Source organism: Polyodon spathula, chromosome 5, assembly GCF_017654505.1.
Source record: "Polyodon spathula isolate WHYD16114869_AA chromosome 5, ASM1765450v1, whole genome shotgun sequence".
Lineage (NCBI taxonomy): Eukaryota > Metazoa > Chordata > Actinopteri > Acipenseriformes > Polyodontidae > Polyodon > Polyodon spathula.
Window position 1 is genome coordinate 76,474,764 of NC_054538.1, and position 59,748 is coordinate 76,534,511.

At 39.0% G+C, this 59,748-nt stretch overlaps 1 protein-coding gene across 2 annotated transcripts; it reads left to right on the plus strand.

The window, feature by feature from the left end:
- Positions 1-10,534: 10,534 nt before the first annotated feature.
- On the plus strand, positions 10,535-36,879 carry LOC121316325 (potassium channel subfamily K member 12-like). 2 transcript variants are annotated; one of them, XM_041251380.1, is made up of 3 exons: positions 10,535-11,465; positions 11,959-12,513; positions 33,711-36,879. In XM_041251380.1, the coding sequence occupies exons 2-3, from the start codon at positions 12,171-12,173 to the stop codon at positions 34,595-34,597; spliced, it is 1,230 nt and encodes a 409-aa protein (XP_041107314.1). In that variant the 5' UTR covers positions 10,535-11,465; positions 11,959-12,170; the 3' UTR covers positions 34,598-36,879. The 2 variants fall into 2 exon arrangements, with proteins under 2 accessions (XP_041107314.1, XP_041107316.1); XM_041251382.1 differs by lacking the exon at positions 10,535-11,465 and having other exon boundaries at positions 11,770-12,513.
- Positions 36,880-59,748: the final 22,869 nt, after the last annotated feature.

Below are 59,748 nucleotides of genomic sequence, written 5' to 3' on the forward strand. Positions count from 1 at the left end.
CATTTTACATAGATTTCCATTACATAGATTTTATTTACTAAATCAATCCATTGATCATATGTTGGAGGTTCCTGAACAAACCAATTTCTTGTAATATCTTTCTTACTGGCCATTACGAGACTATCCAAAATGTACCTATCTTTCGAATAACTTGAAGGGGAGATTTCTCAAATACATTGATGAAAATTCAGGTGGTACTTCAGCACCAACTTCTTCAGAGCTAAACTCAAGGAATGCCAAAACTGCTGCGCCTTTGGACAGGACCAAAAAATATTTATATGAGTTGTTACCCGTTCCCCACAGAGCCTCCAACAGTGTGAAGTTATGCCTTTCTGTTGTGATTCCATTTTAGGACTTATAAAAAAAAAAGTTATATTTTTCCAGCCAAATTCTCTCCAAATGTGTGGATTAGTGGAACTCTGCTGAAATGTGCATATACCTTCCCACTCACTGTTCATTAGAAATTACAGCAGCACTTTCTTTTTCCCATTTAGGGTTATGTATAATGTTGATCTTTGTTTAGTGTTCTGAATGCTGGTATAGAATTTAGATGCAATGTTCTTCTGATTTCTTTGTTGATAGGCATAAATGAATATGTTAAGAATATCATTAGAATCTGACCTTGTATTTCTAGGTTTTATATGTTTGCCTATATAATGTCAATTTAGTTTATAAAATGGCTTGGATAAATTAAGTGTTGTGATTGGCTGAACAAGATCACATGACCATGCAGTAATAATTGTCTTACCGCTGCTATGACATCATAAAACAATCTGTTTTTTACATCTCTGTTACTAAGAATTACAGAAAAATTGGCAAATTTACTGTGGTATTTATTTAGTCAGAGAACACAACAAAGAAAACTTCAAGACAAGCAGCAGCAGTAACACTATTTAAAGCCATCTGAGAAATCACCACGCAAGCCTCACTCAGCATGTAATATACTATATATTCAGCAACAGCATCTACTTATTAAACTAAATAGCGCCTTATAAAACTGACCAGCGAGTGTGCAATATTAAACTCGACACAACAGATACATCTCACCACTACCCTACGATTTCAGAAACATATTTATAACAAAATTAAAATCTTAAATTATTTGATATAGCATTATTAATTTCCTCAATAGTTAGTGCTCCTGTCAAATTGTTGTTTTGTTCCACATTTAAATTAAGCAAATTTAGAGAATGTAATAAAGAAGCAGCCTTTGCCCATTTTGTTTCTCAGGCTGTGTATATAGAGTTTTGTAATATTCCACAAAGGATGTTTGAATTTCCTCCAATTTGCAGCATATCCACTTGGTCTTTGGATTTTATATTTTATGAATTGTAGCCCTGGCCTGTTGTTTACATAATCGTCTTGCTAATATTCTCACTGATTTGGTTCCAGCTTCATAATATTTTTGTTTTATAAACTCCCATTTTTTTCCCACCTCGAGAGTTTGTAGATTATTTCTTATCTAATATTCAACAACTCCCTTATGGAGGAGCAAGTTCCTTTTTATGTTTTAGTTCTAAAAGTTTTAACTCAGATTGTAATTTTGCCTCTTTTAATTTTTTTCCTATATGAGTATGAACACTTTCTAAGGATTTAATTTGCTTAGGCAATACTTCTGAATGACCCCGGTGGTTAGATGTGAAGATCAGAGCCTGAATTGATAACATGATGCAAAGTTTTTTCTCGGTTTTCTCTTATGCAAGTAAACATTTAACGACAGCCAGACGATTCTTCAAACAACCAACACATTTTGCAAAACAACTCCAAAAGAAAGTGCTGTTGTCTAATTGCAATGTAATTGCGGAAATGAACCTAAGCCCTAATCTCTAATAGATGACAAGCCAATTATAACACAGGGACTTTGTCATTGACGTTTTTCAAAGTGCAGCACTCTTAAAAAGAAAATCAGGAACTAAGATCTGTTGATTGGTTAAGCAGTGCTGTTGAGATCAGCTGTACTCTTTATCATAGATCTCTGTGGCAAGGCCACAACCTTGTTAATTCTTATAAATGGAGGAGCACTTCACTGATTGCTTGTTTTCAATAACATTTCTCCAATTAGGTGTCTTTCTTTATTATTCAATATAGATTGAGTATAAAGAATGTCATTTTAATTGCTTGTGTATATTTCCTTTTCTATGTAATACTGTTTTCAATCATTTTAATTGTCTTGGTTTTGTATATTTCCTTAACTATATTATAGTGTTTTCAATCATTCTAATGATTCTGCATTCTGTTGCTCCAATTATTATAATTTTTCTCAAAATCTAGAGACAGTGTTGGGACTGAGCAGCATTCCTCATTCCATTCACATCAAGTGACAATGTGACCTTTCAACTCGGCCAGCCCCATCTTCTCTCTCTGTCTATGTAAATGTAATGAGTGGGTGAGGCTGGCAGCTGTATGGACACGCTGTCACATGATTCAAATGGAATTAGGAAGTCTGTTAATAACCCAGTATAGGAGCAATAATCTAAACTCATGGCTGAGATTGTGGTGCACAAAGGAAGGCTTCACCTTCCTTGAACACTGGCCCACATTTTACAACAAGGACTATCTATACAGGCGGGACGGATTTCACTTAAACAAAAAGGGAACCTTGGAAAAAGGATACACAAGGATGTTCAGAAGCACTTAAACTAGAAAGGAAAGGGGGATAAATCAACAAAAAAAACAGAAGGGAGACCACATCAAAATAAGGGCAACAGCTCAGGTAAGATAGCCATTAAATGTATTTATCTAAATGCTAGAAGTCTCAACAACAAAATGTTAGAATTTGAAGCTATTGCACTAACAAGTAACTAGGATGTGGTAGGCGTTACAGAAATGGTTATCTGAGAATGATGGAGACAAATATAATATTAGTGGGTATACACTGTATAGGAAAGATGGGCAGGACAGGAGAGGCGGAGGGGTAGCTCTATAGTTTTGAAGCCCAGATGTTAAATCTGGTAGAAAAAAACAATGCAGAATCAATATGGGTCAGAATAATCGACAAAAATTCAAAGGGCATAATGACAGGGGCATGCTATAGACCACCAAATTCATACACCAAGCAAAATAATTTGTTATACAATGACATTAGAAATGCGTTTAGCAAAGGAGATGCCATACTAATGGGCAATTTCAACTTCCCCCATATAAAATAGGAAAACCTGGTGGGGAGTACAACAGACAAAATTGAAATGGTAGAAATGATAAATGACTGGTTCCTAACGCACAGAATAACTAAAACAGAGGTCAGAGAACCACTGGCAAACTCAGATCACAACAAGGTTTATAATTTTGAAAAAGGCAAACTATGAAGGAATGAAACAGAGACAGACAGAAGTAGATTGGAGTAAAATAGAGAAAACATCCGCAGAAAAAAGATGGCTATTTTTAAAAAAATGTAATACTAGAGACACAAAACAATTAAATCCCAAAAGTAGACACATCAAAATCTAAAATAAAATGGCCAAAATGGTTTAATAGATCAATTTTAAAAATATTCAGAGAAAAAAAAAGGCACTTTACAGAGCATTTAAAGGGGACCAAGAATAAAGTACACAGAAAGAGTACACGGATCTGCAAATGCAAGTCAAAAAGGAAGCTAGAGAGGCCAAGACAAAGATAGAAATGAGCATTGCCAAGGGGGCTAAAACCAATTCCAAAAAGTTTTTCCAGTATTATAACAGCAAAAGCACATTCAAGGAGGAAGTCAAATGTTTAAGAGCTACAAATGGCAAAATCATAGATGAAGAGACAAAAAAAATTAAATGATTACTTTTCATAAGTTTTTACAAAGGAGGAAACGGACAACATGGCCCACATGTAGACCTGTTCCTATCCGTTTTTTTAAAGAAATTAGCATAACAGAGGCAGCAGTTTTAAAGGGACTATGAGCTCTTAAAATAAACAAATCCCCTGGGCCGGATGAGATCCTCCCAAAAGTACTCAAAGAAATGAAAGAAGTTATTTATGAACCACTAACCAAGATCATGCAACAGTCTCTTCAGACAGGAGTTATACTGACAGACTGGAGAACTGCAAACGTAATACCGATACACAAAAAGGGAGACAAAACCGAACCCGGTAACTACAGACCAATAAGCCTGACTTCTATTGCATGTAAACTTATGGAAACTATAATAAGATCCAAAATGGAAATTTACTTATATGGTAACAGTATCCTGGGAGAGAATCAGCATTGTTTTAGGAAAGGGAGATCATGTCTAACTAACATGTTTGATTTTTTTGAAGATGCAACTTCAACAATGGATAATTGCAAAGCGTATGACATGGTTTATTTAGATTTCCAGAAAGCTTTTGACAAAGTCCTGCATAAAAGATTAATTCTCAAACCGAATGCAGTAGGGATTCAAGTAGGGAGTGGTTAACATGTAGAAAACAGAAAGCACTGATTAGAGGAGAAACCTCAGAATGGAGTGAGGTAACCAGTGGAGTACAACAGGGATCAGTATTAGGTCCTCTGCTATTCCTAATCTACATTAATGACTTAGATTCTAGTATAGTAAGCAAACTTGTTATATTTGCAGATGATACAAAAATAGGAGGAGTGGCAAACACCATTGCAGCAGCAAAGGTCATTCAAAATGATCTAGACAGCATTCAGAACTGGGCAAACACATGGCAAATGACATTTAATATAGAAAAGTGTAAGGTACTGCACTACAAATACAAATTAGCATTATAAATACCATATAGGAGATACTGCAATTGAAAAACTAATCTATGAAAAAGATTTAGGAGTTTATGCTGACTCAGGAATGTCTTCATCTAGACAATGGGCGGAAGCTATAATAAAAAAAGCCATCAAAATGCTCGGATATATATTGTGAAAAGTGTTGAATTTAAATCAAGGGAAGTAATGCTAAAACTTTACAATGCATCTAGAATATTGTGTTCAGTTCTGATCACCTTGCTACAAAAAGGATATTGTTGTTCTAGAAAGAAGGCAAAGAGGAGCGACCAAAATTACTCCAGGTTTAAAAGACATGTCATATGCAAACAGGCTAAAATAATTTAATATATTCAGTCTTGAACAAAGATTCAAGCATTCAAAGGTAATCCTAAAAGGTATTGACAATGTCAACCCAAGGGTCTTTCTGACCTGAAAAAAGAAACCTGGGATCTTTCAAGAAGCTGCTTGATGAGATTCTGGGATCAATAAGCTACTAACAACCAAACGAGCAAGATGGGCGAATGGCCTCCTCTCCTTTGCAAACTTTCTTATGTTCTTAAAAGCGGGTGCTTATTAATAAACTGGCTGTTGACCATGCATATGATAAAACTTGTGCCGAATGTGGTTGAGGGGTAAATTAGGTAATTCATTGCCAGTTGACCCCTCGGCTACAATATAAAAGACCTGGAATTTTTGCTGAACAGGGTTGGGTGTACAGTGAGGAGGTACGGGATAGAGACAGAGGGGAGAGAATGAAACTAAAAGATAACAACTGCTACTCATGCTGGCATGGTACTTATTGTTTGGTTTGGTTTGGCTGCTGAAAAATGATGTATTGAACACTTCTTTCCAATGCAGACTCTGTGTCTGTTCATGATAATGCTGTCTCTGTTCAAGATGGATTTGTTTTCAGCTTGGGGTTCACCAGCTGTTTCAATCTATCAGTGTTATTCATTAGACTGAGCTTTACTTTTCTTTCACAGTAGTACAGTATATCACTGACTCTCTGGAGTCCAGCACTGGTTAATTATTCCTAGACACAGTGGCACAGTTTATTAAGGTCTTTGCACCAAAGTCCAATTTGCACTAGGGTAAGCTATGGAAAATGCATAGTACTGTATAACCATGGGAAAACTGCAAAAATACTGTGCAAAAATACAGCGGTGAACTGTTATAATGGACATCAGCACACACTTTCGAACACACGCCATTAATAATCGCACTGCTCTGTCCTGTGCTTCTCTTACATAACTCATCCTTTTACTCTTATTCACCAGCAGCAACACATTTCAGAAACAAAAGGGATCAGGAAATCCCTGCAATGTTGTGATATATTTTCTAGCTGTAGTTTGCTTGATGACAAAGATTTTTGTTTTGGTGCTTGAAATATCGGTAAATGTACACAGAGTTGGACAAAAAAATGGAAACATCAGCAATATTTAGCACATCCTTCAGTCAAACAAGCCTCATGGAAGATCTAGAAGACTTAGCCGTTCCTGTAGCCATTTTATGATGCTTGCAATAGATGCAATCTGTGGTTGTACAATTTAAAATACACCTGCAATTCTTATAGCACAATTATATACAGTAGAACCTTTATCCGTACCCCCACATACCATTTATCTGTACCCCGTTCATCCACGACTTCATTTCCTGCAGCTCCCTGACGAGTTTTATCTCTGAAACATTATTACCAATGTAGACTTAATTTAGTTTACAGGAAAATTGTGAACTCTGATGGGCTGAATAGCTTATTCCCATCATAGTATGTCTTACGATCTTGTAGCTTTGTATTACATTTATTTTTTATTAGTATTTTTTTATTTATTTTTTGGTAACAGAAAAAGCTAGGGAAACAGGGTTGGAGATGTATTGCATTTTGAAAAGATTTTGCTAGGAGTATCACTATCAAAGTAAACTAATTTTAAAACCTTGTCTTTGTAATATATTGTATTGCATACATCTCCAGTAAATGCTAATTTGGTTTACATTACTTGTTTCTGTGTCTTATTCATGCATATTCTAGTCGCACACAATGACACCTCATTTATCCGCGGATTTCACACATGTGTGGACCTGTGTCCCCCCAAGCACACGGATAAATGGAGTGCTATCGTATTACCATTGGTCCCTTGAGATCCAGCACAACAAACAGACCTTTAGAAATATCAGCTTTTTAAATCAAGTGTAAATGTACTTTTATGCTGTTTTTCAACACGGTTAAATGTTCTGAATTATTTATTAAGTTGTCAAAAGTAATCCTGATGCCTCTGTACCCGCTGGTATTGGAAAGAGGAGGAAAGGTTAAAGAATATTGGAAATGGAAAAGCAGCATTGTTTAGTAAACCCATGTTTTTTTCCCAATGGAGAATGCTATAGATTGCAATGCAATGGGTCTCAAGAGGTAATTTACATGGACTATATTTAGGCTTGTTAAGTAATTGCACTGGGTCAGCCCAAGACTGTACCGTAGTTTTCAGTACACACAATGAATTGTAGTTACAGTAAACTGTAATGGCTTTGTCAGAGCCTTATTCAAAGGCCAAACCAGTCTCTGATTCAGGCTGGTATGGTAGAGGGTATTATTGCAGTTATATCATGCATATGTGTCTCTGATATAGAATGTGGATTTGATTTTTGCTTTATTTTAACCTCTGATGCAGTTATTTTGTTTAGGTTTCTCAGTTTGTAAATTTACAGTAATTATTTGCTTATCTAACAGCCGCCACTCCCCGGTCTGTTCAATGCCTGCATGTCTTTTACTGGTTTGAGAAACGGGTGGAACGGGAACAACAGAAATAAGGAATGCTCGTTTTTAGCCACTTCAGAGTCTGAGTCGAAGTTTGAGTCATGTGTGCTGAACTAAAGGACCGCTTGTCCTACTTCACTGCAGGTCCTGGAATAGCTGTGTCATTTTCACTGTAAAGTGGCTGCATGGTGTATTTGGTCCAACGCAACAATCTTGTTGTTAAACAAAGACTTTATGAGTTAGCACATGTATGGTCTTAATATTTTCTGAGGCATATATGAGACATTTAATTAGTGACATGGCTCAAGGGATTCCTTTTTCTGTTTGTTAGACATTTTAACAAATACATAAGTAATGAGCAGCAATGACAAACAGTAATGAAGCAAGTCAGTAAGTAAGTGAGTAATTAAATAAGTATGAAAAAATGCCCATTTCTTTGTAAGGCTTTGATTTGTTGACCATGGTAAGTAGGTAGCACATGAACTTATATATCCTTTATATACCTATCTGCATGAAAACCTCAGAGTGTGAGAATTTCAATTTCCGCTCAGTAATTAGTGATGTAGAAACAACAGGCACTTGTGTGAACTTGTTAGACCATTTTGTGCTTTAATTAGGCACTTTAAACAGCTTCTAAAAAGTCAAAAGCATTTTATCATTTGTGGCTATGTATTCCTTTTCTCTTACTTTTTTTAATTAATTGAATGTGTGGCCTATTAAAGTCATCAATTAAATTAGACAATCACTAATTTGCCTATTTGGACAATTTTCCAAGCTTTTCAGTTACAGTGGTTTGATTTCATATGCATAATAAATCAAAACTACAGAAGCAGCGGGGTGTTCTAATGAATTTGCACATAACAAATCAAAACTACAGATGCAGCATACACACTACTGCATGCTTTGTATCTTATCAGATGTGCCTGTTGTAAAGATCTCATTTCTAATTTAGGTTGGGTAACTTTTCCATTAGCTCCTTCCAGCAGCTGCACTGATAAACATCAGTATCCTGACCTTGTGTGTGAGAGAGTTGCCTCCCACTGACTCAATAAACTAAAAGGAGGTAATGCAACGCCTTGTACAAGTTCAACTGTGGGTACAACAAGAAGCATTTCATGTGTAGTGCCCAATTCTGATCCTGCAAAATTAGATCATCCTTTACCTGTAAGTCTGCATAGCATTTCACATTTTACTGCTATTATTTATTAGTTTGGATTTGTTTGTATCCCGGAATATAGTTCCACCTTCAAAATATTTTTTATGAAAAATTCATCCCACCAGTGCAAAGGTACCTCTAAAAATGTGTTTCTGATACCTTATGTACTTATAATCTGATAAAAGTGTGTTATGTGTTTATTTGTCTATAAACTATGACATCTTTTAAAGGAGTGCTACCCAATAAAATAATTCCTGATATCTAATTACTTCAAGTGTCACATGGTATGATTGCAACTATTCCATTGGAGAGAACCGTGCTACAGCACAGGAAACCATTTCTCACCAGAAAGCAGCAGAAACTTTTACTTCTGTAGCATTGCCTATGAAATATCTGCATAATCCAAAGTGAACTATAAACTACAAGCAAATAAACTAGATATCTCACATAGTGGAAAGAGCGGGGTGGGGGTCAGTGATAATATTGTTAGCCAGTAAGATAATGTATTTGAAATCTTAGGATGGCTATAGTAATAGTAAATGATTTATGTTTAACATTGTGAACACAGATATCAAATTATTTTATAATAGAAAATGATAATTGAATTACATCACAATGTACAGAACATCACCTGACAAGTAATTGGCGCTGTAAAGTGACTACTGGTAAGGATTGGTAAGGACTTTCTGTCACAGTGTTATTTATACTAGCATGCACGTATGACATTTCTTTGTTGAGAAACTATCTTTTGACAAATAAATGGCTGTTGCTTGACAGGGCCACTTTGCCCCATAGGTAGGGTAATATGGCACCCTCCTTGTCCAGAGATGATCCATTGTTTTTACTTGAATTGCAACTGCCATTGGCAGAAGAAAGCCACTCTATATTGTGATCAATGTATGTCTGGCACAGCAGTCATCATCAGCAATGTATATTTGCTGAACTTAAAATATTCCCAATTCCAAAACACACCTCTTTAAAATATGAATAGTGAATGACTGCTCCAAGTATCACCCACACAGTGTTTTGCAAAGCTACAGGATAATGGATTATAATAGCTAAATTTCATGCAATAGGCTTCAGCCAGCCACATTGTTCAGTTTTCACCCCTGCATACTTTAACCAAGACCATGAATAGTGTGCTGAATCTGCTGTTTATCTATACAATGCAATAAAGATACTTATCTACATTAGAACATTTTTAATGCAACAAAAAAAGGTTTTAAGAACAAATGATCAATTTACTCACCTGGAACATGGTTTACAGACTATAGTGGAAACATAAAAATGAAATACAAAGCCATTTATTTCTAATGAGGTTCACTTGTCAGTGGCTCACCAGCAGTGCTCCATGTTATTTTCTCTCGCTGAACCTTTTTCTCCTGCAAGTCTAGCTAGTGTTATTGTATAACTATAAGGCTATTTTATTTATAGCTCAGGCCCCATGTTTTGTTAGCTCAATTGATTCTCCTTCTGCAGAATTTCAGAGGATTGCAGATTTTAAATCATTATATATCACACCTTTTTAATTGAGGACATATGTTTTTATGAGTTTAGTGTAATAGATTTAAATTATAGATTTGAATCTAAGAGCTCAGGTAGGTCCTTCCATAATACACTAGATCTAGTATTACTTAACTGATAATAATAATAATGTTTTTTTCTTCTAACCACTGAAGACTATGATATTAAGACAATTTGTGCTTGAGGTGCTTGACAAACGAAAACGCATGATATTGTGTTTGCAATTTGTACACAGACGCCCAAAGAAATACATTGCACTGAAAAAAAAACTTAAAATCCAGCATATATTGTGAGCCAGGTTTGTAGCACCTTATCAGCTGCGGCGCACTGACTATGTAAATGAACACATGATTTGCATCGCATCCAGTTTGCGCAGCTTAGAACACATAATGTAAAGCTCGCGCCTCTGTTCAGTGTGACACTGCACTAGACTGCAGCTCAACCAGAACCTGTCAAGGAAGGATAAAGAGAAGCCAGGAAAGAGCACTAAGCATGTTATTTCAGCGACTGCTCTTTCAACACAGATTCCTGGTGTAATTGTATTGTTTGCACTTTCATTCCCTACCGCACTGAAAGGACATCACGCATGGCTCTGTGGATTTGCTTTTACTTATTTGTGGTGCTGATTTCTTCTTAGAACAAGTGTGGATTAATAAAACTCAATTGTTTTCAAGGGAGCGATGCGGTATTGGGAAGATGGAATGTTTATAAATCAATGCAAATTTGTTGGTATGCTTAGTCGGCATAAGCAAGATGCAGAAACGGCGTCGGACAGTCAACGGGGCGCCCAACGATTCTTGTAACAAAATGTAAAAAAAATGAGTAAAAAAAACACAAACTGAAAGAAAATATAGTCAGTTATTAACTGCATTAGGTTTGTATGTGTTAGCTTGCATAGGGTCCAGTGAAATGTTGAAATCTACGATAAATACCTATGAAATTACTTTTGAATCTGTGAGTCTTTTGAATGACAGGGTCTGAGATATTAAGCTTTTCAAATAGGACTTTTAAGCTGATTTGGTTCCTTGGAGATGTGACAAGCGCCGTCAAAAATTACAGGACAGTTGTTTTAACAGGAAATGATGGCGAAAAATAACAAGAGCGATATATATTAAAGGCTGGGTATTATGGAGTTCTGGATTAAAGTCGCCTGTAAGAGACCCTAGCAGTTCAAGTAATATAATCTTTTACGACATGGGCTGGGCAATACAGCGTTTGGATCAAGAGGAGAGGTAATATCCAGACATTTCACTGCTTCATGGTAATTACCTGAGATAATGCCGCTGCCAAAAAGAGATGTTAATCTCGGGGAAATATATGTATTGCAACGACCCAAAGGATGACTTATAAAGGTGAGAATAATAAATACATGAAAACGGGTTTAGTACCATGGGACTATACGATTACTAAAACCTGATACTTCATCAAGATGATTAGAATCCCAATCCCTCAACATTGAATTAGAGTCTACTGAAAACATCTATATTGAAAAGTATTATTATTATTATTATTAGTAGTAGTAGTAGTAGTAGTAGTATATATTATTATTATATTATTATTATTATTATTATTATTATTATTATTATTATTATTATTATTATTATTATTATTATTATTATTATTTTAAGTAAGCATCAAAGAGATTGGGATAAGGGACCTGTAGACTTTGAGAGGAGTATTGTGTATCTCGGAAGTGACACATGACGCCGGTTTTTTATATATATGAAAGATTGAATTTGTTTGAACACTGATAAAGTGAACCTCTATCACTGATGATTTGCTCGCAATTTAATAACTTTTGTTTACTTATTTATTCATTTTTGTCTCGTCTACATGTGTGTTGAGACTCCGCTTTCGCGTTGTGGAAATATATCCTGACTAACGGAGTGACTTCTGTGCTAGATAGTCTGTACGACTGCAGTATACACACGAACACATTGCTAAGGAATACAAAATCTAGTTGAACAGAATCTCTTGACTTTGAAAGCTGAACGAATGCCGCTTCCTCCCATGCGGTGCTGGTCGCTGTCCGTAGCCCTGGTGGTGCTGAAATTTGGATGATGCCGAGTCAGCGATTACAAGGCTGCCGCTCGCTGGTACACATTAACGAAGATAATGGTCGATTTTTACTGCTAGCCTTCTTGATCACGCTTTACTTGGTGTGCGGGGCTGCCGTCTTCTCCGCAATCGAGAGGCCAAAGGAGTTGCAGAACCAGGGACTCTGGAACCGGACTCTGTACAAATTCAGCGACAAGTTTAACATTAGTCTTGAGGAACTGAGGTATTTTCTGCGAGATTATGAAGCGGCAATCGCTGCAGGAGTCAAGGCGGATTCTGTCAGACCGCGCTGGGACTTTTCTGGGGCGTTCTACTTTGTGGGGACAGTGGTATCAACTATCGGTAAGTAAAACAATTATTACACTCAGTGGTGCATAACTTTAAAGTTTTAGCGAGTCCAAGTTTACTATTAAGAGGCATTTACAGTAAAAACGCATCACAACATCACGCTTTTACCAACTTGGAAAAAAAAGCTAAAGATACCATAACAAATAGGGTACTGTATGTTCCCAAATAGGTTATTTTCATTAAACAAATATAATTAAAATAAGTAAAGCTTGTGCAGTAAAATAATAAAAAAGTTAACCCAGGTCACTGAGAAAATAACGCATAAAGTGTGGCTTCCTAACATATTACATATTATACATATTAATTTGGCTATATAAATCGAGCTATATGCATTATATAGTGAAGATACACAGAGTCAACGCTTTTAAATTAAATGCGCTGGGTCGCATTCTGCCATTGAATAGATACGTTTTCTTAAAATTTATACCACAGTACTAGTGGATGATTGCTCATTAAATAGAGACTGCTCATACAATGCATGTGTTGAAAGGTAGGGCAATTGAATGTGCAAAGGGGACTGATCACAAGTAAATGGAAACTTGTAGGAGTAGACACACCACTGTAGTTTTGAGACGTCAACTCATTAAAATCTTTGGCAAAATATTAGGCTACATGTACTTGTGTAGATTCTCTGCTTTATCAGAATGTGAAAGTATGATTTGAAACCCATAATGTATACTTTCAACACCTGATAAAGCAGTCTTGCCACAACGTAACGGCAGCTCTGTGTAGAAATTCACAGACCTGCATTCAAGCAATACGAGCTAGCCCAGAGTGCAATACCTGGCATTACGGACTGTTTGTGTGGTAACAGGGCCTGAGGCAGAGCCAAGGGTAATAGCGCTAGAAATAGAGAGAGAGAGAGAGAGAGAGAGAGAGAGAGAGAGAGAGAGAGAGAGAGAGAGAGAGAGAGAGAGAGAGAGAGAGAGAGAGAGAGAGAGAGAGAGAGAGAGAGAGCATTCAACACAAAGATCTAATCAATGATCTAATCAGTGGCAGATTTGCCTGCCCACTGATTAACATCACTGCAGGTAATAAAGACAGTAAACAGATGCCTGCATGTTTATTGTTTCCAATACAGTCTGTAAACCATGTCCGGAGTGAAAATGGATCATTTGTTCTTGAAACCATTTTTTGCCTTCAAATGTTGATAACGCTTTATATTGCATGGCATAACTTCATATTTAATAGATTTGTAATTGATAGTCAATTTACATTCAATTATTCTTTATTACTTTCCATTAGCATTTAAGTCAGATTAACTGTATTTTCAATTAAAAACTATAAACAATGGGAAATTCTTAAATATTTTCAAGGATAACAAAATGTAATATAAATGGACGTGATATGCAATTACATTTTCATTCGCATTTGATTAACATTTATCAAGAAACCAGCTATTGCACATTTAATAAATATTAATTTCATGTTAATTTAATATGCAATTGCATATCTATTTAATATTAATTTATGCCACGCAATATAAAGTGTTAACGAAATGTTCCTGCCATTTCACTGTTGATACAATGAATGCAGATATTTTTGTCCTGGATTTCACTTACTCTTTCCCTGCCTAAGCCCTCTGTGATATTGAGACTGCAACTGGATCCAGCAATCCCAGCACACATCACTCTGCACAGCTCACAGGCATGCCCCCAGGCAGTGTCCCTTGCAGACTCAGAGCTGCACACTCTGCAAGGCTTACAGCCCATACTGGAGATGCATGGATATTCATATCACTGGCACCATAATGAATTGATAACTATCTGCAGCACGAACAGCTCTGAAAACAAGTGCACTCCAATCCTTCCTGAGCACCCGCTGCAATTCAAAACCAAAGTTCTCTCAAGCAAAGACTGACACTTAGAATATCAAGTTGCTGTTTATATATATATATATATATATATATATATATATATATATATATATATATATATATATATATATATATATATATATATATATATAGTGCCTATAGAAAGTCTACACCCCCTTGAACTTTTATTAAATTGTGTGTCAAATTTTCGATTGGATTTAGGTCGGGGCTCTGACTGGGCCATTCAAGGATGTTTACTTTTTTGTTCCTTAGCCACTCCAGTGTAGCTTTGGCTGTATGGTTTGGGTCGTTGTCATGCTGAAAGGTGAACTTCCATCCCAGTTTCAGCTTTCTTGCAGAGGGTAGCAGGTATTCCTCAAGGACTTCTCTGTACTTTGCTCCACATTTTCCCTTCTATCCTGACAAGTGCCCCAGTCCCTCCGATGAGAAACATCCTCATAACATGTTGATCCTGCCACCACCATGCTTCACAGTAGGGATGGTGTTCTTTGGGTGATGCGCTATGTTAGGTTTGCGCCAAACATATCGCTTTGCATTTAGGCCAAAAAGTTCCATTTTATTTTCGTCAGACCACAAAACTTTTTGCCACATGGCTACAGAATCTACTGAGTGATTTTTTTTTTTTTGCATACTTCAAACAGGATTCAAGGTGGGCTTTCTTGAGTAATGGCTTCCTTCTTGCTACCCTACCACACACACCAGATTTGTGGAGTGCTTGGGATATTGTTGTCACATGCACACTTTGACCAATCTTGGCCATAAAAGCCTGTAGCTTTTTCAAAGTTGCCATTGGCCTCTTGGTAGCCTCTCTGATCAGTCTCCTTCTTGCTCGGTCATCCAGTTTGGAGGGACGGCTGATCTAGGCAGGGTTTTGGTGGTGCCATACACCTTCCACTTCTTAATACTCATCTTGACCATGCTCCAAGGGATATTCAAGGCCTTTGATTTTTTTATACCCATTCCCTGATTTGTGCCTTTCAACAACTTTATCCTGGAGTTCTTTTGAAAGCGCCTTGGTGCTCATGGTTGAGTCTTTTCTTTGACATGCACTACCCAGCAGAGGGAACCTACAGGAACTGCTGACTTTATCCTGAAATTTAACACAGGTGGAGGCTACTTGGTGGGTGATTTTGAAGGTGATTGGTTACACCTGAGCTAATTTAGGATTTTTATTACAAGGTGGGTGCACACTATTTCAACCAAGCTGTTTCAGTTTTAATTTTTTATTAACTTTCTACAAATTTCTGGAATTTTTTTTTCACTTGGAAGTTGTGGGGTAGGATGTGTAGATAAATGAAAAAAAAACTATTTTAGTGCATTTTAATTCCAGGCTATAAGGCAACAAAAGGTGAACATTTTGAAAGGGGGTGTAAACTTTCTACAGGCACTGTATATTTACAAAATAAATGTTGAGTTTGTATTAAAATACTGCTTGAGTTCTGTGAGCCCCACGCGTATTCCATTACGATGCCTGCAAAGCCTTCAAATAATATCTAGTCTATCATCATTTTCAGACATCACACTCAACAATAAATGCATAGTATTTTAAGTCTCATATGACAAGTCAGCCAATCACTTTTATGGATTGATCAGAATTGCATCACATCTTTTATTGAGGGCATCCCTTCTCATGTGTGAGATGCTGCAGTGTGAGCAGGACTTACTCAAGATGATATCTTTCATATAGAGGCTCCCGATGTAGTCATCAATGTTAAAATGTAGAAGCACACACACTCACATGCATTGTGTGTATATACGTAAGTGGTCTAGCGTTTAACTGTCTGCTTAGTGAATTCCCCAGTGGGCTGAGGACAAAAGAAACACAGATTTTCTCAGCCTAGCACAGTTAGCAGTGTCTTCATCAGATACCACCCAGCCAATCCTGCGAGTGGAAACTCGTCTCCACGCTGTTAACTCGCCATTGCTCCTGGTTAGTCAGCATGCTTCTGAATGATTGTGTCCTGGCCAGGGGGTAATGCAAAGTGTTTGAATGTATGTCTAATGCTTGTTAGACTATACATGGATCTTTTCCAAGACAACTCTGTACCTCCCTGCCTTTCACTTACTTCAGCTAAAGTGCTCCAGACAGACGTGTCTTCATTATCATTAATCACACATTGCTGGGCAGGCAGTGTGCCAGGTTTGTTCAATGTAATCTCTGCCTGTGAGGGTTAAGTATGTGGTGGATTGGAAGAACTGAAAGCCCTTGAACTCACATTGACCTTTGTATACTTCATAATTGAGAAAAAAAATTGCAAAAGCACCAGTAGGGCTTTTAGAAGAGCTGCAAATGTAGCTGACACTGTGTTCCACAGTATACAGAAACAGACCACAGAAACATTGAAGTACATTAAAACCCATAAGCATAAGTAAAGAATGCAAATATAATTGTAAAGATAAAAGTGAAATCGCAAATAGAGAAAATAGATATTCAGTCATAAAGAAACATGTCACCCAACCTTGAGACAGAGACATTTATATTTATATAAAATAATATAGAATCACCTATCAAACATATGAAAACAAAAAGTAAATGAACCAATAGTTCAACTCAAAGCATATACATAGTACATGATATGAATCATCCTCAATTTGTAGTTTTAGAAGAAATTATATTAGTTAAATGTACAATACAGAATAATAAAGGGAAATAAATGGATAAATAGACTATAGTAGATTGTTACAATCACATCACAAACACATTCATAGATTTAAATATAAATAAGTGAGTGTAGTTACCATGGCATCAAAAGCCTGTGAGTACATCCACTGCTTGTTTTCACAGGTACAGTGTTAAATGTATGTTAAACACACTGGATCATTGGGAAGCTGGTTCTTTAATATCCTATAATGTACGCTACCATCAGCATCATTCTCTTTTGTTTCTGCTTCTTAAAAAAGAGCAGAATTTCTCAAGTGGTTTGAGAAATAACCTCTAGGTTATTTCTTTTTTTGTAATAGATATTTTGTATATAATTTTTTTGTCATTTACTTACAGTTGTCATGGTTACCGAGGGGACAGTGCAAACCGTCGTTTCTAAAAAAAAACACCTTGCTTCATAAATTCAACGTATATGAGTCTTTTCAGAAGCAGCCCTATGTGGTTGAAAAGAAAGCCTTGAAAATAAGGATCTAAAAGACCCAGTAATATAACATTGCCTTGGGAAATGGTCTTAACATGTTGCATACAGTGCATTTGAGTTATTGCTGACCTGAAGTCTGTTGGTTAAGGCCAGTCCATTCTTTACATGTACTGCTGTAGCATGCAGGACAAATATATAACCTGCCCTGGTCAACACAGGTCACCTGCTCAGTATAAGACAGATGTACATCTGGTTGCTCTGATCGATTTACAACAAGTATTGTTAATGCAGTGCAGCAAATATAAAATGTCAATGTCACTATGGGGTCAAGGTGTGATGTACAACATGCCCAGGCACTAAACAACAGCATTGCCTATGAAAGTACTCATACTGAGAAGACAATTTTGTATCTGCCTATTCTACTCCCACATATCTCTCATATTAGACAAATGAATTTGTTTTTCAGCAAAGCAGTATACACTGTAGCTGGCATCTCCGTTCAGAATCATTTAGCAACATCAAATGAGATCAGAAAGCCTTTACACATTTGTCCGAATGGAGCCGGCACCATAATAACATCGCTAAAGAAGAACAACATGTTTTAGAGCTCTGTTCATTTTAACTGGTAGCAGATCATATCAAATGTATAAATACGTTGTAATTTGAAAACCAGAAGGCAATTCTTTTACAAACAAACAGTGATTTTATTAGTATTAGCTTGCCTTCCTCCACAGTTGGGACAGGTGTAATTGTTAAAACTATAAATCCGAATGAACCATTCCTAGTCATGTCCTATATGAGTGAGTAACTTAACTCAGGGTGGCATTATGCTTTGTGTTTTACTGCATTGATGGAACAACAAAGAAGTCACATGGATTAGACGAATGCAGCCCTTTTCTTTTCTACATGTTCAGTTCAGTGTTGGGTGTTGGGTGTCTTTTTGTTTAAAACCAGCTAAGAATTGTTCATACAGAGACCCTTTGAAAACAGACTTTCTCCTCCTTTGGTTCTAATTAACAGTATACAGGCCGGGGGTTGACAGGACACTTGAGCTCAGCTGTTTTTTTCAAATTGACCAGGCTTTGCGAGAGCGCATAAAAACCTGCTGAGAAAATTCTAAATGCAATTAAATATAACAAAAAGCCAGGATGTGTGTGTCAGGTGAGCCAATTAAACAAGCTAGACAGGTTCATAAGCAACTGTGATCAAAAGGCCAGGGGATAGATGCATTTTAGTGATTTATTTCTTTTTTTTCATTATCAGTATTCTCCACGTATTCAGTTTATTTTCTATTCATTTTTTGTTCACGTTCAAGTGACTTCTGCGGCAGTGTCTCTGATTCATACACGCATCCTCACAGTGTCTCTGATTCATACATGCATCCTCACAGTGTCTCTGATTCATACATGCATCCTCACAGTGTCTCTGATTCATACATGCATCACCACAGTGTCTCTGATTCATACACGCATCCTCACAGTGTCTCTGATTCATACACGCATCCTCACAGTGTCTCTGATTCATACACGCATCCTCACAGTGTCTCTGATTCATACATGCATCACCACAGTGTCTCTGATTCATACATGCATCACCACAGTGTCTCTGATTCATACATGCATCACCACAGTGTCTCTGATTCATACATGCATCCTCACAGTGTCTCTGATTCATACATGCATCCTCACAGTGTCTCTGATTCATACATGCATCCTCACAGTGTCTCTGATTCATACATGCATCCCCACAGTGTCTCTGATTCATACACGCATCCTCACAGTGTCTCTGATTCATACACGCATCCTCACAGTGTCTCTGATTCATACACGCATCCTCACAGTGTCTCTGATTCATACACGCATCCTCACAGTGTTTCTGATTCATACACGCATCCTCACAGTGTCTCTGATTCATACACGCATCCTCACAGTGTCTCTGATTCATACATGCATCCTCACAGTGTCTCTGATTCATACACGCATCCTCACAGGGTCTCTGATTCATACATACATCCTCACAGTATTTCTGATTCATACATGCATCCTCACAGTGTCTCTGATTCATACATGCATCCTCACAGTGTCTCTGATTCATACACGCATCCTCACAGTGTCTGATTCATACATGCATCCTCACAGTGTCTCTGATTCATACATGTTATAACCAAAGAGTGTTATAAATGGGGGAGGGGGTGGTGGGCAGTGCGAGACACATAAGACACATGTGACTAAAATGCAAAATAAAATAACTCCCTCTCTATAATGCACATATAGTGAAGCAAAAGTGTAACTTTACATGAATTAACCATGCATAAAGCACCATGTAATCAACTCTATATTTTTTACAAAAAAATAAAAAGGTAACATTTTCACTCCTGGATCATTTTAATTAGCAGTTTTTAAACTATAAATAGCCTGGCTAAATGGCGGTTGGGAGTTCAGGTCTGAGTGGCAGAACACAGGTTCGGCTGCCGGAGCTATTTATTTAGTTATAAAACTGATGCTGAATAAGATATCTGTGTCATAAAGTGCCAGTGCAGCTTTTCTTCAGTTCAGATACTGTATCAAAAGGGAGAGACAGAAACGGAAGTTAGACTGACAAGTTGTTTACAGTTTGAACAACACCGGTACTGTATTGTATTGTTTCATTCACTATCTGCTTCAGGCCCTGGGTTCACAAACAGGGTCATGTTGCTCTGGAATTATTAAGTCATAGGGTTTATCTGCGTACAAGGGGGGTGTGGGTGGGGATCAGTACTGAAGGAGTCATAGTGAGTCTATCTGATTATCTTATTAGTAACCCATGGGGCTGTTATAAAAGCCCAGAGGAACATGTTGCTTGTGAAATGGAATCTAGGAGAAGCCAGATTTAAAAAAGCAAACAAAACAACAGTTTGACTGGCTGTTGCATCTTTCTCACAGCTCACAGTGGAGACATTGTTCTATACAGTACTTATCTAAATCTGGGAAAAACAAATATAAAGAGTTTGCTTTTATTTTAGAAAACAGCGTCACTATTCTCACCCATCAGCACAGTGAATACAAAGTTATTTAACTCCAGCGTGGTTGTACCGTGATAATTGGCATGACATGAAGCATCAAGGTACCGCAGGATCATACAGACGTACTTTCATTGTCTAAATGATCTGACTTAACTTTATTCATATTACCAGGATAGTTATCTTATGGCTGCTGGTTGCTACAGTATATGAAGCCACTCAGCTAGGGTAGCCACTAAGTCACCAAGTCCTGCTGGCGAGCCCCTAGCAGCGTTACCCCTTTAAAGTGCAGATTGAGTCTTTTTTTTCTTAGGCATACATATCTGCTGAAGAATGAGCAGCCTTACACATGTATTAAGATGAGCTATGCTGCAGTGCTAGTATTGTAAGTTACCCATCACATAACATTAGCCCATTACCGTCGAGCCTGACTTCTTTCCTTGTTTGTTGAGGATCGGGTTACTGTCGGCTGTATATATTTATTTACTTCTTGTTGAATAACGACGGCACCTGAGTAAATATTATGCTGCTTTTTGTATCCCTGCCAATTTTCTTTTTAATTAAAAGATTGTATATGAATGCTCCTGCGATACAGTCAGGCAAAATGAGTGGGCAGTCAGGTAATATCAGACAATCATATTATTGAAAAATGAGAATGGTCATTTAGTTAGTTACTCTTGTGGTTTATCAAAAACAGACCCCCTTCATGGAATTACAGCCTGATTGCTGCATGAATAGATCATTATACTCATAGGGCAATGCTTGTGACAGATTTAGCATTGGCATTAACATTAGAGCTATATAACTGGCTCTGCCTTATAGTGTGCCTGTAACGCACTGACTATACATTGAACTGGGAGATGTGTGCTGTGCTTACAAAATTGAAACACACAAGGGTAAAAATGGTTCATTATACAAAGGAGTTAACAGGTAGCTTTTGTAATCGTTCAACCATACCCAGTTTTTAAATTCAAACCCTATTTAACGGATTAGCATTTTTGTTTGTTTTATTTAAAGAAGCTTACCAGAGTAGTATATGCAGTGTTTGTTTTTCTTCTTTGAAAAATCTGCTGTTAAGATACTGTACACAACAAGAACAGTGCATATTGACACTCCAGTAAACCCCCATTGTTCTCTGCATGTCTTGTAAGTACTAAGATCATACATTGATCTAGTTAGACCCCTCCTAGAACACTGAGTCCAATTTTGGTCACTTCACTACAAAAAAGATGATGTAGGTGTAGAAAGACAGGTCTTTCTGCACCAGGTAAAGAGCCTCTCTTTCTGCTTCTATGCCTAATAGACAGGGTTGGGGCTAGGGCTAGGGTTAGGGTTAGGGTTCAATGACATGAGCTATGAGGAAAGCTTAAAATAATAAAATCTATTCATCCTAAAAAAATAAAGGAAAGCGGGGACTTGATTGAAATTGAATAAACTTAACCCAGTACTAAGCACTAACAGTATTAATCCAAATGTGATTCCAGGTGGACTGTAGACTGTGTGACTCATAATCATATAGCATTGAAACACCAAGTCATTCTATTGCATTTCTCTGTGTGCAGCTCAGTCTTTCAGTCTTTCTGCAGCTGTGCAAATAGCAGCAGGTGTTTCTGCAAAATCAATATACCACAAATTGCATTTGGAGGATACAAAAAGGACAGTGAAGCTTCCAGTTCACAATGATAACCTCCTACTGTTGCCAATAGAAGTGAAATGACCTTTAAGAAATAAGAACAATCTAGCATGTTCTGAATAACCAGAGTGCACAGAAGCAACAGTGATGTATGGTATAGTATAGTTTACAGTCAACCAGAAATCAAGTTTACTAAACTTTGTTTTTCTCAGTTTATCAACAAAATACTAGGAAAGCCTATGATTGCTGAGATGAAAGAGGTAGCATTGTTTTTTTTTTTTATCCATATGTAAATAACAAATAACTGAGAGCAAATGTGTCATCCCAGGAACCAATAACATGACTACGATACAGGTAAAGGTCAAGCATGGCATTTTATAGGGTATTTGCAGGTAAACCATTTCTATGACACCCCCTTTGAAATTGTATTTACAATGTTTCCAATTCAACTGAAACTGTGAATTGGTCAAAGAGAATACAGAAAACTGTAGTAAATTATCAACACTAAGCTCACAGCAGTATATTGTTCATAATAACATCCAAATGGCATTTAGCTTTGGCATTTTTTAATAACTATCAGTGGAATTAGAATGTTTTATGTTTTTTTTTTTTACTCATAAGAGTTTTCAATAAACGAAGGCTTAGACAATTCCATTATATTTTCACTGAAAATACGTACAGTTCCATTAGCCTAATTATTTTTACACTTGCAGTGTTGCGTGTGTTGTAGATTGTAATATTGGAGGCTATTGTATTTCTATTGAATATATATTTGAGAGAAGAAAAAATATAAAGGAAGAAAAGAAGTTTTAATACTATTTTTTTTCATTTAATTTAATTTCTTTTAATTTCATTATTTGTTTTTTAAGCACAGTGGTGCTGATGCTACAATACCACATATCCATTGGTAGATCATACATCTTCCTGGTTGCATTTCGCATCCCAGCTCTAAATGTGCACACTGTAAATGTACATACTGTAAATGGGAGTAGCTCTTATTAGAGGTGCCCGGCCCCCACCACAAATTGCATATTGACTTGAACAACAAAGCATGCTCCTTTCTGTAAAAGCAAACGATCAATCAAAACAGAATTAATAGGGTTTTTTATTTGAATTTTATCATTTTATGTCCCTTTATTTTTATTTGGCTTTCTGACTAGTAACAAGTTATTGGTTCACATTGAATAATTAAGAGATTTTTGAGCATCACAGGGTTAATAAAGAGACTACAAAAGTACTTATTTTATTATGCTTTATCAAATTCTTTCACACTGGATCCAATCCCACTTTATGAAATTCTTTCACACTGGATCCAATCCCACTTTATGAAATTCTTTCACACTGGATCCAATCCCACTTTATTAAATTCTTTCACGCTGGATCCAATCCCACTTTATGAAATTCTTTCACACTGGATCCAGTCCCACTTTATGAAATTCTTTCATACTGGATCCAATCCCACTATTGGGACTGGCCCCTCCAATACCTGACACGAGCTGACATTCATGGGCAGATTTTATTTGCAGATTCACAAGCATCACCACTGCCTAGATGAAACGTACTTTGAAAGACGTAGCTATAGACGTGAGTATTAATATCAGGGTAAGGTTAGCTCACAGGGGACCAGAAAATGAAAGGAGTACTTCCCAGGATTTAAAAATAGTTCTGAAAAATATATTTTTATATTTACACCCAAGTAGGTTGAGATAGCGTGCATACTGTAACTATTCAAAGAGCAGCCTTGGTGAGAGCAGGATGAAAAAAGAAACGGAAGAATTCAGGTTTCAGTCTTAGAACTGGCCATACTGTACATGATGAAACCTAGAAAAGGTGTTTATTACAAGCTGTATCTCTGCCAAATTGGGTCACTGAGTACAGACTCTAACCAGGAACTGTGGAAACGAAAGCATCACTGCTCTTCAATATGTATTCCAAAGAGCAGTCATTTTAAGTTTTTATTTTAGTCTAAATTGATTTTTACTTCCTGTGTGTATTTTCTAAAAATAGTACCTTGGGCACTCCTGGATATAAATATATTCTCGCTTTCTCCTGTTTGTTGATTTATTTAATTATGAATGAATTACTGGTTTCAAAGCAAAGTAAAAACCATTAGCACAAAGCAAAGTAAAAACCTGTTCAATGGCTGTAACAAGTATACTGAAAGGTGGAAGTATATTCAGCTGTGCTCTACAGTGTTCATCCTGAGATAATAGTAATAGTTACTTGCGGTATGTTTGTGATGTGTTTGCCTCAAGCTAGCCAGGAAAATCCTCTTGATGTAAAACACTGGGCTGTGTCATGAGACAACGGAATTTGATTTCCTATTAACACCAGTAGCTATCTATGCAAATAAGATTGATGACCCTGTCTGAGGCTTGCTAGTTCTTGTTGCAGCCTGGTTAAAGCTGCTGAGTGCAGGGTTTGGGTTTGAGCCTGTGCTCTTGAACCCAAGTCTCATTCAAGCCATGTCTAACAAATGCTTCCACTGTCCACATTAACCACGTGTGTGCTGATTCCACAGAAGCTAACACTTATAAAAGGGTTAATATGTCTGTCTGTCTACCTGGCTTTCCATAGGGATGTATTTACAAAGCATGTACTCCAGTCTTTCCCTAACTCCTGCTTAGTGAAAGAAAAAAAAACACCTGTTAATTTTGCAAACCTGAACCGACAAGCTTAGCAATATAATTCCAGGTCTCTTAAGCACACATAGTTTGTCATTTTGTAGCATTAACATGGAAATTAATTAAAGACTGGAGGAAGCTCTGTTAGAATAGGAAGCTGTTTATTATCCTTATTTTAGTTTTTCTGTCGATTTATTAAAGAAAAAATAGGCACATGGATACAATTTTGAATTGTGAATTAATGTCCCTCTTCACGTGTATAATGGATGTTATTATGGCAGTAAATGCAATCTTCCCGGGCCAAGCCTATAGCGCTTTCTGATAAAGTGCGAGCTGTGTTTTATGAGATTAGTTGAAATGAGTGTGTTATAAATACACTGCATGGAGTAATAATATAAACAAGCATGATACATCATTAATTATATAACTAAGACTGGAGCTTCTTGGACTGTAAATGTCTCGGCTGCCAAGTAGTTTTTCTTTTTACACATTATGCTAAATATATGCACAGAACACTGAGTCCTGCACCATAGCAGAAGATGAGTTTTACAGGATTTTCAAAACTCAAAATGCATACAGAAAATAAATATAGTACACCAGTGCTGGTCATTGTTGGAACCATCCATCAAATCGGGTTACAATTTGATGTTTCTGATGTATTTGCTGGTGTTACAATCTAATTAGAGTGCTGTACTTTATATATTGGGAGAAACAAAACAACAATTAGAATTCTAATCATTTTCAATGGAATAGCAGCTGTTCAGTTGAAATTCATATGGATTTGGAGCCATTAATTGAAATTGTTCTACAATTCCCTACAGTGGCTCATTAAGGAAATAAAGAAAATAAATAAATAAATAAATAAATAGAAATATATTATGTCAAGATCATTAATGGGTTGAAATTTCGAGATCCTGAGATCATTTATCTTGTGATCGCAGCATAACGATTTGAAATGCCGAGAGCCTGAGCTCATTTATCCTGTGATCTCGGCGTAACGATTTGAAATGCCGAGAGCCTGAGCTCATTTATCCTGTGATCTCGGCGTAACGATTTGAAATGCCGAGAGCCTGAGCTCATTTATCCTGTGATCTCGGCGTAACGATTTGAAATGCCGAGAGCCTGAGCTCATTTATCCTGTGATCTCGGCGTAACGATTTGAAATGCCGAGAGCCTGAGCTCATTTATCCTGTGATCTCGGCGTAACGATTTGAAATGCCAAGAGCCTGAGCTCATTTATCCTGTGATCTCGGCGTAACGATTTGAAATGCCGAGAGCCTGAGCTCATTTATCCTGTGATCTCGGCGTAACGATTTGAAATGCCGAGAGCCTGAGCTCATTTATCCTGTGATCTCGGCGTAACGATTTGAAATGCCGAGAGCCTGAGCTCATTTATCCTGTGATCTCGGCGTAACGATTTGAAATGCCGAGAGCCTGAGCTCATTTATCCTGTGATCTCGGCGTAACGATTTGAAATGCCGAGAGCCTGAGCTCATTTATCCTGTGATCTCAGCGTAACGATTTGAAATGTCGAGATCCTGAGCTCATTTATCCTGTGATCTCGGCGTAACGATTTGAAATGTCGAGATCCTGAGATCATTTATCTTGTGATCTCAGCGTAACGATTTGAAATGTCGAGATCCTGAGATCATTTATCTTGTGATCTCGGCGTAACGATTTGAAATGCCGAGAGCCTGAGCTCATTTATCCTGTGATCTCGGCGTAACGATTTGAAATGCCGAGAGCCTGAGCTCATTTATCCTGTGATCTCGGCGTAACGATTTGAAATGCCGAGAGCCTGAGCTCATTTATCCTGTGATCTCGGCGTAACGATTTGAAATGCCGAGAGCCTGAGCTCATTTATCCTGTGATCTCGGCGTAACGATTTGAAATGCCGAGAGCCTGAGCTCATTTATCCTGTGATCTCGGCGTAACGATTTGAAATGCCGAGAGCCTGAGCTCATTTATCCTGTGATCTCGGCGTAACGATTTGAAATGCCGAGAGCCTGAGCTCATTTATCCTGTGATCTCGGCGTAACGATTTGAAATGCCGAGAGCCTGAGCTCATTTATCCTGTGATCTCGGCGTAACGATTTGAAATGCCGAGAGCCTGAGCTCATTTATCCTGTGATCTCGGCGTAACGATTTGAAATGCCGAGAGCCTGAGCTCATTTATCCTGTGATCTCGGCGTAACGATTTGAAATGCCGAGAGCCTGAGCTCATTTATCCTGTGATCTCGGCGTAACGATTTGAAATGCCGAGAGCCTGAGCTCATTTATCCTGTGATCTCGGCGTAACGATTTGAAATGCCGAGAGCCTGAGCTCATTTATCCTGTGATCTCGGCGTAACGATTTGAAATGCCGAGAGCCTGAGCTCATTTATCCTGTGATCTCGGCGTAACGATTTGAAATGCCGAGAGCCTGAGCTCATTTATCCTGTGATCTCGGCGTAACGATTTGAAATGCCGAGAGCCTGAGCTCATTTATCCTGTGATCTCGGCGTAACGATTTGAAATGCCGAGAGCCTGAGCTCATTTATCCTGTGATCTCGGCGTAACGATTTGAAATGCCGAGAGCCTGAGCTCATTTATCCTGTGATCTCGGCGTAACGATTTGAAATGCCGAGAGCCTGAGCTCATTTATCCTGTGATCTCGGCGTAACGATTTGAAATGCCGAGAGCCTGAGCTCATTTATCCTGTGATCTCGGCGTAACGATTTGAAATGCCGAGAGCCTGAGCTCATTTATCCTGTGATCTCGGCGTAACGATTTGAAATGCCGAGAGCCTGAGCTCATTTATCCTGTGATCTCGGCGTAACGATTTGAAATGCCGAGAGCCTGAGCTCATTTATCCTGTGATCTCGGCGTAACGATTTGAAATGCCGAGAGCCTGAGCTCATTTATCCTGTGATCTCGGCGTAACGATTTGAAATGCCGAGAGCCTGAGCTCATTTATCCTGTGATCTCGGCGTAACGATTTGAAATGCCGAGAGCCTGAGCTCATTTATCTTGTGATCTCGGCGTAACGATTTGAAATGCCGAGAGCCTGAGCTCATTTATCTTGTGATCTCGGCGTAACGATTTGAAATGCCGAGAGCCTGAGCTCATTTATCCTGTGATCTCGGCGTAACGATTTGAAATGGCATCTCTAGCTGAAAGCAAGTTTTATTCTAACTGGTTCATAAAGAATTTGAAATTGCCACTGATGCCTAAATGCAATTTTCTGATACAGCAGAGCATTGCTTTTCAAAATGTTTGCTATATAACCTGACTGCATTCAATTGTGAGTAGTGCTAGGCATGCGTTTTGGCAAATTAAAGGTAAGTGTCATTCCAAGTGATAAATCAATTGTAGAAAATCGGAATGGATTCCTTTTTATTGCAGACGCTAGTCAGAAAGCTACAGGGTTCTTTCATTCTCCTTCAGTTGACAGGCTGAACATTCATTAGTAATGAAATCAAATCTTTCATCAGAACAGTCAAGAGGTAGACATGAATACATAAAAGAATTTGTGTCGAAGTAAAGCTCTGAGTAAAACTTACTGCAATAGACGATTGGCAATTGCTTTCTTTCAAAAAGCATGCCTTCTTATCAATCAATTATAGTATTTCATGGAGTTGTGCACAGAATTCTGAGTTGAAAGCACAAGCCCTCAAACTTTATAAAGAAAATAAAAGGCTTGACGCTTGAATCACTCTGTATCCTGTTAAGGTATGATGATTCATTCTACTAGAAATGTGTAAAGTTTATGCAGAGATCATCATAAAATGCACTGTGAAATAAAAAATACTTTGCAATATTTCTCATGCCTCAGTTGTTTTCAAACTGTTTGCAAGCTTTTCTCATTATATGTAGAGCCGAGTTAGACTTCAACTTTAGCAGCGCAGTTTCTGATAGTTGTTGTATTTTGTTGAGACATCCCTCCATTATAGAAAATAAGTATTATGTGTGATTGAAGGCAAGTCTATAATAGCCTTCCTGCAATAGGACCATGGGACGCACTTTACCATGCTTTTTCCCATGGCTATACTATACGTTCACCATAATGTATGCTGGCTTGCCATGTTTATTAATATGCTTTAGCATACCTTTGCCAGCGTGCGGCAGTTTATTTATAGCACTGAGTTTGATATATTTGCAAGTCCTAAATTGGATATGAAAAAGTTGTAACAGCACATGCAGATGTAACATCAGTTCAGCCATGTATCCTCTTACAGTCAGTGCCCCTCCAGATGGGGAATGGAACATCAGGATTAGAATTATCTCTTTAATTCCATGTGGTCAGTCTGTTGAAGGTTTCAGATGGTACTCATTAATTTCCCTTTAATCAAACCAAAGTGCCCATGTAAAGTATTGTGCAAATGTATTGATAGAAATGTTCTAACAGATGGTTAAAATCTTTTTTTTTTTTTTTTTTGTCAGGCAATAAATGAGGATTTATCAATTTTAGCTCTGCTCTGGTAATTCCTTAAAATGCTGGCAACTGTAGCGGAACAAAAACAGAATGAGCAAGAACAGAAAATGGTTGAGGAAATCATTGTCAACAGCAAGGTTAAGGGTGTGTGTTTCTCCTGTTATAGAAAAAAAAAATCATTTGAGCACTCTATCTGCTACAATTATAAAGAAGCATGTAGACTGAAGTCAGTAACTGAGCTTGTAGTCGCATCCCCTTGGTGGATTATATACTTACAAGCACAGGCACTAACCTACAGTAACTCGTGATCTCTCATCAAAACCTCAGCATTACAATAGCAGGACTTTATCTATATTCCCTTCTGACAATGTGGTTATACAAGGGATTATTTTTAAATGCTAGCTAAATTGCATTTTAACAGGACTGGAGCCAATGATTACAAGTGCTGGTTCCTCAGCCTGATTGCTTCAGGACAGCAGGTTTTTGTATTTTAATAATGCATGTGAATTGCTTATGTCAGCTTTTTCAACACCCTCTCTGCATGCTTCAGAGGACAGTAAGGCAGTGATGACTCATTAGGTAATGCAGGCCAATGCATCCAATGTTCACAGAGCCAAAATCTACCAAAGGCAGAACCTGGATCTAGTTCATCTACCTGCCCGTCACTGACTGGAAGGTACTGTAGTGGTGCTGATAGAGATGACAGATCAGCTTGATATGGGTATGAAATATCAGTTATCTTAACTAATGTATTATTTTTCTTGTTTCGTGGACTGTTTAAAACACAGATGTTTAAAGCCCCTCTTCAGCTCTCAGACATGCCTTCTCTCTGACTTCAGTATCACCCCTTATAATATACAGGTTTTTTTGCACTGTATTTTTGCAGCTTTACCATGCTTTTCACCATGGTTATGCTATACACCATAATGTATCCTGGCTTGCCATGCTTATTAATATGTTTTACCATACCTCGCTAATCATTACAGCACTTACCTATGCTTTATCAAGCTTTCTTACCCTCTGCTATACTGTTACTATAGTAAACTTTTATAAGGGACACCAGATTGTACATAGTAATCTGTCCCTCCTGCAACGCTCTGCCAACAGTGGATGTAAGAAAAACAATGTGGTATGTAATGTTCCTTACTGTACACGAGGGCAGAGTGTTGCAGGGCAGTCCGAGGGCAGAGTGTTGCAGGGCAGTCCGAGGGCAGAGTGTTGCAGGGCAGTCCGAGGGCAGAGTGTTGCAGGGCAGTCCGAGGGCAGAGTGTTGCAGGGCAGTCCGAGGGCAGAGCTGAATTGATATAAGGTAACATCAGGAAGGACTCGAATAAGGTATGCCCCAAGAATACAACCCTGTAAAACCAGGGACAAATATATTTAATGTCTAATTTTGAATATTGAAATATAGGATGCTGCTTATGGATATTGTACACATTGGATTTATCTGACATGTACTGTATATACCAAATATATGGAAAAATGGCAGATTAGTAATAGCGTACATAGAAAGGTTTTGAAAGGCATTCAGTAGTACATCCGTGTCACATTTCTGATTTATTGAAGCATTCTTTCCTTTCCCTTCAATTTCTTTAAAAAGAAACTCAATCGCATCTCCAAGTTTTGTGGCAATTCTCAATTTTACACCTGAGTGATAGTCTTCGGTCCAGTATTTGCCTGTTTAATCTTTCATCAAAATTGAAGTGTCAGTTCAATTATTCCCATGTAAGTCTCTGGAGCCAGTCACAGGGTGTGTGACTCATCAGCAGGCTTGAGTCATGGTAGCATTGTGCCTCGCTACTGTACCTGTCCTTTAGGGTTCACACTTATGTGACCAGACTTGCTAAGTTTTTGCAGCAGGCACATATTTCATCAATAATCATTAAACACTCAATAATGCAAAATTTAGGAGTATGCTTAACATTTCATTTCAATCCGCATTGAAGAAATGCAGCGTTTGTTACGGAATTTATTATTTGAGTATTTTAAAACAGTCAAAGATCAAAAAAAGTATTCTGTCACTCCCAGTTGTTTCTTCCTAGTCTTTTAAGATCAAAAAGTGTTTCCTTTTAGAATAAATTGCATTCCTTTTTGAATAAATTGAATCAATTAAACCCACAATTTTTTAAGTAAAGCCCCTTATGCAAACTGGGCTCTTTTATGCAGTGGTTAGGATATTCACTTTGGAAGTGCCTGGTCGCCGGTTCCCTGTTACACTTCAATCCATCTTTGAACAATAAAACATTATGATTTTTTTTCCCAGAGACAGAAACTTGGCAGGATAGAGAGATACACCAAATCAGGTACATCTGGGATCAAGTTGGAGGTCTTCTGGTAACATGAAATAGACCTTCAGATGCGGATTTCAACAAATAAAATTGTCTGATGGATTGTAGTTGAGATGTAACAGAGAGAAAGCATTATTTTCTCAGATGGCAGTTCCTGTCACTTAATGGCATTAGAAGAACCAATAACATTATTTGTATCAGATCTTTTTTAACTGATAACATTATTTCCATCGCATCTTTTTGAACTGATAACATTATTTGTATTACATCTTTGTGTTTTATCATTGTAAGTGCTCTGAGGCCGGGCATGATGACACAGGCTTTATTTGTATTTTTTATAAAAAGATCACTTAGGCTCTGATTAAAATAAATGCTCATACTGGAATAGCCCTTGGAGAATGGAATTGTGCACCACTGAATTAAAACCCAGGCTTTTGTGCGTTACAGAAAACTGTGTATTTGCTGGATTTATTTTAATGGTGGGTAATGTTAATCCTGCCCCTAGAGCTAGATTCTCAAGGCAATTTACTCTGAAATGTCATTAGAATTTTGTTATTCTCAGACAGTAATAACGCAGATCAAATTAGAAAAATTCAGCAACCCAGGCATTACATGTAGAGGCTTGTGAATAGTCTGCATTTGCTTATTTATTTTAGAATAGTAATTGCTGTTTTTTCCTTTCTGACATAAATGACGCTAATGATTATTTGGGGTAATAGCATCAAGGATCTTGCCCTTATTGTTCATTGTTTTGAGTCCCACTCTTACAAACTGGCTATGTGCAGATCTAAGGGGACACACTGGCTAAGGATGTACACAGAGGCAGATTATCAGGGAAAGCACAGAACACTACTTTACTGAATTCTATACAATTGTGTTTCATTTGAAGAGCTGAAGTGGAATCTGGTCCCTTCCCAGCAGCTATAATAGCTTCTCAGCCAATCAGAGACAAGCTTGTGCCCTGCAAGGTTTATAATGAAGACACAGCCACCCAGAACAGTTCTAGACATCTCACAGAGATAAGGAGGACACATGCACTCCATCAAAATGTTGTTCCAGTTACTGTGTAATGATCTGAATCTTGAGAAAAAAAACTTTTTTTTTTTTTTTTTTTTAATATGCTTTACTAAACCTCTCTGTGCTTTCACTATGCTTTATTACACTGCTGTGCTTTTACTACGGGAGGCTTTTATAAAGGGAATGAGTATCTGATGCAAAGGGTATAAGAGAATACGAATATAGAACTGTAAAATGTATCACCTTGCTATGTTACTGTGGCCTGTACTGGACCAGCCTCGGGATCTCAAGCAGACAGCTGCAGGCCAGGCTCTTGTCCTTTAGGGGCTAGTAGCCCTGCTGTAAAGGGGTGGTTGGCTGGCTTGTAGGTGGGGTTGGAGGCTGTCCTCTGACCATTAATTCTCTTCTTAATTTTTGTGCAGTTGCTGCATTAATTGAGCATAAATTGATGATCACCACAGAAGATAGTCTACTGTTAGCTTGCTGTTTGAAATTCTGTGAAGGGCTGAAAGGTTGACTCCTGGGGATGGTTGAAATGTTGTCTTATTTGCTCTGATCCAAAACCACCCAGAGCCTTACAGGCAAAGAAAGGAATGAATACATTGCTAATGACTGGTTAAAGGGCATAAATGCATTGAGACATCTAATTAGATCAGGGGGTTCTGCCTGAGGGATAATACTCTCTCCTGGAACCCGATTGGCTGAGGCGGTGCATGTGGTTTATAATTACTAACGACAGCATTTCTTATTTAAGAGTATACAGTGTATTTGAAGGTTGGGCCAAAAACTAACGATAAAAACGCCAAAGTGACTTCTGAACCAGACTATAAACTTGCCCTTGACGGCACTTTCAAATAAGAGTGGAAAGTCTTGGTCACTTTTTCTGTCTCTCTCTGGAGTGCCACTTTTCCAGATGAAACTGGTTTGTGTCAGGTTTATTTATTACAGAAGTTGTTAAAGCTGCTCATCTGAAAATAGGACAGACTTATTTTTGTCTTCTACATCCTTATCGTTTTTTGAAATGGAGGACTCCTCTTTTTTTGACCAACCCTCTATATTCATACATGTTCCATAAACATGCCTCTTCATTCAAATGTTTAAACAAATATTGGGAAACTTTGTCTAGTTTCTCCCTTATAAAAGTTTACCATAGTAAACATACAGCAAAGTGTAACAAAGCATAGGTAAACACTGTAAAGCCCAGAGGGAGTCTTGATGCTCAGTTAGGGGAAGAAAGTAAATTTGAAAACACCTTGTAAACATCGATAACTAATGTGTTTCTTTACTCCTAATCCAGGTTTTGGAATGACCACCCCTGCAACAGTTGCAGGCAAAGTGTTCCTGATCTTCTACGGACTGCTGGGATGCGCTGGGACTATCCTTTTCTTTAACCTCTTCCTGGAGCGCATCATCACCCTTCTGGCCGTCATCATGAAGGCATGCCGAGAGAGGCAGCTGAGGAGAAACGGCATCCTGCCACCAACCATCCGAAGGGAATACCATGGCGACAGCCTGGCGGGCTGGAAGCCCTCGGTCTACTATGTCATGATGATCCTGGGGATTTCTGCCATCATTCTGTTGTGTTGTGCGTCAGCCATGTACACCCTGGTGGAAGGGTGGAACTACATGGACTCCTTATACTACTGCTTCGTTACCTTCAGCACCATCGGGTTCGGGGATTTGGTAAGCAGCCAGAACGCTGCCTATGAGAATCAGGGATTGTATCGCTTCGGGAATTTTATATTCATCCTGCTGGGGGTCTGCTGCATCTACTCCCTTTTTAACGTCATCTCCATCGTCATCAAGCAAGTGCTGAACTGGATGATCAAGAAGCTGGATTGCCAGTGCTGCGGAACATACCAAAAGAACAGCACTTTCCTGAGCCGGAGGAACGCCATCACCCCCGGCTCCCGCCTCCGCAGAAGCCACTTTTCCATGGAAACGGACGGCCCATATGACAGCGACACTGAGGGCAGGAGGCTCTCAGGGGAGATGATCTCCATGAGGGACCTGACCGCATCTAACAAGGTATCGCTAGCCATCATGCAGAAGCAGCTCTCGGAGACGGCCAATGGCTTCCCGCGGACTGTCTGCAGCAGCTCCAGACACAACGGCTTCTCTGGCGGGGTGGGCGCCTTGGCCATTATGAATAACCGGTTGGCCGAAACCAGTGACAGCAGGTAGAAACTTAACTAATCCTCCAGATGAAGAAAGACTTGTGCAATATTTATTATATGCTGTAGATCTTCAAGAGATGGTGAAATAGGTGAATCTGTTTTCGTTACTGCATACTGCAAAATTTTACAAAGAAGAGCGTGCATTGGTACAAAATAAGAGTTGAGGATAATGGAATAGGTTTGTTATCTCTCTGATCTCATCGCTCCACTTAATGTGAAACCCCAACTTCTGACAACTCAAAGTTTCTTAAAACCCTACAAAGAAACACAGATTCTTATACTGTAGCCCTGTGCAATTACGCAGAAATATTGTTGGTGGTGGTGTTTTATAAGAGAACAAGAGAAAACATCCTGTTTCGTTAACTGTTAACTGACTGCTAATAATGACTGTTTCATGTTACTGCATTTCATACAGCCACCAGCTCTCAGCATTTCCTTTATTAACTCCAACAATCAAAAATCCCACTTTTCCAGTGTAATAATTATCATTAGACACAATGATGAGGCCCCTAGTTATTTGCTGGAATGATGCAATAATTAGTGTATCGCACACAGCGCTGGTGCATGTTCATGGAGGATCTTGTATGCCTGTCTTACATATTTTGCATGTGTGTGTGTGTGTGTGCAGCTGAACCAAGGTGAAGCCCTACACCCCACTCTTGTTCATTGCAGAATTCCTTTCACAGCTGCTTACCTTGCAGCTATGCAGAGCACAGTGCACTTAGAAAACTAGTTAATTGACCCTTCATTATCCTTACAACCCCTTCGACACAAACAGATTTCTAAACAGTGGTGGTAATTAGACACAGCATTGTTTACTTTAATTTACCCACACATTGGTATCTAGTTGCTACAATACAACTACATTACTTTTCAAATATTTTAACGCTCACAGTTAAATTAACACAACTAAAATCTTGAACTGCTTAGTAACGGCAGCCGAGGACCTAATACAGGTGTAACAAATAAGAAACAGAATGGCAAGTACATATTATATTCCCTTAATTGCACAGCACAGAGTACTGGTACTGACTGGTGTTTTGCTTGATTCAATAAACAATGTATTTTTACATGCTTGAAAGTGGTTTTCTAGACAGATTTCTTTTTTATGTATGGGACAGATAATAGCACCCCGGCCTTTTTATAACTAATGACAGCCACATCCTTTTAGTCGTAAAAGTAATTTTCTAGGACAGATTTTAATCATTTCCATGCATGTGATGTCACCCTGTCTTACTTAAGGGTTTTTAGATGGTACAGTTGAGGCACAAGCTAAGAACAATTTGGTAGGGCTTATTTTGAGCTAAAATAATTGCATGGAAGACTTTTTGGACCAGATCAGTTGATTCGATCAGATGAGACATTGTGTTGGGAGTAATTATGTGTGTGTATGTATAGCTCTCTCTCTCTCTCTCTCTATATATATATATATATATATATCTCAAACACAAAGAGCGGTGGTACTTTACGAATCTGTTATAAATAATACATCTATTTGTGTTATAAAGAATGGTGTAAATGATTGCAATAATCGTCAACACCTTTAATACAATCTTTATAGGTGCTTTTTCATTGATATTTTAACTACAGCACTTCACAAAGCACAAAACCAAAAGGCCTGTCCTTTATAAAAGTGTGCCATGGTATTTTTGTGCTGTATTTTGGCAGTTTTCCCCCCATGCTTATGGTTATACTATGCATTTACTATAGTGTACCCTGGTTGCCAAGTTTATTAAGATGCTTTACCATTTCTCATTATTCTTTACAATGTTTACCTATGCTTTACCTTGATTTCACTCTGCTTTATAACACTTTGTTTTGCTTTTACTATGGTAAACTTTTATAAGGGCTATTTTGAAACTAGCACAGCTATGAGAGAGGAATGCTGAAACAGGAATGCTGTTTTCTGCGACACAGTTGTTTCATGCAAGTTCATACCGTCACATGGTTTTTGCTTCCAAATAGGGAGCCGTGTCTTGGATCTGGTTAACTTACTTTTTGAGCACCAGTCTTTGGCAACTAACAAACATTAGAATGAGGAGGTTTCATTTGAAACAATGAAACAGTGGTTTGCGTTTGTGATAACCCAATACTCCTGATCTATTAATTGGCAGTTGAGCTAGACGTGGGTTTCCTCTGGGCACAAATAAACATTTAACCTCCATCAGTATTCAATGACCTGTAATAGTTCATTGCAATGAATCCCAAATTTTATATGAACTAATGCATTGCATCCTCAACAAATATTATTTGAAAGTATAAAAGGACATTTGTTAACTTACTTATTTGTTCAGTATAATAAACACAGTTATTCATAAGATAAATCACATGATTACAAGTATAAAATATGTTTTTTTTTAATAAAAGCAATATAAATATGACAGTCTGCTGAAACTGAAAATATAAACTACTGTAGGTCTAGATCTAAATAAAGATACAAGCATGGTATGCTCAGCTCTCTTTACACAAGTCCTTCCAGTGCAGAGTATTTGCATGTTATAACGAGCTGTATGTTATGATGAAAGATAGTAACCATGTAGCATAAATAGTGCGGTTTCTTACGTTGATCATGAAAAACACTTTGGGAAACTCTGTCAAGGTTTTCAAGGATGTCTCCTTGCTCTTGTGGTTTCATAGGTCAAGGACGCTAATTTGGTCAGTGGTACCAATTATGTTATTATGTTTTACATTATGTTTACATGCACAGGAAATCAATCCTTTTGTAACTGAACATTTTGCATCCGAAAACAAATGACCAGAGTTTACATGCCAAACTGAATTGGAATCAACACTTCTGAATATGGGTGCATGTGGATTGGTTTAAACCCCAGGCTGATTCCAGCACAAAGCTGGTTTACATGCAGGGTGTATGTAGGGGGGTTGGAATCAACTCCTCAAATAGGTAGCTTGAATCTTATCAGATTGTGCATATAAAGTGGGCAATAATACATTCCATATCCCATGCAATTAACAAAAGCATGATCTCCCAGACTCTTTGCTCCAGTGCATTCTGCCTGTTACTGATAACAGTTCCTGGTTCTTATGTTATACTTTGATTGTCCTATTCACGGCTTCTCTACTGGCTATGGGGTCAATCAACCTTTACCCCACTGGGATTAGACACAGCTGGGTTTTATTGGAATGGTCGAGATTGAATAAACCACCTATCCATGGCTTTCCCAGGATTGCCCCTGAAAATAGACGGTTGATGCAATGCTATAAAATTAATATCCACACATGTGGGTGGAGATACACTGATCAAATGTCCTATGTCTATTTAACTTTAAATGAGCAAGGCTTTGAAAACCTCCAATGTAAAAAGGAGGTTTAAAAAAAACAAACAAAAAACACAATGAGTGCTTTCTTGCAAATTACTCAAATGTGGTCAGGGAATATGTTTTATGTTTTTTTTTTTCAATCACTGTTTTACCTGTCAGTGCCAAGTCCTTTTGTATGAAACTGTATCCTTATTACTAGTATTAAATAGCGCAGGTAATTTCCTGTGTTTCATAAATTAATTAGTAAATAGAGAAAAACTCCCATCTCAATTCTCAAAATGTATTAAAAAATCTATACAAATTCAAGGTACAGCTAACAATCACCAAGAAAAAAACTAAAATGTTGGACGCTAGAAAGCATCCTATTGGGCTAATGTAAGTTACTGCTGCTGACTGACCCCTACTGGTGACCCGAGGTAATGAGATGTAAGCTGTATCAAAGCGTGTTCAAATGGATTTGATCCTTTTGTACAATGGCCGTGAAGGTCACTGAGATTGGGGAGATTGCTGCTTAGTTTGCAGCCTCTGTCTGTTTAACCAGCTTGACTTTATATCTGAAAGCTATTCCATAGCAAATTAAAGACTACTTTTCAAGTTCTTCAAGCTTTTGTGGAAGACAAATATATAAGACAACCATATTATGTTAACAGTGGAGAGGAATATGTTGTCTTAGTTCTAATCTATAGAATGCAGGACAGGAATACATTCTTTAGCTCAACATTATCCACACAAATTGAAATGGCTTGGTGTGTACAAAAACAAAACAGATCGTACTACAAAACAGTTTCTAAGTATGGTATAGCTCTTTGAAGCTTATGCTGTGTCTTTTTTAATGCAATACATTTCTAAAAAGGTCTAGTGGGAGAGATGTGCTAAATCCCAATAATACAAAAATAGAACGAGACCACTGAGAATATCAATGTAATGGTTCCTATATGTACCAAAGTCACTTTGTACTTAGAAAATCTGGTCCAGATGGGTGTTCTATGTTGAATACATGGAGATATACCTAGCCATTCTCAATACACAAAATAGTGTCCTAAACAGCCATTTAATTGCATCAGAGTAATTCATTTGATTATGAGAAGTTGGTTAGTGTTGTCTCAGTTTTCTACAATATCTAAGCTGGTACTGAAGTTGTTGTAGAAATTACCATTGCAGACCTTTTTCATGAAAACAAACACAGTTCTGTAAATATCTATCGATCTGTCTATTTATGAAGACACACCATAAAACACAAAGTAACTGCTTGTCCCCGTAAGGCACATTGACCCTACTGGATACTGTGTGAAGTTTAGTTTCTACATCTGCACAGAACTCAGGTTGTTTGAAATGCAGAATTGATACTGTATTTTGCATGCATGAATGTACAGCCATAAGATATATATTATTCAGACACCTTATATGTGTATATTGTTTAATATAGGAATTATTACAAAATTAAAATATTTATGACCCCCAACCAGCACCACGGTGGGCAATATTTTTCAAGTGTACAGTGATTACCTGGCTAGCGTGCAGGTCTTTAAAACTGATGCTTAATACATTCTGATGCCTCCATCTCTCCCCATATTAACATCACTGAAGACACTAGTACAAAAACAGGAGTACAAAAAATAAACTGTTACAGCAGTTTATTATCTGTACTACTGTATATCCTGTTACATATTACACAATGTAAAAATCAATTTCTATTGTAATGAAGGGACTTCTGAACGAAAAACTTAATAAAATATATACAGCAAGCTGTGGTTGCAACAAAGTGTGCTATATCAGTGTAGTAAATATGAAGAAAAGGAGTTTAAAAACAATACATACATATTATTATTATTATTATTATTATTATTATTATTATATTATTATTATTATTATTATTATTATTATTATATTAGCGTGCAAAGTAAAATAAGAAATGCAATCAACTTCCAAATATACCCTGGGAAAACAGCTGGAACTGTGTTTTATATTAACAGTGTGTAATTTTACCTTTAGTGAAATGACAAATGACAACTGACAACAGTTGTATACAGTCCCCTTGAAGTGTGTCCGCTGCAGGTATGATTACGGCCCATTATGCTCATGCCTATTATTCAATTCATGATGTTGCAGTAGGGCGTTTAATGTGTTCTACACAAGAGAAACCATGTAGTATTTGAGCATTCCCTCAATATACATACAGTGGCTCTCAAAAGTATTCACCCCCCTTGGACTTTTCCACATTTTATTGTGTTACAACATGGAATCAAAATGGATTTAATTATGAGTTTTTGCCACTGATCAACACAAAAAGTCCATAATGTCAAAGTGAAAAATAAAATCTACAAATTGTTCTAAATTAATTACAAATACAAAACAGAAAATAATTGATTGCATAAGTATTCACCCCCTTCAGTCAATATTTGGTAGAGGCACCTTTGGCAGCAATTACAGCCATGAGTCTATTTGGATAAGTCTCTACCAGCTTTGCACATCTGGACACTGCAATTTTTGTCCATTCTTCTTTGTAAAATTTCTTAAGATCTGTCAAGTTGGATGGGGACTTTTGGTGAACAGCAATTTTCAACTCTTTCCACATATTCTCAATTGAATTGAGGTCCGGGCTTTGACTGGGCCACTCCAGGACATTGACCTTTTTGTTTTTAAGCCACTCCAGTGTGGCTTTGGCTATATGTTTGGGATCATTGTCCTGCTGGAAGATAAATCTTCTCCCAAGTCCCAGGTCTTCCTCCATCATTTTCCTCCAGGATTTCTCTGTACTTTGCTGCATCCATTTTGCCCTCTATCTTCACGAGCTTTCCAGGCCCTGACGCAGAGAAACATCCCTGTAGCTTGATGCTGCCACCACCATGCTTCACGGTAGGGATGGTGTTCTCAAGATGATGTACGGTGTTTGGCTTGCGCCAAAAAGATCCATTTTGGTCTCATCAGACCATAGAATCTTTTTCCACTTGGTCTCAGAGTCTCCGGCATGCCTTCTGGCAAACTCTAGCGAAGATTTAATGCGAGTTTTTTTCAACAATGGCTTTCTTTTTGCCACTCTCCCATAAAGGCCAGTTTTGTGAAGCACCCGGGTTATTGTTGCCGTATGCACAGTGTCTCCCAGCTCAACCTTGAAAGACTGTAACTCCTTTATTGCCATAAGCCAGTGCCCTTCTCACCCAGAAACTCAGTTTTTGAGGACAGCCTGTTCTAGACAGATTCACAGTTGTGCCATATTCTCTCCAATTCTTAATAATGGACTTTACTGTGCTTCGTTGGATATTCAATGCCTTGGAAATGTTCTTATATCCAACTCTTGAATGGTGCTTTTGAATGTTCCTTCGTCTTCATGATGTAGTTTTTGTTAGGAAATGTACTAACCAACTGTGGGTCCTCCCAGACACAGGTGTATTTAACCTGAAATCATGTGAAACACCTTAATTACACACAGATGGACTCCATTCAACTAATTATTTGACTTCTAAAGACAATTGTTTGCACCAGAGCTTATTTAGGTGTGTCACTTTGACATTATGGACTTTTTTTGTGTTGATCAGTGGCAAAAACTCCTAATTAAATCCATTTTGATTCCATGTTGTAACACAATAAAATGTGGAAAAGTCCAAGGGGGGGTATATACTTTTGAGAGCCACTGTGTGTGTGTGTATGTGTGTGTATATATATATATATATATATATATTACACACACACACACACACATTTACATGTATATACATTTAAGACACAATGCCAAAAAAAGTTATATACCATATTTATTTATTTTAACAAAAACAAATAGTCTCTACATGTGCTCGTAATGTAGATTCCATCATCAGAGATTCTAGAACACCTTTAAACAAGGCGTATCCTATGGTACCACTCAGAACATGAGTTTCCATTAGCAGGGAAAATAACAAAGGGCAGATCCTGCATACGACTGATGAGTATAACCCCAGCCAAATAAATACATTCGAATGGGAGCTGCCTTGCAACACAGCAGCAGCAGGAGCTGCAGCAGTGATAACTGCTGCATTACTTCCTGTCATTCTCAGGAAGAGAGACAAGAAATGTACGACATGTGAAAATAGGTTTTTAGGACTTTTTAGGTTTGAAAATGCCCGTAGTTAGTTTGGCAATTACTTTTCCCATTTGAATTCTTCGTTAGGGTGGTTTGTGATGATCATATTTTGATACCCTTTAATTAAACACTGAAACAAAAACATATTTAAGAAATATCATGAAGAGCCTGTTTAATGCATCAGGGTCACAAAAAAAAAAAGGGTTGTCTATTTTAAGTGCATGCATGGCTTGTTCCTCAACTGTCTTACATTTCATTCTGTAGCTAATTTAAAAACAGATACATTCTAAGACATCATATATAGCTAGTTTATCCTGTACTATATATATAAAAGAAGCATTTTACAAACTATATCCCCATTGATTGCTATGGATTTGAATATTCTATTGACATACACCTCTCTATGGTAAGGAGGACTGGAGAGAACCCTGTGTATATCTGTTCCACTATCAGTGCTTCTGAAAGGTGATCTTTATCCCCTTATCTAAAAGTATATGGATGAACAATACAATAGATGTTAAATGGAATACCCTATAGCAGTAGTAAATACCCTATAATACCCTACAGCAATGCAGATCTCTTTGTAACATTAGTACTGTATGCTATATATAATCTAGAAGGAATATCTATATCGATATACATAATGATGATAATAAATGAATTAAAAATCACCTTTCAGCAACTTGGTACATTGTCCTGTCTCACATATGTTCCCTGCATCATGTTGCACCAATTGACTTAATGTATGCAAATGGATACTGGTTACAAGTTGCACATTTATACCAATGATTGTACTTTTATAATTCCATATAAATTATACATTTAAAATAAATGTATTCTGCCAATGTTTCTTCCTGGTTTCCAAATTCATCTGTCTTTTTTTTTTTTGGGGGGGGGGGGGGGGGGGGGGTGTTAATAAAAGTCTGTATGACACTTTAGATGAAGAGTCTCGAATTGCTGTGTAATTGCATAGTAGTTACTTAGTAAATACATGTGTACTTACATATAATTAGTGTACTTAATGTGTACATTTTTGGCATGATATAACCCTAACCCTTTTCTGATACAATTGTGTACATACGTTATGCAATGCACAGTACAGTAATTAGAGACACAATGTAAAGTGTTACCAAATTCGATTACTTAACAGAAGGACATTTCCAAAACCTGCATTGTAGTGCAGTGTACATTCCCATTGTATAAACAAACATACTGGAAAAACATTATAGCAGGGTGATGCTTTTTTTTTCTCCCACTGTTATTACATAGAGCTGCACAAACACAGCTTAAGAAACATCTGTGGAAATTTATAGGTTGTGAATATTAAGAGGGGGTGCATTATAAACAAGTGAATCTTGTAAGCTGTCCCATTTCCTCTGTAATTGTGACTGCTCTGTTTGTATGCTTGTAAGAAAACAGCAGCTATTCATTTCTGCTGAACAGACAAAGCAGCCCTGGGAGATTTGCTGCAGTGCATCCTCATCCACTTCACTTTCCCACAGTCTCTTCAGGAACAATGTTTTCTGGAACAGTTAGTAAACATAACAAATAATGATACACATATACAGTCAGCACTCGGATGTCCGTTACCCAGATACAAGTCGGTCGCGTTTTACCGCCCTTGTATTAAGAATAAAATCAATCCCCATTATATAAATGTAACAAATTAATGCACTTACCTGTCACACACGATTTACGACTCTGTCACCAGTTTTCTGATACAAAGCCCATCTCTTCAATGTTACAATTGACTTGTTTATCCATCACAGCCCGTGGTTTTTTTTCTTCTTTCTGGCATGGCAAATCAGTCAGTCTTTATTATTGTGCAGTTACACAGCGCTTCCTCCAAAAACAAAGCAAACGAGACAAGGCATGGTAATGTAAAAGTTAATCATTAAAACAGTCTTAGATGCCGTACCTTTTTTTAAAATTTAAATCTGTGATCTTTAGTTGCTTTTGTGCATTTGTATTTGCAAGTGAATGGTGGCATCAGGGCTTTATCGAGCATTGAATTCTGTAGTTTTGAATACTGACTTTAGATACTGCTTTAATTATGGAAACTGGTGTTTTTTATTCTTTTGCTAAATATGTATGTGCTGTATTACAGTCCACGTGTCATCTATTTTGGCAAGTGATATTTTCAGAATCATATAATTCTGAATTAAAACACTACTTCTGTTGAAAATATAGCACTCTACCAAAAAAACAAATACAGTACATTTAAATAGAAGCCTACTTATTTTAAAACACAGTCCTCTCAGCTATGTATTTTTGACATTGTATCTTTTTTGTAATCCTTGAAAAAACAGGCAAGTATTTGTCTTTTACTGCTGTGTTATTCCCCCAACTCGTGCACGAACATATTTCAATGAAAGACCCTTCTGGATGAAAAACAATATAGGAGGACCGTCTTCTGGATAGTTAAACATTCGAGACAGATTGCTGTAAATATCCTTCCTTGACCCTGTTGAATCAGATCTTGAACGATCTACCATCATCATGATCCATCTCTTGTGATGTCAGATATAAGAAAAAAATTAAGAAAACGGCAGCAGTGTCGAAGAAAAGAAACATAGGCTCTACAATATAAGTCTATCTGTACAGTTCCTCAAACCCAAGTCATATTTTTACTTCTGCACTTAAATGTGCGTGCGTGTGCAGGGCGGGGTGTTGTTTGGGTGGGAGGGGCCAGGTTACGACATGCTCACCTACACATCCACGTCAAATCAGATGAAATAATCAGATATGCATCACACTCGTTTAACCATCACTGAAGTCAACACGTTATAGGGTCGGGTATGCGAGTGCTGACTGTATATTTCAAAGGAGGTATAACTACAGTGTACAGAAATGAAAAAAAATTGAAAGCTTTTTTTTGGTTGTACACAAAAGGTAGACATCATTAAAAAATATTTATCTTCAGCCGTGTAGAAAGAAAAGTAGATGTAGATTTTTTTCTTTAACTATATTAACCTATTGAAGCTCCCTTCCCCAGGCAGCTCTTTGAATAACATACGTTCTTTCTTTGAGCAGGAAACGTGTGAATGTGTGCAATGCATTACCTGGAAGAGGAATTAATTAGATGGTAAAAATGCTTTCAACACAACAGAGGGGCAATGGGACACTAGAGGGTAATGCTACCCAAGTGGATGACTGTTCCACTGAAGAAGCCTAATCTTCCACATCAGCTAAATGAGTATTTTCATTTCAAAAGCCGCCTGAGCTGCATTTACTTTCAAAATCACTTTTATGTGGCAGAGTAACTGAATGGTGTCTGGAAGGTCAGCACGTGCTTGGTTTGTATCTTCTTCATGGTTCAGTACCTGCTACGAGTCAGGAGCCCAATCTCCCATTGCAGTGAGATCGCCTCCAGGGTTCAGTGGCAATGGTTGTTTGTATGTTCTAAAGCATCAGTGCATAGTTATAATGTTATTACACAGTAGTTACTTTGAAATAACACCACGCACACTATTACCTCTGCTGTCAGTTCAGACTATTCTGTTCGGTCTACTTTCAATTTTCTGGACTGTCTCGATTCATTCCCAACACCCTTTCATTGTTTCCTCCAAGACGCAATTTCTATTCCTGTTTTCCTCCTCTGTCCATGCTAGACTGCGCATACTCATGGAACAGTGCCCGCTAGCAGCAATGTTTGGGTAAATGCATCTGCTAATGCATTTTAAAAAGGAGTCTGGGTTCCCTTGAGGTGTCCTCCATGTCAAATAGAATTTGTGTTGTATTCATACCTTCATTTCATCTTTAACATCAAACCATTCATGGCATTGATATCCAGCTCCTCGATTTTTACCAGATAAACCTTAGACAACTCACTTACACAATTGGGCATCTATTTCAACCATTCCAAGGGTTGATGGACAGTTTAGAAATTACACATACATAGCTAATAACTGAGAAAGAAAATAAATAAGAGAAATAAGAAAATCCAATTACTCTGCTTAATTACATGCCTCCAACATAAAGACCTTAATGATTACATCTGAAAGTGGGGAACCAGCACAGCATTGTATTCATCTATCATTCCAGTGATGGTGGTGTGGAGCCATGCTGCAATCCATTGGTAATTAGTCCCACAGGACCAGCAAGAAAATGGTCAGACTCTGCTCTCATTCTGCAATCTGCCAAGAGGTAGAACTCATTAAAGTCAAACGGAAAAGAAGAAACACATATCAAACGGAAAAGAACAAACACATATCAAACGTAAAATTCCACAGTACCTTTATTTAACTCTTGGTATCTGAGTAGGTTAACAATCAATGCTATATACGAGTTGTATAGCATGCTGAAAACATTATCAGACCAATATTTAAGAACAGGCAATAGTCATACATTGTGAGAATCCAACACAGCTACACCACCATGGAATTACTTTAGAATGGCACACGCAGCTTGCAACGTGACAGTCAATATTATTATAATAACTTATTTATTGTTAACATTAAAAACATTAATATGAAAACAAAATACCTATTACAATATATTGAAAACTATGGTGTAATATATTGAATGGATTCTTCTAGAATATTGTACTCTTCTTGGGGCAGGGGGAAGGTTTTGTAATGTAACAAATGCATGCACCAAAAGGTGGAGATGGTGAACCAGTTCCCATACTGCTAGTCAATAATGTATGAAAAGACAGGAAGCGCATGGTTCAGAAGAACATTTATATTGCCCAAAGGTAAGTGATGGGTGAACATCACATTACTTTGCACAGGTGATTTTTACAGCAACTGACAAGAGTTACTCTGCATGACCTGAGCTTGACATTTTATTGATATTCAGCTGCAGTGAAATTGCTGGGAATCCAGGAGTTTATAAGTGCTTGTCAGCTAGAAAGCAACGCCACAATCCGAATTACTCAAGAGCCCGTCGCAGCAGAAGCCAGCGGAGGCATACAGCAAATTCATCTTAGGGGTCTTCCTGCCTCAAATCTCTTGCTTGCCTGTACATGCCTGCCCCATTCACAGAGAAGTTTGAAAATATTGAGATTTATTTTATTCAAAAACACAGGCTGAAAGAGAGACTCAGCTTGCAGGTAAAATACTTCAATGTTTTTCATACTTGCTGGAAATGTTACATACTTGCAAGACTTTTTGTGATCAAGTTTGATGTTGCAACGAGTAACAAGCCAGCCAGGCACACTTTTCAGTGGTTTGTTATTTTCCTTTCACAAAAAAAAAAAGGGTAATTGCACTTCAGGGTAAAAGCTTTATACTGTAGTTTGTAATACTCAGATGAACAACAACAATAATAATAATAATAATAATAATAATAATAATAATAATAATAATAATAATAATAATAATAAAAAAAACAACAACAACAACAATAATTTGATATAGCACCCTTCACACCAAGGTGACTTAGAGCAATATGAAAAAACAACCAGGACCATAGTAATAACGTTACCATAACCCTGGTTCCCTGAAAGAGAATGACAACCATTACCGAATGGGCTCTATACCATTATCGAATGGGAAAGAGCCCTCTCTGACCGTCAATCACTGAGCATATATAAAAAGGCTGCCCTATCAGGGCCCTGCTGTGAGGGGGAAGCCCCTCTCACTTCCTGTTGAACAGGGATGTCCTCACAGTAACATATCACCATTTTCTTTCTAAATCAAAGGTCAGCTGGGGACATGACCTCAAAGGGTAATGGTTGTCATTCTCTTTCAGGGAAACAGGGTTATGGTAATAACCTAACATTCCCTTTCAATTGAAACACAATCATTACCGAGTGGGAAGCTGTACCAAAGCTGTCGTGGCTCCAGATTACTGACAGTACAGCCTCACGATGATAGCCGCAGAGCCCACATGACGCCTAAGGGCATGCTGCCTACAACATCCTAGAGCCCAAAGAGGGTCTCGCTTGGTTTGCCACATAAAAACGGTAAAATGTGCAAATGTCTGACTACCTGTACATGTAGCAGCATTGCATAGCTCATCTAAGGAGGCACATGAAGGAGAGCCCACGAAGTCGCCTGGCCCCTAGTAGAATGGGCTATAATGTCCCCCAGAACATAAGAACATAAGAAAGTTTATAAATGAGAGGAGGCCATTTGGCCCATCTTGCTCGTTTGGTTGTTAGTAGCTTATTGATCCCAAAATCTCATCAAGCAGCTTCTTGAAGGATCCCAGGGTGTCAGCTTCAACAACATTACTGGGGAGTTGATTCCAGACCCTCACAATTCTCTGTGTAAAAAAGTGTCTCCTATTTTCTGTTTTGAATGCCCCTTTTTCTAAACTCCATTTGTGACCCCCTGGTCCTTGTTTCTTTTTTCAGGCTGAAAAAGTCCCTTGGGTCGACACTGTCAATACCTTTTAGAATTTTGAATGCTTGAATTAGGTCGCCACGTAGTCTTCTTTGTTCAAGACTGAATAGATTCAATTCTCTTAGCCTGTCTGCATATGACATGCCTTTTAAGCCCGGAATAATTCTGGTCGCTCTTCTTTGCACTCTTTCTAGAGCAGCAATATCTTTTTTATAGCGAGGTGACCAGAACTGAACACAATATTCAAGATGAGGTCTTACTAGTGCATAGTACAGTTTTAACATTACTTCCCTTGATTTAAATTCAACACTTTTCACAATGTATCCGAGCATCTTGTTAGCCTTTTTTATAGCTTCCCCACATTGTCTAGATGAAGACATTTCTGAGTCAACAAAAACTCCTAGGTCTTTTTCATAGATTCCTTCTCCAATTTCAATATCTCCCATATGATATTTATAATGTACATTTTTATTTCCTGCGTGCAGTACCTTACACTTTTCTCTATTAAATGTCATTTGCCATGTGTCTGCCCAGTTCTGAATCTTGTCTAGATCATTTTGAATGACCTTTGCTGCTGCAACAGTGTTTGCCACTCCTCCTACTTTTGTGTCGTCTGCAAATTTAACAAGTTTGCTTACTATACCAGAATCTAAATCATTAATGTAGATTAGGAATAGCAGAGGACCTAATACTGATCCCTGTGGTACACCGCTGGTTACCACACTCCATTCTGAGGTTTTTCCTCTAATCAGTACTTTCTGTTTTCTACATGTTAACCACTCCCTAATCCATGTACATGTGTTTCCTTGAATCCCAACTGCGTTCAGTTTGAGAATTAATCTTTTGTGCGGGACTTTGTCAAAAGCTTTCTGGAAATCTAAATAAACCATGTCATATGCTTTGCAATTATCCATTATCGATGTTGCATCCTCAAAAAAATCAAGCAAGTTAGTTAGGCACGATCTCCCTTTCCTAAAACCATGTTGACTGTCTCCCAGTACCCTGTTACCATATAGGTAATTTTCCATTTTGGATCTTATTATAGTTTCCATAAGTTTGCATATAATAGAAGTCAGGCTTACTGGTCTGTAGTTACCTGGTTCAGTTTTGTTTCCCTTTTTGTGGATCGGTATTACGTTTGCAATTTTCCAGTCTGTCGGTACCACCCCTGTGTCAAGAGACTGCTGCATGATCTTGGTTAGCGGTTTGTAAATTACTTCTTTCATTTCTTTGAGTACTACTGGGAGGATCTCATCCGGCCCAGGGGATTTGTTTATTTTAAGAGCTCCTAGTCCCTTTAACACTTCTGCCTCAGTTATGCTAAAGTTATTTAAAACTGGACAGGACATGTGGGGCATGTTGTCAGTATCTTCCTTTGTAAAAACTTGTGAAAAGTAATCATTTAACATATTTGCTATTTTTTTTTCTTCCTCTATGATTTTGCCATTTGTATCTCTTAAACATTTAATCTCCTCTTTGAATGTTCTCTTGCTGTTGTAATATTGGAAAAACATTTTGGAATTGGTTTTAGCTCCCTTAGCAATGTTTATTTCTATTTCTCTCTTGGCCTTTCTAACTTCCTTTTTGACTTGCGTTTGCAGTTCTGTGTACTCTTTCTGCGTACTTTCTTTTTGGTCCTTTTTTAATGCTCTGTAAAGTGCCTTTTTTCGTGAAAATATTTATATTAATAGATCTATTAAACCATTTTGGCAATTTAGGTTTACATTTAGATTTGTCTACTTTAGGGATATAATTGTTTTGCGCCTCTAGTACTACATTTTTGAAGAACAACCATCCTTCTTCTGTGGGTGTTTTCTCTATTTTACTCCAATCTACTTCTGTTAGTCTCTGTTTCATACCTTCATAGTTTGCTTTTCTAAAATTGTAAACCTTAGCTTTAGTCTTTAAAGGGGAGTCCGTCTGTTCATACACCAAACGTATCGCATCTGCCACCCAGTGCACTAGATAGGGCCTGACCTCAAGAGCGGGACCCATAGCAGACAAACAGTTGGTTGGACTGTCTCCAAGACGCCATCCTATCTAGGTAACAACACAGAGCCTGAACTGGGCATAGCATGTGCTGTCTATGTTCCTCCTCTGACTCATGCAGGGGATGTCTGAAAGTTTCCAAAACCACAGGCTGGTTGATATGGAGTGAAGATACCACATTTGTCAAAAAGGCTGGATTTGTTCATAATGTTACCCGGGAGTCATTCCCCGTGAAAGCCATGCATGTGTCATCAATGGACAGCATATGAAGCTCACTTACTCATCTGGCAGACGTAATGGCTACTAAAAACGTCACCTTCAAGGAAACAGGGTGCAGTTCTGCTGATGCCATGGGCTCGAATGGACCCATAAGACCTGCAGTACCAGTTCTAGATCCCACTTGGGGACCATACTTTTCATGGGAGGACGAAGTCCCCAATCCCCTTTAAGAAATTGCATTGCGAGGAAATGTGCCCCAGGGGACACAGAGTCAATTTTGTTGTGGCACACTGATATTGCTGCTAGGTATACCTTCAAAGTGGACGCTGATTTTCCTGCGTCAAACAGGTGTTGTAAGAAGGTTAGTATTGTCTCAATAGGGTAGATCACCGGATTGTGACCTTCGGCAATGAAACTTTTCATTTGTATGAGTACTGGGCTCTAGTGCTCGGCATCCTAGCAAACTGTAGTGTTTCTACTACTGCATCTGGCAAACCTCGTCTGAATAAATGACTCTGTTCAATGGTCAGACCCAGAGTTGGAGCTGGGCTGGGTTCGGGTACCATAATAGCCCCTCTGCTTGGCTCAGGAGGTCCTTGCGCAGCAGGAGCTGCCACGGCTAATCTGACAAAATGTCGTTGAGGAGAGCAAACCAGGGGAGTCTCAGCCATCTGGGTGCAACCAGCAGAACCTGTGCTCTCTCCACCCTGATCCTCTCTAGTGTCAGGGGTAATAATGGTAGCGGAGGGAATGCATACAATAGCCCCTGTGGCCAGGGGTGAGCTAGTGCATCTACTCTCAGGGGACCCCCGTCTCTCTCCATGGAGAACCATAGGGGGCAATGAGTGGACTTGGCTGTGGCAAAAAGGTCAACTCGTGCAGGTTGAAACCTCTCCCAAATCTGTTTCACCACTTGAGGATGCAGTCTCCACTCCGAGCTGTCACCGGGGAGGTGAACCGCCCTGATGGAATGCAAGTTTCTGTGCGTCCAGGACAGGACTCTGTGCACTGCATGGTGAAGGCTCGGTGAGTGCAGGCCACATTGGTGATTTATGTAGGCTACCACTGTGGCATTGTCCGTCCAGACCAGCGCATGTTTGTGTGCTAATTGCTGGAGAAAATAGGATAATGCCAGGCTCACTGCTTGCAGCTCTTGGGCATTTATGTACGCTTGCTGCCAATGTCCCTTCCACTGATCTTATTCCTCTCCCATTCCAGACTGCTCCCCAGCCCAGACTGGAGGCATCTGTAGTGATCACTTCCCTTCTGTGTGGGGATCCGAGGCGCAGATTGCCGGGACGGAGCCACCACTCCAGTGTCTTCCGGCATTGTCTGGACACTCGCACCAGCCGGTACCGATCTCGGACCGGGTGCACCTTGAGCGTATTTACCCAGGTTTGAAGCAGGCGCATTCTCAGCAGCCCTACTGGAAGGATTCTCGAGGCGGCTGCCATCAGCCCCAACAACCTTTGATATACTTTGACCTGTAGGTGATCGTCCTCTCTGAATAGGGAGAGTGTGGCCTCCAATGACAAAATCGTGTCTTCCGACAGTGAGGTAAGCATGCTCACATAGTTCAGTTTGATCCCCAGGAACACTGTGGACTGAGACGGTATGAAGTTGCTCTTCTGTTGATGTATCGAGAGCCATAACTTCGTCACATGATCTATGACCTGTTTCATGTGTGCCTCTGCGCGTGCTTTGGAAAGCGTGCAAACTAACCAATCATCCAGATAGCTTAGGATCTGAATACCCCGCAGCCGGAGTGGAGCCAGTGTTGCATCCATGCACTTTGAAAATGTGCAGTGCTCCAGCGAGAGGCCAAATGGCAGCACGCAGAATTCGTACACATTGCCTTGAAAGGCAAAGTGCAGATATTTTCTGTGTGCGGGACGGATAGGGACGAAAAAGTAGGCGTCTTGCAGGTCAATCGATGTGAATCAGTCGCCCGGTTGGACAGACTGGAGGATACGCTGTGCTGTCAACATTTTGAAATTCCTCTGTTTGAGGAACAAGTCCAGAATTGGTCCGAAACCGCCGTCCCTCTTGGGCACCAGGAAGTACCTGAAGTAAAAGCCGCTGAGGCCATCGCTTGGACATACCAGGCGTACAGCGTTCTTCTGTTGAAGATTGGCGATCTCCTGTTGAAGGAGTATCGCTCTCGCTGGTTAAACGGTGGTGAGAAGCACACCCTTGAAGGGTGGCGGACCTATGCGGAATTGTAGAGTGTATCCATGTCTCATTGTCGATAGCACCCAGGAGTCCTGAGTGCAGCCTTGCCATGGGTCATTGCTGTTGGTCAGTCTGGTTGTGGGGGAGTTTGGTGGCAGCTGGAGCCCCTCAGTGGCAGTCTCCCTTGGGCTTGGGAGGGGGCGGGTCTTTCTTAAGCCCTGGCCTCTGTCTCCAGCCAGAGAACCGGTTACCCCTGGCCTGTGGTGGTCCCTTGCCACTGGCTCTGCCAGCTTGACTACTCTCGGGTGGAGGGCGGTGTTCAGACCCTTTTACCCCAGCATGCCACTTTGGGCGCTGATAGTAAGCAGGAAGGCATGAAAACTTGGAGGCAACCTCCGTGGCCTTGTGGGACCTCTCAAGGCTCACATCAATGGTCGCACCAAATGTCTGCCCCGGTGTAATGGGTATCGAGTAACTCCACCTTCTCGGTCTCCACGACCTTCGCTTGCGTCACCCACAAATGGTGGCGAGCGGTCAGCATCGCTGCCAGCGACCTCCCTGATGCCTGGCCTAACTCCCCCATTAGGTCAGTCATCGCCTTTGCTACAGCCTGGAGCTGCCCTGTGTCTGCTTCTATAGCCTCTCTGCTAACTGGTTCTGGCGGGTGTGTGGGACAGCTCTCTGGTCACTGTAGCAGGGGGTGTCCTAGAGGACCTCTGCAGAGGCCCTTGGACCACAGACCTCATTTCTTCCATGGCTCGGGGAGAGAGACTTTACTGGGGATAGGGCTACTCTCTGGCACTTAGTTCCTACACGGAAAGCAGTCCAGCTCACCTGCCAGTGCTTTGGTCGCATGTTCTGGCCAAAAGCATCTTATTTTTTTCCTTCCAGGTCGCTGTGGCCGATTAAATCTGCAAAACCAACCAAATTCAGACAAGAAAGCACAAAGCAATATGTGACCTGTCTTGGTTAAGAGAGAGAGAAAATGGCGATATGTTACTGTGAGGACGCCCCTCTTCAACATGAGGTGGGAGGGACTTCCACCTCACAGCAGGGCCCTGATAGGGCTGCTTTTTTTATATATGCTCAGTGACTGATGTTCAGAGGGGGCTCTTTCCCCATTCGGTAATAGTTAAGAGCCCATTCAGTAATGGATGTCATTCAATTGAAAGGGAACAATAATAATAATAATAATAAAACAAAGCAGTCAATTCAAAAATACATTCAAAAACAGGTAAAATACAAATAAAAACCAATTCCTAAGATCATAAAAATAACAATTAAAAGCTTTAAGAACAAGACCACAGGATCACTGTAAAAAAAGCTGCTGAGAACAAATGTGACTTAAGAGTGGATTGAAAATTCAACACTGATGTGCTGTCTCGACTGCAGCCGAGCAAAGACTTCCAGAGGGAAGAGGCAACACAGCTAAAAGTACGCCCACCAAGAGGAACACATCCTGGAACCAAAGGCTTTAAAATCTGAGCTGTCTTCCTATCAATGTCAACTGATGTGCAGTTAAACAAAAACACCTGCTGTGTAATCTCACAAATAGCATTACATTCCCCAAGGGAAACTTCTCATATGTCTTTCTGACTTAAACAAATTGTCCTGTCATTGAAAATACCTATTTTTCTTTATCTTACTTAAAAATACTAGCATGGAAAAAAAAGGCGTCAACCCTGAGGTTAGTTTACATCCTAAAAATAAAGTTAAATGTTACCAAAGCAGGGAGAAAGTGCAGCTTACCCAGGAAAGGGGACTCCCTGGAATAAGGAAATCATTTTAAAAAATGTAACCAACATCTTTTTATATTGTTTTTCTTTTTCTAATATCATAACAGGCTGAGCACATTCCGAGTCATTAAAGGGTTACGATGCTAAATGTAGGAAGATTTTAATTAAAAAAAAAAAAAAAAAAAAAGCAAAGAAAGTGTCTGACTTCACCAGATATGCTGTGTATTAACAGATCTATTTCCAGTAATGCAAAACCTGCTTTACACAACTGTTGAACAATGACATGATGCTCCCAAGATATCTGGCACCCACATCAAATGACACACTGTATGTGTGGTTCACTTGAACTCCAGTAAAGAACTGGTTGGAGTCAATCTGGCTTTACAATTCAAACCACTTGCTTGTTCTCTGAAGTTGTCCCTGCAGGAAGTGTTATGCTGCAGTTATTTTTGGTTTCGGTGTTGCACTGAAACATATTTTAAGGTGGTGGATAATGTGCTGTACTGATGGATTAAATCACTGATGTTGCATTCTGCTGCATAGTAATTGGGCTGCACTGCTGCTTCATTTAACTTAACCATCAGACCGCACAGTAAGACAAGGTCTTGCTTATTTAAGTTCTGTTAATTAACTATTATGATTTAAATAAACAAACAGCAAATTTGTACAACATGACATGAAGTTGAGTAATTACAAGCATTCACTAAAGTTTTACTTGGATGGTGTAGTTGGGGAAAACAAGGCATGGTGCTCTATGTTGCATGGAATAAGAACATTAAGTTGACAGCATCTTATTGGGAAGTACTGCTTTTGTAAGTTTAATATCCTTAGTTCCATACATTGTAGGAAACACTATCCAGCATAATGTTACATTAAATGGGACAATTTAAAGTCATAATAAAATATAGCTAAGGCAGCATAATGCAGATTTCATATTTTCTAAATAAACACTTTGAGATCACCGCTGCTCTAGCTGAAATGTTCACCTTAAGTTGGTAACATCCAGTTTCGTTAACGCAGATTTTATTTCACACACTTTTTTTGGATGGTACAATTGGAAACAAAACTACATGCATTTCAGAAACACTAGTGGTGTGTAGAGATCTGAGCCAAAACATCATGTCAGGTCATCCTACAGCAGCTCAACTAAACGATCATCAATAGATTGCAGTGGTGTACGTCACTGCCTTTGCAGTACCTTTTCATTACTGCCTTTGGTGTCATTGCCATATGATAACACCCAGTTCCAGCCACTGCAGTCTAAAGAGAATGCCAGAAAATAGAGGAGGAATCTGCAACCGCACACAAAACATGCAATGCACAAGAACAATGTTCTTACAGGTGTTGTTTGAAGAGGTGTGTCTTGAGGAGGTGCTGGAAGGTGGTCAGGGACTGGGCAGTCCTGACATCCATAGGAAGGTCAATTCACCACTGCGGCAAGGGTGGAGAAGGATCGGGCTCTGGAGGCAGGGGAGTGTAGAGGAGGTACAGCCAGTCTTCTAGTGCAGGCGGAGCGGAGAGAGTCAAGAGTCTTGAACTTGATGCGAGTGGTGATCGGGAGCCAGTAGAGTGAGCGGAGCAGTGGAGTAGCGTGGGAGAAGCGAGGCAGAGAGAACACCAGGCGGGCAGTGGAGTTCTTGATGAGCTGGAGATGGGGGGTCAGAAAGGGGGAATGAGAGGAAGCTCTGAGCATCATCAGCATGGAAATGGTATGAGAAACCATAGGATGCAATGAGGGGGCCCAGGAAGCAGGTGTAGAGAGAGAACAGGAGGGGACCCGACTGATCCTTGTGGGACTTATGTTGCGGGAGGATGAGGTGTGGAGGTTGAACCGTGCCAGGTTACCTAGTAGGTGTGGTCGGAGAGGTAGGAGGACCAGGCCAGAGAAGTGTCAGAGATTCCCAGGTCAGAGAGAGAGGATAGTAGAATAGAGTGATCAACAGTGTCAAAGGCAGCAGAGAGATTGAGGAGAATTAGGACAGAGGAGAATGAGGCAGCACGGGCAGAGTTTAGCAAGTTAGTGACAGACAGGAGAGCAGTTTCAGTGGAGTGAGCAGAGTGGAAACCAGATTGGAGAGGGTCGAGCAGAGAGTGGTTAGACAGTAAAGCAGAGAGCTAGCGGTGTACTGCCCGTTCAAGGGTTTTAGAGAGGAAGGGTAAGAGGGAGACAGGACAGTAGTTCTGGAGGGAGGTGGGGTCAGGGGTGATAGAGGCTTGTTTGAAGGCAGAGGGAAAGATGCCAGAGGAGAGAGGTGTTGAGAAGAGAGGAGATGAAGAAGAGTAAAGCAGGGGCAGCAGCTTGAAAGAGGTGAGTGGGGAGGGCGTCCAGGGTGCATGTGGTGGGTTTGTGGGCCTGGAGAAGGGAGGAGAGGTCAGAGTCTGAGAGGTGAGAGAAGGAGGGTGAGAGAGTAGGCGAGACAGACTGTGTTGGGGTTGGAGCGGGAGGGAGTGGGGGGAGGGAGAAAGAGTTTGCGGATATCAGAGATTTTAGAGGAGAAGAAAGAGGCAAAGTCGTCAGAGGAAATAGGAGGGTTGAGGTAGAGAATAGTTTCCAAAGGTTGTTAGTGGAGGATTGGATATAGGAGCATTTAGCAGAGGAGAGAGTACAGGAGGAGGAGAGGAGGGAGCGGTAGAGATCTCAGGCAGCAGGGAGTTTGGTTCGCTTCCATCTTTTCAGCACAACACAGTTTGGTTCTTGCTGAGCAGAGCACAGAGGTGAGCCAGGGTTGGGGAGGTGAGGGAACAGTGGGCGTCGAGGGAGAAGAGGAGGGTGGAAATAGCAGTCTACAGAGAGTTGGGAGAATGAGTCGACAGGAGGGAGGTGAGAGAGCGGTGGAGGCAAGGACCAGGCCTGGTGCAAGGATTTTCACTCTTTTTAAAATTTTCTATACATCAACGGAAACAAATTATTGTATACCAGATTTTTTTTTTTTTTTTTTTTTTTTTTTTTTTTTTTTTTAACATTGTCACAAAACTATATACAGCTATAGCCTCTATGCAATCATCACTTTGGTTACAAACTGTAGTGACATCTACTGTCAGCTCAACATTGACAATATTTATGAGAAATGGATTCTACCACCAGGCATGAGCTTAGAGTTATAAATAACAATTGATACAGGCAGTGGCGTCCATAGAATGTCTCAGGTCCCGTAACTAATATTGAGTAAATACATGTATCTACCAAGCCTTAGCTAAAACACCTGCCTTCTCCATTTCATGGCAACATCCACAATCTTGTCAGTGTTCAATTTTCTTGCGTGTTCTTGTTCTATGCTCAACAAGGCTAGTCCCGATAGTCTTTCTTGACACATGGTACTTTTGATGTATGTTTTGATCCGCTTAAGTTTAGAAAATGATCTCTTGGCAGTTGCAACAGTGACAGGAATGCTTAAAAACAAAAAACATGCTGTGCAGACATCAGGCAAAGACGATGACAAGGCAGTGTTTTCAACAATGAGGAGATGGGATATCTCTGATAGAAGTATGTTTTTGAATCATATCCTTTAGTGATGCTCAGAAACATAGCATTTGACTTTACACCACTGTAAACGCTACTCATTGCTGCTGCTCCATCAAAGCCTTATTTCATTCCAAACCTTTGCTCTCTATGCAATTTAGAATTTCAGATTCAATTCCTGAAGTGCTTTGATCCTGATTTTCAACAAAACCTAAAAAATGTTCATTTATCTTTACAGCCGTTGGTCTGTCATTTTCATATTCAACACTGACGTAGTGAAAAATGTGGCTCATTTGGTCAACATTACTAAGGTCTTTACTTGTATCCTAGGTGCTTGTTTTATTTCATTGACAATATTGTTTTCAGTACTTTTAAACAATCTCGATAACTGCATTTTAATTCTGGGGCTTAGGTATTTAATTGTGTTGCTTGGTAATTGTATGAGTTGTTTCAGCACTGGATCGCACTCAGCTAAGAGTTCAATTACAGACAGGAAATTACCTGAATTTCCATCGCTGAGAGTCTCCCCAAAAAGTGTCCTAAAAAGCAAGCTGCACGTAACTAAATTAAGGTCACATTAACAACTCGTTTCAAAACTTGTCTCCAAAAGGTCTGTTCTTTCTGTATTTCTGCTTCATTATGTGCATCTACTGTCTGATTAAGTCTCCAGTGATCGTATATAACACATCCATCTTTGTGCATTTGAGAAGTTGCGTGTGCCTGTATTTTGGTTGATAAACCTTTCCAATTATGGATTCCTTTTGCCCAAGCAGGCTCAAATCCTAATTTGCTACAGTCCCCAAATAAACATGTTATACGGATTTGGACGCCTGCTTCTGTTGTACAACTATAATGTTCTGGAAAGCATCTCCCACCTTGCACTTCATCCCTTGGGAAAGCTCCTTTCGGTTGACATGAACCACAATCTATTATAAACCACTTCTCTTGGTGATCGCTAACATTAATAGGAAAGTTAGCCCTATCTGTTGGATATTCTGCCCCTTTAGGTAAGTTATCAATCACAATTTCAGCACTTTCATTTTCTACTAGTACGCTTTCAACTGTTGCTTCTTTGTCATTCTTTGTTTGCAAGTCGTCTTTTTTTTTTTTTTTTTCACAGCTACATGTAGTTGTATCGGGCCTAGAATGTTCCGTATCCCTCGTCAATTCATTTCGGTGCGGTCACATCCACGTTTAAAATAAATAAATAAATACATTTTAGGATGCCTCTGAATTTTTAGTAATTCTTCTTTCTTTTCTGAGCTCCACTTTGGTGGTGATACTGAGCCTGCAGCCTGCCTTTTGAATTTTTGAAAAAAGTCTGCCAATACTGTTAGTTCCTTAGTAACCAAAGTTAACACAGTCCTAACGATGTTGATTGACCTTTTTCCAGTTTCTTGATTTTATTGATCATTCGACAATCAGTTAATTGAGAACTGTGTGTATGGGTAGGTGGAGTAGAGAGACAGAGAAAGAGAGATGAAATAGTGATCAGAGAGGTCCAGAGGAGTGACAGAGGGTGGATGTGAGGCAGGCCCTGGAGAAGGTAAGGTCCAGTTGACAGCCAGCTTTGTTGGAAGGAGGGGATGGAGAGAGAGAAGTTGAAGAAGTGAAGGAGAGGAAGGAATCCGGCAGAGTAGTAATGGAAATGTGGATATTGAAATCACCTAACAGGACAGTTGCGGTAGACAGAGGGGAGGGAGGAAAGGATAGTTGAGTTCATTGAGAAAGTGAGTGAGAGGTCCAGGGGGGTGGTACAGTACAATTAGCAGGAGCTGACAAGGAGAGGTTAGTTGGACAGTGTAAAATTCAAAGGTGTTAACAGAGAGTGAGGAGAGGTCAGAGGGTACAGAAAAGAGTAAGGAGGGAGAGAGGAGAAGACCAGTCCCACCTCCCCGTCCAGTGAGACGCAGAGTATAGGACAGGACATAGTGGGACGACAGGGCAGAAGGAGTTA

Coding starts and splice junctions, on each gene's coding strand:
- LOC121316325 (XM_041251380.1), top strand. CDS start 12,171: ATGATGCCGAGTCAGCGATTACAAGGCTGCCGCTCGCTGGTACACATT. Junction 12,514..33,710: donor GACAGTGGTATCAACTATCG/GTAAGTAAAACA, acceptor CTCCTAATCCAG/GTTTTGGAATGACCACCCCT.